This window comes from Chlorocebus sabaeus, chromosome 9 (genome assembly GCF_047675955.1).
Source record: "Chlorocebus sabaeus isolate Y175 chromosome 9, mChlSab1.0.hap1, whole genome shotgun sequence".
Classification (NCBI taxonomy): Eukaryota; Metazoa; Chordata; class Mammalia; order Primates; family Cercopithecidae; genus Chlorocebus; species Chlorocebus sabaeus.
Genome location: NC_132912.1, coordinates 83,505,468 through 83,577,556, shown reverse-complemented (window position 1 = coordinate 83,577,556; position 72,089 = coordinate 83,505,468).

Below are 72,089 nucleotides of genomic sequence, written 5' to 3'. Positions count from 1 at the left end.
CCAACAGAATATACATTCTTCTCAGCACCACATCACACTTATTCCAAAATTGACCACATAGTTGGAAGTAAAGCACTCCTCAGCAAATGTAAAAGAATAGAAATTATAACAAATTGTCTCTCAGACTACAGTGCAATCAAACTAGAACTCAGGATTAAGAAACTCAATCAAAACCGCTCAACTACATGGAAACTGAACAATCTGCTCCTGAATGACTACTGGGTACATAACAAAATGAAGGCAGAAATAAAGATGTTGTTTGAAACCAATGAGGACAAAGATACAACATAACAATCTCTGGGACACATTTAAAGCAGTGTGTAGAGGGAAATTTGTAGCACTAAATGCCCACAAGAGAAACCAGGAAAGATCTAAAATTGACACCCTAACATCACAATTAAAAGAACTAGAGAAACAAGAGCAAACACATTCAAAAGCTAGCAGAAGGCAAGAAATAACTAAGATCAGAGCAGAACTGAAGGAGATAGAGACACAAAAAACCCTCCAACAAATCAATGAATCCAGGAGCTGGTTTTTTTGAAAAGATCAACAAAATTGATAGGTCACTAGCAAGACTAATAAAGAAGAAAAGAGAGAAGAATCAAATAGACGCAATAAAAAATGATAAAGGGTATACCACCACCGACCGCACAGAAATCCAAACTACCATCAGAGAATAGTATAAACACCTCTACTCACATAAACTAGAAAACCTAGTAGAAATGGATAATTTCTTGGACACTTACTCTCTCCCAAGACTAAACCAGGAAGAAGTTGAATTCATGAATAGACCAATAGCAGGCTCTGAAATTGAGGCAATAATTAATAGCCTACCAACCAAAAAAAGGCCAGGACCATACGGATTCACAGCCAAATTCTACCAGAGGTACAAGGAGGAGCTGGTACCATTCCTTCTGAAACCATTCCAATCAGTGGAAAAAGAGGGAATGCTCGCTAACTCATTTTATGAGGCCAACATCATCCTGATACCAAAGCCTGGCAGAGATACAACCAAAAAAGAGAATTTTAGACCAATATCCCCAATGAACATTGATGCAAAAATCCTCAATAAAATACTGGCAAACCGGATCCAGCAAAACATCAAAAAGCTTATCCACTATGATCAAGTGGGTGTCATCTCTGGGATGCAGGGCTGGTTCAACATATGCAAATCAATAAATGTAATCCAGCATATAAACAGAACCAAAGACAAAAACCACATGATTATCTCAATACATGCAGAAAAGGCCTTTGACAAAATGCAATAGTCCTTCATGCTAAAAACTCTCAACAAATTCGGTATTGATGGAACGTATCTCAAAATAACAAGAGCTATTTATAACAAACCCACAGCCAATATCATACTGAATAGGCAACAACTGGAAGCATTCCCTTTGAAAACTGGCACAAGTCAGGGATGCCCTCTCTCACCACTCCTATTCAACATAATGTTGGAAGTTCTGGCCAGGGCAATCAGACAGGAGAAAGAAATAAAGGGTATTCAGTTAGGAAAAGAAGAAGTCAAATTGTCCCTGTTTGCAGATGACATGATTGTATATTTAGAAAACCCCATCATCTCAGCCCAAAATCTCCTTAAGCTGATAAGCAACTTCAACAAAGTTTCAGGGTACAAAATCAATGCGCAAAACTCACAAGCATTCCTATACACCAATAACAGACAAACAGAGAGCCAAATCACGACTGAAATCCCAGTCACAAATGCTACAAAGAGAATAAAATACCTAGGAATACAACTTACAAGGGATGTGAAGGAACTCTTCAAGGGGAACTACAAACGACTGCTCAGTGAAATAAAAGAGGACACAAACAAATGGAAGAACATTCCATGTTCATGGATAGGAAGAATCAATATCATGAAATTGGCCATACTGCCCAAGTTAATTTATAGATTTAATGCCATCCCTATTAAGCTACCAATGACTTTCTTCACAGAATTGGAAAAAAACTACTTTAAAGTTCATATGGAACCAAAAAAAACCCACATTGGCAAAACAATCCTCAGCCAAAAGAACAAAGCTGGAAGCATCATGCTACCTGACTTCAAATATACTACAAGGCTACAGTAACCAAAACAGCATGGCACTGGTACCAAAACAGAGATACAGGCCAATGGAACAGAACAAAGCCCTCAGAAATAATACCACACATCTACAGCCATCTGATCTTTGACAAACCTGAAAAAAACAAGAAATGGGGAAAGGATTCCCTATTTAATAAATGGTGCTGGGAAAATTGGCTAGCCATAAGCAGAAAGCTGAAACTGGATCCTTTCCTTACTCCTTATATGAAAATTAATTCAAGATGGATTAGAGGCTTAAATGTTAGAACTGAAACCATAAAAACCCTAGAAGAAAACGTAGGTAATACCATTCAGGACATAGGCATGGGCAGGGACTTCATGTCTACAACACCAAAAGCAATGGCAACAACAGCCAAAATTGACAAATGGGATCTCATTAAACTAAAGAGCTTCTGCACAACAAAAGAAACTACCATAAGAGTGAACAGGCAATCTACAGAATGGGAGAAAATTTTTACAATCCACCCATCTGACAAAGGGCTAATATCCAGAACCTACAAAGAACTTAAACAAATTTACAAGAAAAAAACAAACAACCCCATCAAAAAGTGGGCAAAGGATATGAACAGACACTTCTAAAAAGAAGACATTCATACAGCTAATAGACACATGAAAAAATGCTCATCATCACTGGCCATCAGAGAAATGCAAATCAAAACCACAATGAGATACCATCTCACATCAGTTAGAATGGCAATCATTAAAAAGTCAGGAAACAACAGGTGCTGGAGAGGATGTGGAGAAATAGGAACACTTCTACACTGTTGGTGGGACTGTAAACCAGTTCAACCATTGTGGAAAACAATGTGGCAATTCCTCAAGGATCTAGAACTAGAAATACCATTTGACCCAGTCATCCCATTACTGGGTATATACCCAAAGAATTATAAATCATGCTGCTATAAAGACACATGCACACGTATGTTTATTGCAGCACTATTCACAATAGCAAAGACTTGGAATCAACTCAAATGTCCATCAGTGACAGACTGGATTAAGAAAATATGGCACATATACACCATGGAATACTATGCAGCCATAAAAAAGGATGAGTTCGTGTCCTTTGTAGGGACATGGATGCAGCTGGAAACCATCATTCTCCGCAAACTATCACAACAACAGAAAACCAAACACTGCATATTCTCACTCATAGGTGGGAATTGAACAATGAGATCACTTGGACACAGGAAGGGGAATATCACACACCGTGGCCTATTGTGGGAAGCGGGGAAGGGGGCTGGATAGCATTAGGAGATATACCTAATGTAACTGATGAGTTAATGAGTGCAGCACACCAACATGGTACATGTATACATATGTAACAAACCTGCACGTTGTGCACATGTACCCTAGAACTTAAAGTTAAAAAAAAAAATTCAAGAACAGAAGAAACTCTTAGAGATTAAAGAGGTGAATTAGATATCCAAACAGATTAACTTAACGGTTTAAATTTCATGTTCCATTCAAAGAAGGCTCACATATGTGAAATATATGGATCCAGATTTAATTTATTTCCTCAAGTGAATAATTTAAGTTATAACTGTGTAGAATGAATGACTGGAAGTGCTCACTGAAAAATAACTGAAGATGAAGCTTGAAAATACAGAATTATTAAGTACGATAATCCAGACACAGAAAGAAAAACATTGCATAGTATCATTTTTCTCACTATTTTTAGCATTTGTAGATCAAAGTAGCCGATATGTAGGATAAGCAAGTCTAGAGACAATGTGCAACATGAGGACTTAAGTTAACAAAATTGTATTGTGTTAGGGTTTTTTTAAAAAATAGATTTTAGCTGCTCTTGTCACAAAAGTGTAACTATGTGAGATGATAGAGATGTTTACCTACTTCACTATAGTAACCATTCTACTAATATATATATTCCATAACATCATGTCATAAACCTCACATATACACAATACAACTTATTTCAAATAAGAAAAATACTCATTTTTTTCCCTTCATTTCAAATAAAAGTTTACAATGATTAACATGAGGCTGCTAAGATTGCCTTTAATATCTGTTCACATTCCTATTGAGATGCTTTGGAAAGAGTGTGTTCTCTATTGTGAGTATTAATAAAACAATCCTACAAAATTCATCTATTTTTTTCCCCTTAAAATAGTATTATTATCAATCCAACCTAGCTAAATAGGATGGCAAGCAAGAAGCAAATTTACCTGTCACATTAAAAATTTATATACTGACACATAGAGTATTCGCTTAAAGTTTCTCCATAAGTTTTTATGTGGCTTCTGCATTTCATCCATAATTTTGTTGTTAAATTACAATTACAGAAGGACAAAAACAAGTTATGAGTTTAATAGTAATTTCCTGTATTAATCACCAGTATACACATTTTCAATGAATAGTTCATATTTCATTTTTTCCTATTAATGATTGTTTTGCCCATATTTATTGAAATAGATGTCATGTCTATTTAGTATCATATTTGAAAGGACTTGTATTTTGTATATCTTTTTCTTTCTCCTAAAAATTTATTTTTATTGTAGCTTTACAAAAGTCTTAAAAAAGGCAAAATTAAAAATGATCCTTTATCCAGGATAATTTTGAATATCTAGTCTAGAATTTCTTAGTCTTTCTCCATCATTTGCCATGAGCTGGGGAGGTATAGTAAGCAGTCTCTACAATAACCTCCCCAATTATCCCTCTGTCCTGCTATTCACACCTTTTGTGTCATCATCTTCTCTGAGTATGGGCTGCACTCATTGATCCCTTCTAACATACAGAATATTATACAAGGGGTAGAATTTCACTCCCGAGATTTGCTAACATTGTGGCTTCCTATTGAGATGTGCCAGTATTGGGCTCCTTTGGCTCTTTGTTGCTGGCTCTGAGGGAAGCCAATTGCCATGTCCCTCACTCATGTGAGGTACCCTATGAAAAGGTATTCTTAAGCCTACCAACAGTCATGTGAGTTAGCTCAGAAGGAGATCCTATTGAAGTTGAAAGTATCAAACATTTTGGGCCCTTTTACCATTATTACCTGCTCTCCTTTACTGCTAAGTATGCCAAAGCAACAATCTCCTTATACTATATTATTTTTACTTTCAATTCCTTATTTTCTTCTTAAAATAGGAAAGATCTCATTACCTTTATTGGTGATAATGACTGTCTATTGTCTTACATAATTTACAAATGGCAAAGTGATAAAGCAGGCATGAAAATATCCTTAAGATAAATTAGGAAAATATTCTAAAATGTTCTTTTCTGGGAAAAACAAATCATTGTTTCTATAACTTTAAAAAATATAAAAGATGAAATTTCAAAGTTAGAAAAAATGTTTTCTTGTTGTATCCTATTATCTTTTACAGAAACTCATCTGCTAATCAGTTTTACACATTCTGAATGTATATGAGCCAATTTTTAGAAAGGGGGATGAGGCCTATTATTCTTATTCCATTATAAAAAGAGAGAGACGAAAGGAAGAATAAAAATATAAGATTTTTTGGAGTTTAAGTAAAAATATTTGATATGGGAACAATTGGAATATTAACACTAATTTTTTAAAGTACATGTAAACTTCCTTATTTCTTAAATAATGGTTAGACAACTGGATCAATATTGTAATAACTTAAACACTCAAGGGATTTCTAAATTTCTTATTATTTTTATGAGCTTTTCATAAAATTATATTTTTAATCAACTCAGACATTGAAACATTGAAATCAATTGTATTATAAGATACACTCTTTGTTTTCAAATTTGTATATATTTTTGAGATTATCAACATGACAAACTACTTACTTTGGCAATGATTTTTATAGTGAATCTTTTGTGAATTTAATTTCTCAATATGACTTTAATTTCTCAATATGTCAGCAAAACTGATACATTAGGATTTGACATTTCTTAGAGAGCATTCTCTCTTTTATAAGAGCAGGCTTTTCTCAAGTTAGAACTTATTTGTTAAGCTTCCAAAATTAGCTCACTCTTTGCCACTAAAACATTGTAGAACTATTTCAAAATTCTCTATTACTTTTATAGTTATCCAATGTGTATTGAAGAAAGATAATTATTTCAGGTTGCTATTAGTCTAATTTTTCTAGACTTAAATGCAGTTTAAGAAAAGCCAGTTTGAATAATGGCAGAGTTAAGAACAGAATATTCCTGTGTAGTCAGGCATGAATCAAAGTCTACATATCAATTACATTTCCTTCTTTCTGTTGCTGCATCTGACTTCTTAACTTCAGTATTACTAGTTTGAACCCATGCAATTCAAGAGGAAGAATATTATACTACATTTATGTATTAATTTATCCTTTCATTTAACTAACATTTTTTGAGTGCTAATCCGTATTCCTTAAAATGATAGTACTTGTCTCTTGAGGGATTTGGAAATGGATAAATCAGTGAGAGGTAGAGTTTATTTTTAAATTTTAATTTCCAAATGAGTCTTCCAAGATAGTTTTCTAATCCTGATAAAATACAAACTTGATAGTTACTAGGGCTTGAATATGTCCCCCCAGAAATCATACGATGACAATGTAACTCCCAATGAAACAGTATTAGGAGGTGGGGCTTAATCAGTAATGAATAGGCTATGAGGGCAGACTGAATAGATTAATGCCGTGATCATGAAAGTGAGTTTGCTGTTGCTGGGGTGTCCTTCTTTTTTCTCTCTCTTACCCTCCACCAGGAGGTGACATAGTAAGAAGGTCCTCACCAGATGCTGGTACCTAGATCTGAAACTTCCCAGCCCCTAGAACTACAAGCCAATAAATGTATTTGTTATAAATCACCCAGTCACAGACATTTTGTTATAACCTTATAATACAGAATAAGACAAGAGTCAAATAACAATTTATCAATATCTACTAGTTACCTGACACTGTACTTAATATGAATGATGAAAAATAGTCTATTTGGGAATATTCTAGTGCTCTTGGTATGCAGAAAATTAAAATACATGAAATAACAAAAATAATACAAGGTATAATTTTAGGATCTTAAAGTATGTTTTTGTCAGAGTTCGAGCCAAAAGTTAGATTTTTTTTACTAATCCTCTGTGGAACATCAATATGGCAAGAGATTACAGGATGAAAAACTCAGTAGAAGAGTTGGTTCATGTATTTTAAAGGTCAGGTGAGTCTTTCAAGATTAGATTGCTAGTCCTGATAAAATGTGAACTCAGGAAAGCCTCTGTACTTTGAAACCCAGAAAGATCAGGAATTTGATCCTTAATATTGATTTAATTTATGTGAAGGGTATAGTGAAAAAAGTTGAGGATAGACACTTCAGATAAAATATATAAAGATCATTAAGTGGTACTATGAGTCTCCAAAGGTCTTTCAAAAATGCCTGCCAGTCAATACAAAAGGATTTTTCCCCCCTCTGAAATCCATGATTCTAGCGGCTTTTCAATTTTGGTTTGGTTCCTGATTGAAATAGAAGAAACAAAATTAGTAATAGTTTTCACAGATACGTAATATTAAATATAGTTAGGTAAACAATACTTTATTATCCCTTTTAATAGACATGTATAATTGCTTTCTCTCTCTCTCTCTCACACACACACACACACACACACACACAGACATACACCCTACTAGGGAGTTTTTGAAATTGATTATTCATTGATTGATTTAATATGGTGCTTGTGGATATTTCTATAAAGATGAAAATTAGGAAAACACAGTTATCCCTAGGTATTCATGAGGGATTGGTTCCAAGGACTGCCTGGAAATAATACAGAATGTGAGATTTTCTAAATGACTACGTTTCTCAAATCACTGATATGATAGCAAAAGAAAGGGAGACTGTTATGCAAGAACATTCTCAGGATGACCTTAAATCAAAAGTTTCCCCCCTTTCTGATTTACAGAAATACCTGTAGAATGTGCTGGTAATGCAACATCCTGAGATAAAGGAAGAACTAATCAGAAGATCCTTTGGGTCTGTTCCAATCCTTTCCATAGAACAAAATATCCTTCAGTGTTTAGACCAAAGTGTCATGTTGCCCCTAAGGTATATAAGCTGGGTTGTGCTGCTTTTGGGGGTCCCTTAGTTGTTGTGCAAGTAGGAAATTTACAGACAAGACTCCATCAATTCCAGGTCACTTTACTGAGCTTTGGGGGAGTAGCTCTCCATGATTTCTAGGTTTATGTTGTCCCTGGCTGCCTATCTGTGAGTAAGACATCTGCTTCAAATAAGTTGTATATGTGACTGGTATTCTGCCTCACTGGTCTGAAACAAGAGGGCAATGAGTGCAATAAACTTGCTTCACATTTATGGGATAAAGAGAGATTCAGTACAGTTCCCTAATCTGTATAAGATGTTGAACTTCATGGCACATGAACAATGACTATTTGTACATTTTACTTCTAATCTGAAATAATACATATTCTGAGAAAATAATAGCCTGAATGATTCTCTTTTCTCTCAGATTCCTGCCACAACCCAGCCACTCAAGCGATTTTCACAATTAGTAGAGAATAGGAATGTCTCTGGGACCTTGAGGAGTTAGTGTGGGAGGGGTAGGTTGAGAGCATTTTTACTTAGGGAAAGCTTAAGATTCCAGACATTGGGTGGGAGTTTGCCTTTCCATGGAGCTCTGCTGTTGCCTGGGAGAGACCCAGGATAGGAGAGGTTTGATGGCAAGCCTTTTTCCCATAGAATCCCCTTCAGAGCAGAAATATATAGTGCCTTGGTCAGATTGTTGTGCCCAGGAATAACCCAGGGAGGGGATTGAGTGTCAATCTGAGGTTGTCAAATCATCTGTACTTGATAAATTAGAAGTTTCCCTCATCAAAAGGAAAATCTCCAGCATGTTATTTCAGTCATTGCTAGTTCACTACAGTATTTTCATCGCTTGTCTGTCCTCTATTACTACAGAGAACTCAGCAGTCTAAATAGCACAGATGCTCAATCCTATACCTGCTGACATAAGCAGGCAAAGATAGAACACAAATTATTTAAAGGGCACAGTAGGTTGAGGCATAAAGACTGGGCCAAACAAATTATTGCTCTTGCCAAATACTTCAAATAAGGACACCTTGGTCAATTTTGTATAAGGAAAGAAATAGTTCAACAATTAGGAAGAAATAACTGGCTCTCAAAGGTCCAGGTCAGCACAGATACAGTATTTATAAAGGTGAATAACTCAAGATGAGTCTCTATATTTCAAAACATACCTAAGTAAGCATTCCCAATATCCTGCATGGAGAAATTGGACTTAAAATGTGGGAGTTTACCTAGTCCCATAGGTATGTGAAACTAGGTTAAGACAAAATCAAGGCATAGGCAGAAGGGACTTGCCTTGTCTCAGATGAGACTCTAGACCGTAGACTTTGAGTTGATGCTGACATTATTTAAGACTCTGGGGGACTGTTGGGAAGGCATGATTGGTTTTGAAATGTGAGGACATGAGATTTGAGAGGGGCCAGGGGTGGAATGATATGGTTTGACTGTGTCCCCAGCCAAATCTCAACTTGAAATGTGTCTCCCAGAATTCCCACATGTTGTGGGGGAGACTTAGTGGGAAGCAATTGAATCACAGGGACCTGTCTTTCCCATGCTATTCTTGTGACAGTGAATAAGTCTCACGAGATATGATGAGTTTATCAGAGGTTTCTGCTTTTGCTTCTTTTTCATTTTCTCTTACCACCACCATGTAAAAAGTGCCTTTTGCCTCCTGCCACGATTCTGAAGTTTACCAAGCCATGTGGAAGTTTAAGTCCAATTAAACCTTTTTCTCTTCTCAGTCTCAGGTATATCTTTATCAGCAACATGAAAATGGATGAATACAGTCACATTTTAGGTAATTAAAAGGAAAATAAGAAGAGCATGTGGATAAGGGTGAACTATTGCTTCTCCAAAGCAATTATTAAGACAAAAATATATTTTCCATATTTTAGTTAAAACTAATAATCATAATAAGTTTAAGCATATATACTATATAACTGAATAATATTGATGAGTAAAAACAGAATTGAAAAATACAGTTATTCACTTCCTTAAGCCTGTATTTTAAAGTAACAACTCTAAAGACCAAAGAATGGAAAGCAGAATTGTAGAATAGAATGGCGATCGGAATAAGAAGGGCTTACCTATTTTTTCAAGTTATCTAGTTCCTTCAAGAATTAAAATGGACTGAGGGTACATTAAAATGTACATTAAAATTAAGTACATTAAAATGTACTTAAAATACATACCTCTCTGAAAAGAAAGTATCTTCTTTCAACACAGCATACCAAAGGAGTATGAAATATGGATTAAGGAAATATAAAAAATATTAAACAAATCATTACATTCCTGGTAATTTTTACTACTTTTATCTTTAAATAAGTATAAATATTTAATTTTTTAGAATACAAATTTTAATAAATTTATTCATGTTGAATATAACTTGAAGACAGGCCTGGAAAATGTTAAAAATAGGAATTATTGATGAAATTATAATGAGATAGCATACTTATTAATGGCATTTGTAATAACCTTGTCATTGAGAATAAAATAGAGCAGTTTAAATTATAAACAATATGAAAGTATAAAGAATTTTATTTATAAATATAACACTATTAAGCTGACTTTTTAAGTGAACATTTCTGAAGCTGACAAGTAAAATAAGAAAGCAATAGTATGAAATATACTTACATAGCTTAACATTTTTATGATCAAAATAAACCTTCTATATTTTAAGCACATGTCAAAAAATCACAGTTATCTGTTCCAAATCCTATACCTAATATCTTAGGGAATGTATTTTGCTACTCCACCACTTGAAGGTACAATTACTGGATAATAATTTTTATAACATATGAGACTTTCTGGAATATTTTGAAAGGCTGATATGCAATAATATCCTGAAACTGTAAATTATGTGTTAGTTATAATGAAAAACCAAGCTTTGATCAGCGTGTATTTATTGGTATTCATCTTGGTGAAAAAAATTGTTTCAAAGTGTTTTTCAAAATGAACACCAGGTACAATAAAACCTATTCAAATAGATGAATGATACTAATAGATAAAAATATATCTAGAGGTAGAAGAAAGGCTTGTAGTCACTGAAAAGATAGAAAAGGGTACAAAGTCATGTTTGTTTTTCACTTAAAACACATAAACTGATTTTGAAAAATCTGTAGAAAAGAAAATGCTAAAATATATTAATATAAATAAAATATTTGGGTTCACAGTTGGCCTTATGCATGTATATACTTAGAGATCACAGATAAATGCACCCAACACTACTCTACATCTGGCCACCAATTTCTCTCAAAACAACCTCCCTATTTATCTAATTAGTAATACATAAACCACATAATATTCAGTACTTTATGTTGAACATCAATAGACTCTCCCTAAAATATATAATTATCTGAGTTGATAGTCAGCTAAACAAAACTCAGTGCTTGAAATTGTGTATCTACTTTTTAAATTATTTTTTATTTTTAATTTACACATTAACGTGCATACTTGTGGGAGTATAATGTAATGTTTTGATACATATATACATTGTGTAATGATCACATCAGGGTAACTGGCATATTCATCATCTCAAGCATTTATCATTTTTTAGTGGTAAGAACATAAAAATTACTCCCTTCTAGCTATTTTAAGATATGCAATATAGACATGCATCAGTTAACTAGGGATATAGCTCTGAAAAATGCATTGCATGTACTTTTACAAACCTAGATGTTACAGTCCACTACACACCTAGGCTATGGGAAATGGCCTATTGCTTCTAGCCTAGAAACCTGTACAGCAAGTTACTATACTGAATACTATAGGCAATTGTAACACAATAATGTTTGTATATCAAAAGCATATCTAAACGTAGAAAAGTTACAGTAAAAATATGGTATAAAAGATGAAAGATGGTACAACTTTATAGGACACTTACTATGAATAAAGCTTGTATGACAGGGAGTTGCTCTGGGCGTGTCGGTGAGTGAGCACTGTGAATGTGAAGGCATGAAACATTATTGTACACCACTGTAGACATTATAAACACTGTACACTTAGTCTACACTAAATTTACGTTTTATCTTCCATAAAAATTAACTGCAGCATACTGTAACTAACTTTTTTAGTTCATAAATTTTATAAACTATTTTTAAAACAGTTTATAAACTTTTTTAACTTCTTGACTTTTGTCATAACACTTAACTTAAAATACAAACACATTGTACAGTACAGTTGTATAAGGATATTTTATTTCTGTATGTTCTTATTTTATAAGCTTTTTATTTTTAACGTGTTTAGGGTTGTGTTTATTTTACTTTTTATATTTTTTTGTTAAATGCACATTTCAGCCTAGGCCTCCAAAGAGTCAGGATCGTCAATGTCACTGTCTTCTACCTCCACATCTTGTACAACTGGATGGTTTTTAGGAACAATAACAAGCCAGGAGCTCTCTTCTCTTATGATAACAATGTCTTCTCCTCCAATACCTTCTGAAGGACATGCCTGAGGCTACTATACAGTTATCCTTTTTTTATTTAATAAATAGAAGGCATACACACTAAAATAATAATTAAAAGTATAGTGTAGTAACTACAAAAGCCAGAAACATAGTTGTTTATTACAATTATCAAGTATTATGTACTGTACATGATTGTACATTCTATGCTTTTACATGATTGGCAGCGTACCAGCTTTATGTACACCAGCATAACATAAACACATGAATAATGTGTTGCACTATGAAGCTACGACAGCTACGATGTCACCCAGCAATGGGAATTTTTAGATCCATTATAATCTATGGGATCACAGTTATATATACAGTCTGACATTGATCAAACCATTGTTATGAGGCTCACAGCTGTATCTTGTGAATTATAATCACCCTACTGTGCAATAAAGTACCAGAACTTATTCTTCCTTTCCAATTGTGATTTGGTACCTGTTGTCCAGCCTATCCCCACACCCTCTCTCCCTTTCCCAGTCTCTGGTGATCACTGTTCTATCCACTGCATCTAAGAGACCAATATTTTTAGATTCCACACATAAGTGAGATCATGTGGTGTTTGTCTTTCTGTTTCTGGCTTGTTTCACTTAACATAATGTCCTCCAGTTTCATCTGTGTTGTCACAAATGACAATATTTCATTCTTCTTTCTATTCATCCAGTGTTGGACACTTAAGTGGATTCCCTATTTTGGCTCTTGTGAATAGCATTGCAATAAAGATGGAAGTGCAGATATCTATTCTACATACTGATCTTCTTTCCTTTGAATACATAACTAGTCGTGAGATTGCTTGATCATATGGAAGTTCTATTTTTAATTTTTTTGGTAACTTCCATAGTATTTTCTATAATGGCTTCACTAATTTAAATTCCCAGCAACAGTGTGTAAGGGTATGCTTTTCTCTACATTCTCATCAATGAGTGTTATATTTTGTCTTTTTGATAATAGCCATTCTAACTGGGTTGAGGAGATATTATGATATTGATTTGCATTTCTCTGATGATTAGTGATGTGGAGAATTTTTCACATACTTTTTGGCCATTCATATATCTTCTTTTGAGAAATGTCTATTGAGGTCTTCTGTCCTTTTTTTATTATTATTATTTTGTTTTTATTTTTTTTGAGACAGAGTCTTGCTCTGTTGCCCAGGCTGGAGTGCAGTGGCGCAATCTCGGCTCACTGCAAGCTCTGCCTCCTGGGTTCACACCATTCTCTTGCCTCAGACTCCCGAGTAACTGGGACTACAGGCGCCCGCCACCACACCCAGCTATTTTTTTGTATTTTTGGTAGAGATGGGGTTTCACCGTGTTAGCCAGGATGGTCTCGATCTCCTGACCCCGTTATCTGCCCACCTCAGCCTTCCAAAGTGCTAGGGTAACAGGCGTGAGCCACTGCGCCCAGCCCTTGTCCATGTTGTTAATTGGATAGTTTGTTTTCTGTTATCGAATAGAGTTTTTGTAGATATATATTCTGGATATTAACCCTTTGTCAGATATGTGCAAATTAATAAGAGATTAATATCCAGAATATATGTTTGCAAATATTTTATTCCATTCTGTGGGTTCTCTCTAACTTTTGTTAATTATTTTCTTTGCTATAGAGTAGATTTTTAGTTTCACCTAAACCCATTTGTCTAATTTTGCTTTTTGTGCCTGTGTGTTTAAGGTCTTATCAAAAGAAAAATCATTGTCCAGTTCAACATCGTGAAGCATTTCTCCTATGCTTTCTTCTAGTAGTTTCATAGGTTTGGGTCTTACATTTAAGTCTTTCATCCATTTTGAGTTGACTTTTTTATGAAGAAAAATAGGATCATTGTTTCATTCTTTTATTTGTCAGTATCCAAATTTCCCAAAACTATTTATTGAAGAGACTATCATTTCCCCAATGTGTGTTCCTTGCAAACCTTATCAAAAATTGCATCCACTTTTCATATCCATTCTTCAATAGATAATCTGTAATACTGAGTCAATTTTGCTATTAGAATGCAGTAGGAATTCTACTTAAAAGTTTGTTGGGCTGAAGGAAAAGCTTTATGCTGTTTTATTTGTCCAACTTTACATTGACATGAGATCTATTTGTCTCCTTTCTCTCTCCCTAAGCTCTCTCTGTGAAACATGAAATTTGTTTCAAAGTGAGACTGTAAATAAGTACAGTGAAGCCCTTCAAACACATTTAATATGTTTTATGTTGAAGAATAAAGACTGAGCCACAATTTAATTAGTGTGCCAATCTTGATTAGAAACACAATTATTCTAAAATGGAACTCTTAAAGGCTAGATAACATTTATTTTATGAATTGCTTGTGATTGAACCGCTTGAAGAAAATGAAGTTAAGTCCATCCGATCACACATGGAAGATAAAGCATTGAAGTTTCTTGCTGCTACGATTGAATATTTCTCAATATATCGAAATTATAAATGTAAGCTAAATATGGTCAAACCGGTTGGAACTCCTTTCAATCAAAAGCAAGGTCATTTTTTAAAACAAAATAAGAATTAAAAATTATATAACAAAGGATAAAATTGCAATAAATCTACAGAATCAAATAGAAACAAATAAAATATACCAACAGTTGGAAGAGGGATAATACAAACTAGTGTTAACTAGATGTGAGCCTGTTAACAGTGGTCCAGAGCACACAATTAGTTATATAAATAAAGACTACAGAGGTAAACATTTGTTAGAAATATATAATAATTAATGAGATTACAAATGCATGTAATCTGGTGTGCTAATAATGGACACAAGTCATGAGAGTAAATAACAAACCAGAGGTACAGCATATATATATACACACACATACATACATATATATGTGTATATATAATGGTTATATGTTATTATTATATATAATGATTGTATGTTGTATATATAAAATGATTGTATGTTATTGTATATATAGATAATCATACTATCAGTTTATTTGGCTCTTAAGGAAAGACTAAAGGATAAATGAACATTTTCAAAATTTAAAAATAATAACAGAATTTTACTGTGCTGGGTAATGCATAACTTTGCATATTGTTGGGATAAAATTATTTTCTGCTCTAAGAAGATACATTCACTTCAGGATGGCCACTTACTCATCTGGCCTCACTCTTCTATGACATAATCCTATGATTGTTATCCCAGATGCTTCTTACCAAACATATCATTGAATACATCTCAGAAATAAAAAAAAAAAAAAAAAGAGAGAAAACCAAGTGAGAGTGCAGCTAGGATGAATTTAAATCACATTATTTTAGTGAAATAAACCTAGCACAGAATAGTGCATACTACATAATTTCAAAAGTAGTTTATGGTTGCAAAATAAGAAAAGTGGCTGTCTTTGGGAAGGACGAGGTACCCTGAAAAGTGGCACACTGAAACTTTTGGAGTGAGAGAAATGTTTTCAATCTTGTTTGTCCTGGTGGCTATCCCAGTTCATGCATTTGTCATAACTGCTGACTCAAACTGCATTTTAAAAAACTTTGCAAAAATTGATTCTTTGTAAATTATACCTCAATAACTAAAAATAAACAAATATTAGAGCAGAAAGTCACATGAGAAAAAAAAATCATAACAAATTTGTTGATCTAGGATTCCTGGATTTAAAACAAGATCTATGGATATTCTTCGACTCTTTAAACTTAATGTAAAACGTTACATCTTGAGGAGATAAAAATGTGCCTTTTCCTAAATATGTGAGTTATCATCAGATTATCCAAAAGGTCTGTGAATCTCCAACACTGTAAAACTCTTGGTTAACCCCCTAAATTAACAAATACGAAGCTATTTTCTCAAGGACACATAATTAATTACCTTGTGTTCTATCATATTTTCCTAATTAGTGTCATCACCTACAGTACCAAACTAATTTCATGTGCAAAATGTTACCCATGGTTTTTCAACTTTGTGTGTCAAAAAAATAATTTATACATTACAAATTGGTTTTAAAACACAAACAATCGTTGCCTAAATTAAAATCCATATTGTGAAAAATAAAGTGGAATGGATAAAACCTGTACTGCTAACACAGTAAAGTTTAAAAGCTAGAGTTTATTTTTAGTATACAGAACACAACTATTTTTTGTATGTTAATTTTATTTCCTGAAATTTTACTGGATAACTTAACCAAGGCCATGAAAGACTTATTCACTGAAAACTACAACACATTGATGAAAGAAATTAAAGACACAAATAAATGAAAGATATTCTATGTTTATAAATGGAAAGACTTAATATTGTTTAAATGTCTATACTACTCAAAAAGTGATCTACATATTCAATGCTACTTCCATCAAATCCCAATGGCATTTCTTACAGAAATAGAAAAAAATCCATCCTAAAATTCATATGGAACAATGAAACACCCAGACCAGTTAAAGTGAACTTGAGAAAGAAAAAACAAGCTATAGGCATCACTCTTCCTGATTTCAGAATACAATACAAAGTTACTGCAATTAAAGCAATATGTTACTAGCATAAAGACAGACATAGGAACCTGTGGAAAAGGATAGAGGATCAAAAATAAACCCACACATTTACAGATCAGTGGGTACAAGAAATGTGACACAAACATACAATATAATTTTATTCAACATGGAAAACAAGAAAACTCTATCATTTGAGACAACATGGTGGATCTGGAAGACATTAGGTTAAGTGAAATGTCAGTCACCAAAGGACAAATACTACAGGACTACACTTACATGAGGTATCTAAAATATTTAAATTTATAGAAAAAGAAAATAGAATGATAATTGACAGGATATGGGTGAGGGGGAAATGGAAAGTTGTTCAATGGATATAAATTACACTTCTAGAAGTTGAATAAATTCTAGATATCTCCTGTGCAGCTTAATACAGTTAACAATATAGTGTTATGCACTTAACATTTGTTAAGAGGGTAGATCTTATGTTAAGTGCTCTTATTCCAAAGAAAAGCAATGAGACACAAGAAAACATTTAGAGGTGATGACTATGTGTATTTCCTTGATGGTGGCAATGGTATCACAGGTGTATGAATATGTCCAGATTCATCAAATTCTATACATTAAGTAGGTTTTTTTGCATATCAGTTATAGCTCAATAAAGCTATAAAAGTTAGAGTTTAAATATTATCTTTTGAGTTGAATTGAGTGAGAATATTAGAAAATACATGTATTTCAGAATCTGATATCCTTGACAATAACAATTACATTTTTGTGTCTGTGAGGACAGTCAGGGTTAAGAAAATTGTCTTTCAATGTCCTGATACAAATAGAAACACTCACAAAATATAATCTGTATTTGGGAGCAAGTATGCTGGGGTCAGAGCTGCTAACATCTCAATCAAAGCAGGATCAGATTCTCACCAGCATATTTTCACAACTTAATAAATCAAAGCACCTAATGAAAACATTTCATGCAGAGAGCAGACAACCAAACCAGTCATACTGCAATGCTTTCTCTGTTCACCTGTGCTATAAACGCTAAAACAAAAGGATTTTTAGCTCTGGTGGTTGATCTCACAATAGTATCACAATTTATGTTGGAAAAATCACCAGAGTATTATTTGAACTAGCAACTCTACCATAGGATAAACTTGCCTTTTTATCTTTTTCGAAAGAAAATATATGCTATTTATTGATCTCCATATTTTTCTTCATTTTTTTTTTCTTGGAATGTTTTAGATTCTCTGAATAGAAGTCTAGAGAGGTTTGTGCACCAATATTATTTAGTATATACTCCATGTCTTAAATTTATAGGAATACTTAATAAAACAGAGGAAGAAAAACCCACAAATACATGGCAGACCTTCAAAATAAGGAAAAATATTTCTGAGAACCAGGGATAGAAGAGAAATGCAAAGTAGTGTGCGAGGTACCTATGGGTGTTGGCAGAAATGCAGCAATTATTGGCTAACATAGACTAAAGTGTTTGACTTACAATAAGGTTTAGAACTATGCTCAATAATAAGATATAGAGACTGCTCATGAAAGAAGGCTTAAACACAACTGTTGCCAAGAGTTACCAGAGGCATTACATATATCAACCAATGGACCTGAGGAGGTAACTTACAAAGACACAGCTTTTTGAGCTGGAACTGAACCAATCATCACATTGCATTAGTAGCAGGATTTATTAACTTCACAATGTAATCACAAATTAGGGAAACCTCACTGTTATTAGAAGAGTATATTCTAGGCTTTGGTGGGTGAAAACAATCCAAAAACGTGTCAGATACAGAAAGCCCATGAAGGGGAAAAAAACAAAAACAAACATAAAAAAGTAGTGTCTAAATCCAAATTCTGTGTAAGTACTGCACACTGATCAATTGCGCCACTGGAGCTCCTCTAAATCCAAATTCTAAATCAAAGTATAATATCTAATTCCATGGAAAGCACAGCACAAAATAAACAGTAAAGAATTAACTCAAAATTAATTTTATAAAAAGGATATAGAAAAATTATAATATTTACTAATTTAAAATAACTGTTATCAAACTGATGCTTTGTACCCTTTAACTATATCTCCCCAATCCCCAGTTTGAACTCCATGAATAGATACAACTAAAATTTGTCAAAATATAATAAAAATAATCACATATTACTCAAAATTATAAATTACTCATTTTAAAAAGCAAGTAACTGTAAATCAATAGACAGAAGTGAAATTAGGGCAAATAGATAAGGATTATAGCAGAATTGTGGGACAATGTAAAACAAAGGCCCAGGAATTAATAACACTATACATAGCAATACTAAGATCAGCTGAAGAGAGAATGAGCAACTTGAAAAATAACACTGAATAATACATGTAAAATACACTTCATTTAGACTTTTTTCAAATAAATTGCTACTTGTAATTTTTCCCATTTTCTTTCTTTTTTGTTTTGTTGCTTTCTTTACTAAGGGGTACTAATGTTCTATTTTTTTATTTGTAAATATTTAAACAAAAATTTTATTTTTTAACTTTATATATTTTGCTTAATTTTTTTAATAGCTAAATACTCAGTATTTCTTTTTTATGTTTTCTGGGTTTGCTGGTTTTAAAAAATGTAAAACATAATATTATACAGATATTCACTTACTTTTTCAAATCTGTTAACACTCAAATTTTTAATGTATGTGAAATTTAATTTTGCATCTTGTGAGCTGTGAGATAATCTTGCTAATTTTGACAATATCATGTGTCAAAAAATTCCTTTCTCTGCTTAATTAAAATAACATCTTTGTCAAATATTTAGTTTCATTATTCATTTACATTTGTTTAAGAGTTTCCTATTAACCCCAAAGATCTATTTTTTAAGTTTTGTAAATTCTATGTAATTGTTATTACAATAACTGAAGTAAATTATGGTGTTGTAACATTAATTTTAAACACAAATGGTTATATCTTGTGTACTACTATACAGAGCTAAAGAGGAGTTACAATACTAGAGTTTTTAGAAGACAGAATTGGTGTGATTTTTTTTTACCATTTTAATATGGTAGGTAGGGGAGAAAAAGGCATATGGAATAGTTTTGAATTATAAAGCCTTTGCTACAAACTGTATGGTAATATATATTAACTTAAATACCACCACAAGAATAGACAGTAGAGGCAGAGACAAAGATATAAATTTAAGACAAGTTAAATCTCAGGTTTCCAAGAGATAGAGGCTAATATGGCAACTAAAATTAAAAGCAGAGCATTCAGGTGGACATTCAAACATAAAGACACAAATTGCATTTTTTCCATATGTGATTGTGAGGAAAGGTGAAGAGACTAAAATAAACTGTCCAAAGAGAAAAGAAAAACATACTGAATACTAAATATTTTGATATTCCTCCATTTAATAAATGATCAAAAAAAATAAGTTAGAATACTAGAATGAGAAAGAATGTCAAAATGTAGAAGAATTAGTTTGTTGTAGTTCCACTCACTCACTGAAAGAGTGAGTAATGACCCTCCAAATGTCACCATGCTACCGTGCACTTGTGAGTGTCATGAGGATACATAATCAGCTCCTTCAAAGAATTTGCGAATGTGCTTATATCACGAACACAAAAACAATGACTTCAAATAAAACTTATAAAATGTGTTTGATAAAATTCATCTTCTTAAAACATCCCTTCATTGTCAGTGACCCTTCGTTATGTCAGCTCTATATTTGTTTTTATATGTTGATAAGCATCTCAATAAAATATAAAATGCTCTGAAGGTATTAGACATAATTTTGAGGCTTCCTTTATTCCTTGGAAGAACTACTTTTCAACATGAATGTCCTTGAATTACACTTTTGAAATTTCTAGTGTACTTACTTCAATAAATAAGAAACTTCTAATAGAATGATTTAATTAAACCCAAGTAAATAATATGACACAGCTATCATATGATAATGTTTATTTATAATGTGGCTGGATTGGTAAAACCTTGAAATTACTTTTATTTATTTCAAGAGTAGTCAGCAGGCTCTAAGAGTAAATGAATAATTCAATAATTAATTCATCACACAATTATTAAATGCCTAACAAGTTCTACTACTTCTCAGACTATAGCTAGTGAAAGATAAATAAAACACTGCTTCTTCATTTAGTGAGAGGGCAGTCAAGCAAATAATTACAAACACTCTGATAAGTGTTATGATATAGCTATGTTTTATGTGCTGTTAGAGTGAGACTGTCTTTAATGGAAGATTTCTAAGAAAGTGTGATTGGAATTAAGATGACAGAAATACATATTAAGATTAGGCTGTAAAGTTATTTTTGTGTATTCTATAAAATGTCAAGTCCCAATTAAATTTCCTAAGAAAGTACATGAAATAATCACATTTTCATTTTATAATTAATCCTTTAGGGACAGTTTTGAATGTTGTATTTTTATAAGGAGAAAATGTGAGCAAGGAGATCAGGTAAAATGCTACTACACAAGTCCTGGCAATAGAAGATCAAGATCTAAGCAAAAACAGTGGCAAATACCATGAAATTCAAGAAAAATTCAAGAAAGAGAAAAGTTCAAGAAAAATACTAACGGTAGAATCTATATGATTCGTAAAAAGTTCCATATGGAGTTTTCATGGATGTGAGAATTTAAAGATATCTTGATGCTTTCTGTCTTAAGTAAATGATAATGCCATAAGTGTTGGGGTCTGCGTGTTTCCTAAACAAAGGAATGAACACACAAGACAACACAAGACAAGACAAACATGGCAGCCACCCCGAATGGCGCACTCTGCTTTATTTTATACAGTCGTTTGTGGAATGTTGCCAAGTCACAAGACACATTGTTGTTTTTGTGACCTTTCCCTGACTTTCTGGATAAACAAGCCCCCAGGGTCTGCTGTTTGCAGCTGGTTCCTTTGTCCTCCTTGTTTGCAAGGAAGGAACGCACTGCTTCGTTTGCAAGAGCAGGACTTATCGGGAACGTCTCATCTGTGAGAACGTAGTCCTCTACAATAAGGATAAGGAATACCACTGTCAGAATATAATTAAATGGAAGATATGTTCAATTATGCATATACTATAGGTGTCCAGAAGGAAGTGAAGTGTACAAATTTGAGAGCGTGTATCTAAGATTTAGAGATCATCAGCAGATTGTGAATGAGAAGTATACAATTTAGTCGGTTAGAGTTTCTTCCTTTGAGAATGCTGACTAAGCAATGTCAAATATTTGTTCTTAAGTCTTCTTCAAATTCCCACCCATATTTCCATATTTCCACTTGCACATTATTAAAACATAATTTGTAAGATTAAATTTCAGATTTGCTTATATTGTAAAACTGTGAATTATTGCATTGGAAGTGGGGACATTCTTCTCTTAACACCAATGCTTATACAAAATGTTTATAATCTTGCAGATAGTTAATACTTTCCCTTTAATCGATGGCATAGCATTCTAGTCTCCTATTGCCAGAATACTACATTTTGTGATACAACCAAAGTAAACCTTGGGGCATCCCTACAAACTAGGCTTAATGTCTCCCCTACTTGCAATTTAATTCAAATCTTTAGTGTCGTTCTTCTACTCTCATACCTAAAATCCAGAACTTATGACAAATAGTGTCATACATCTTTCTCATGCCTCAGTATTTACATTTTTCAAACTCAATGTACTGTCTTCTCTCCAAACTTCTTGCTCCTTTCAATGTGCCCAAATCTTTTTAATATTTGTATATTGGAAGAAACAACATAGTTAATTCCAACTCCCATTTCTGTATTCAGTTAGTATGCTTGTATGTATTTTACTATCTCTTCTCTTTCTCATTCCATTTCTCATCCTAGCTGCATTCACGATTTATCAGGGTCTTCTTTTATGCCTAGAATACTCTAATAGTTTCCTAATTGTTGAGCACTATTTTCCCTCCACCAAACTCACCATTTAAAACAGATGATTAATGGCTAGATTATAGGGAAGAGCTTACACACTGATAAAACATTTTAATGCATTCTTGGGTTCAATAAAATATGTTAAAAATTCAGAACTGTGTGCAACATACAGAGTAATTGCTATTTAATGTTTCCCATTTTAACATTATTATTTCTAATATTTAGTTAAACGTGTTGCAAATATATTTTGCCATTTTGTGACTTTTGTTCTTTTACAATAAATAAAATTTTATATTTCAAGATAGTTTAGTTTTTTAATTAAAATAATCCTAATCTTAGCATTCTAAACACTTCATTATACAGGAGAAATTTATATTTCTAAATTTATATTTATATCAATATTAAATTTATATTTCTAAATCTCATATTTTCTTTGAAGATTAATTATAAGAGATTTAGATTAACTTCAGTATTCCTAGCCTATCCCAAATTTCTGAACCCTGTGGTTCTTCTCACGCTTTTCTCTTGCCTTTTATTATCTCCCTTAGGAGCTCTGCATGGTAGAATTCTACTTATTTACAAAAACTTGACTCAAGTGACTTATTTTACTCTCAGCTTTTCTGTTGAAATCTCTCTTTAATCTGAAATCCCCACAAGGGTCTAAAATCTCATGTATTTATTACATTCTACCTTGGATTATATTTAATGGCAAATGATTATCATTTGATCCTACCTACATAACATTATTGTTATAAACAATAAACTCGAATAATTTATTTAAATACATCAAGATATATAAATAGAAGGCATCGTTGTTCTTCTTTAATCGGTGAATCTATACAAACTAATTGTCCCAAGAGACAGCAATACTTTAAAAAATCAAAGTTAAAAGATAACTGTATATGAAATCTATTTACCCATTGCTTTTAATAATTCTTGATCTGTGTAATTTTTATGTTCTCCTCTGCTCCTTAAACCTAGTGTTTCACATAGTTGTTCAATAAGAGTTTTTGAATAAATGAAAATATTAACTAAAAAAGTGATCTATTAAATAGTCTCACTTAAGTTATTATTGTTACTCACTTAAATATTTTTGCCTCAATATTCTTCTCCTGTAAAGTAAAGTGAAAATATAAAATCAGGTTGATCTCCCTATTGTTTCAGTCTTTTCTTTTGACTCTTTTCCTTCTACCTGGCCATTTCATGCTCCTGCAATCAGGGTACTTACTCCCCAGCCCTTGCTTGTATAGAAAGACACAAGTCTGCTCCTGACAGCCTGCCAGTGTCTTCTCACAGCAAATCTCTATATTGAAAAACACCTACTTTTGTCTGTACACAAATATAAGACTTGATGGGTTGTTTCCTTCAGAGTTAAAATGAGAAAAGTGTTCAGAAAATTTGACAGCAAAGAAATACAGGCACACTTGATGCATGTTACTCTAGAAGTAATTACCATACTGAAAAATTTGCTTTTATGATGATTGCTCATTATTCTGTTATTTTACGAGTTATCTGACCAATATGCATTTATTGTTCCAACAAAACTGAGCAATCAACTCTGACAGTTTGAAAAGGTTATTCTGTTAAGTACCAGAAATTCAGCAAAATATGCATTGCTTTTCCCACACGGCAATGACTTCTATAAACTCAAAATAGCAATCTTCCATTTTAATGACAACTGAGCTATCTGAGGCATGCACAGTTGATATAAAATTCTGAATTCACAACAGGAAACCAAAGACAAGGGGTACAAACATTTCTGCGATGGAATAATTCCTTTCAAAAACCAAATAATAGGTGTACCCATTAGGATAATTATAATTTATCTCAAATATTTTGCACCAACACATTATTTGCAATCTTTCACTAAAAAACAAGAGGATCAGTAAATTTGTTAAAATATTTTCTGTAAATGCAACTCAAGAATTGGAAAGGGCTTCACAAGGGAATCATTTAGTATTAAAATTACATTTTATATGTTAGAGGAGGGAAAAAGAAAGGAAGAAATATCACTCATGCTCACAAAACCTGTGAGAGAGAACATGTGGTAGAAGAGTAATGGGGAGTGGTAAAAAGATGATTTCAATTCGATGTGGCCACTTTCACTGAGACTTTAGGCAAGTGACTTAAATATTGTGCAATTTGGTTTCCTCAGTATGAAAAAAATGATTAAAAAGAATGGTCCTACTCACTTAAGAGTATTATTATAAATAACAAACTCAAAGAATTTATTTAAATACATAAAGGTATTATATAAATAGATGACATCATAATTTCTCTCTGAAAGTCAGTGAATCTATACAAGCTCATTGTCCCAAGAGAAAACCATACTTTTTATAATCAAAATTAAAAGAATAACTGTCTATGAAAACTATTTGCCTATTGCTTTTTGAGGAGACTAATAAATCCATATCTTTAGTCAGTGGGCCACCTGTGAGGTAATTTTGTTTACATCATTTTTTCTACCTATTTGCAATTCATAGAAAAAAAACTGGAATAATGCTTGCAGCATTCTTTTTCTTTATGGTTTTTAAATTAATTCACTGCCTAAGATAGTAAAATCTGAATAATTTGGAAACCATACAAAAGCTAAAATGACCATATTTGTTTGACTAAATTACCTTTTCCTTTTTATTTGAAAATATAAGTTTTTAAATTAAATTATTTGTGTCAAAGTATGTTGAAACATAGTCAGGACAAGATGGTGTATGTCCACTAGTCTCAACCCTAAATAAGTTACAGAAGAGAAACACTGAGAAAACCTTGGAGCAACAGCTGGTGATTTAGATTTTGGTGTTGGAAGCAAATGGCAGAAGATGAACGAGGGGCAGTTACAGAACTTTCTAGCTGTGTTTGTTTCTTAACTCCACTTTTTGCTTGGTATGGCTTGCTAACTCCCCCAAAGCCATCTCTGGACATGAAACACAGCAGTACCCATGCTGCATGACCTACAAGAAGATGTGATACCCTAAGGCTAGTTGACACTGGAAGTGAACACAGCAGCCAGCAAACTAGTAGGTCCTGAGAATTGTCTTTACTCCTTCCCTTCAGCAAATAGCAGGCTATGCAATTCTAGCAGATGGCTGTGGGATTGCCTGGAGAAGAGAGGGAGAGATTTAAACCAGATTGCAACACCAACATCTCCTAGCTCTCCCCTGCTTTCGTCTCTGCTGTCTTTCACCCTCTGTAAAAAAACTGAAAAGCACAACTACTGCTGACAATCTCTTCTTTCTCCCCAGGTACACCTTACTAACATACGATCTGTGAAACACACTAGTGTTTCTTCATTCACTATCTCAAGCCAAGTGAGAAGGACTTTAGAACCACTTAAAGCATTTAAACCCAAGAGTATGAAGAAAATATGATTGTTATCAGACTTAGGTTTGGAAAATTCTAAAGTCTGGAGGCTGGTGGGAGGGCCCGCGGAGGCAGAGTGAAGAAAGGAGGCTTTCCTGGATGGACTTACACTTCCAGAATTCGATGGGGACAGTTAAATAGTTCCTTCTCAAAAGACAGACTCCAAGGAAGAAATCTAGGCTTTACTGACACAAGTAAACACAAAACAAAACTTATCTAAGACTTGGAGTTGAGAAGGGGAAGGAGTCAGTGAGGAATGGTTGCTGGAAGTATTGGAAGAGTGAGATAAGTAAAGAGCCAGAGGAGTCTGGACAGCTCAGGGAATTGCAAGTCTCTGAAGAACCCAGGAAAACATCTGACCAGTGAAAATGTATGGACACGCAATGCCGTGAGACAGCGTCAACACAGTTACAACTTTACCAATCAAGTGAAACTTTTCTACACTTCACTTCTTCTTCCACCTACACTGGACATGCTAGAAGCGGCAAAGAGAGTAAGAACAGAGAAGTAGAAAAATAGGTGGGGAAATAGTAAGAAAAAGAGTATATTTTATACTCCCTTATGACTGGGATACGTCCTGACAAATGTATTCTTAGGCAGTTTCACCACGTGTGAGCATTATAGAATGTATTTACACAAACCGAGATGATATAGCCCACTACACACTTAGGCTACGTAGTATGGCTTATTGCTCCAAGCCTACAAACCTGTATAGCATGCTATTATACCGATTGCCATAGGCAATTGTAACATAATGGTAAGTGTTTTTGTAATCAAAAACTTATATAAACATAGAAAAGTTACAGTAAAAATACAACATAAAAAATAAAACATGATGCACTACTAAAGAGCACTCGTCATGAGTGGACATTCAGGACTGGAAGTTGCTTTGGGTGAGTCAGTGTGTGAGTGCGGAGTGAATGCGAAGGCCTAGGACATTACTGTACACTACTGTAGACTTTATAAACACTATACAATCAGGCTGCAATAAATTTACAAAAAATAATTTTACTTTTTAATACTAAAATGATCAGCTTACTGTGAATTTCTAAATTTATAAATTTTTAAAACTTTTAAATTTTCTGACTCTATTATAATACTTAGCTTAAAACACAAACACATCCTTACATTGTATAGCAATACAAGGATGTTTTCTTTCTTTATATCAATACTCTATAAGCTTTTTTCTATTATTTTTTCAACTGTTATTTTAGGTTCAGGGGTTACACGTACAGGTTTGCTGTATGGGTAAATTACATGTTGCTGAGGTTTGGTGTATTGTATCACCCAGGTAATTAGCACATTACCCAATAAATAATTTTTGAACCCATGTCCCCAACCTCTCCCATTAAATAGTCCAGGTGTTTATTGTTCCCATCTATGTTTCCATGTGTACTCAATGTTTAGATCCCCCTTATAAGTGAAAACATGCAGTATTTGGTTTTCTGTTTTTGCATTAAGTCTCTTAAAGTAGTGGTCTCTAGGTATATCCATAATGTCGAAAGAACATGATTTCATTCTTTTTTATGGCTGTGTAGTATTCCATGGTCTTCATTAATCACATTTTTTTAATCCCCTCTAGGAATGGAGGGCATCTAGGTTGATTTCATGTCTTTGCTATTGTGAATAGCACTGCAATAAACATAGGAGTGAATGTGCATTTTTGGTAGAACAATTTATTTTCTTATGATATATACCCACCATATATCATAAAGTTTTTGATATGATATATAGTGGGTCAAATGGTAGTTGCTGCATCAAATGGTAGTTCTTTTTTATGTTTTCTGAGAAATCACAAAACTGCTTTCCATAGTTGCTGAACTAATTTACATTCTCTCTAACAGTGTATATGTGTTCCCTTTGCTCCACAACCTCACCAACATCTGTGGTTATTTGACCTTTAAATAATAGCCATTCTGACTGATATGAGATGGTATCTCATTGTGGTTTTGATTTGCATTTATTTGATGATTAGTAATGATGATAATTTTTTCATATATTCATTGGCCACATGTATGTCTTCTTTTGAGAAGTGTATGTTCATGTCCTTTGCCCATTTTTTTTTTTTTTTTTGGAGACAGAGTCTTGCTCTGTTGCTCAGGCTGGAGTGCAGTGGTGCAATCTCGGCTCACTGCAAGCTCCGCCTCCCAGGTTCAAGCCACTCTCCTGCCTCAGCCTCCTGAGTAGCTGCTTTTACCCATTTTTTAATGATGTTGTTTCTTGTGTGTTGAGTTGCTTAAGTTACTTATAGATTCTGAATATCAGACCTTTGTGAATATAGTTTGTGATTTCTTTTTCCATTCTGTAGATTGTATGTTTACTCTGTTTATAGTTTATAAGAATTTGTATTCTTATAGTTTATAGTTGTGCAGAAGCTCTTTAGTTTAACTAAGTTGCACTTGTCAATTTTTGGCTTTGTTATAATTGCTTTGGAGGACTTAGTCATAAATTCTTTACCAAGGCTGATATCCAGAAAGGTTTTTCCTAGGTGTTCTTGTAGTGTTTTTGTAGTTTAAGGTCTTACATTTAAATTGTTAATTCATCATGGTTTAATTTTTGCACATGGTGAAATATCAGGGTCCAGTTTTTTTCTTCTGCCTATGGCTAGCCAATTATCCCAGTGCCATTTACTGAATAGGTAGTCTTTTCCCCATTGCTTGTTTTTGTCAGACTTGTCAAAGAGCAGATGGTTGTAAATGTGTGGTTTTATTTCTGAGCTTTCTGTTATGTTCCACTGGTCTATATGTCTGTTTTTCTACCAGTACCATGCTGCATTGGTAATACTTGTCTTGTAGTATAGTTTGAAGTTGGGTAGTTTAATGCCTCCAGATCTGTTCTCTTTGCTGAGTATTGCTTTGGTGATTTAGGCTGTTTTTTAGTTCCGTATAAATTTTAGAACAGTTTTATCTAATTACCTGTAAAACGGTGTTGGTAGTTTGATAGGAATCTTTAGATTGCCTTAGCCAGTATGGGCATTTGAACAATATTGATTCTTCCTATCAATGATCATGGAATGTTTTTCCATTTGTTTGTGTCATCTCTGATTTCTTTCAGCACTGTTTTATAATTCTCATTGTAGAGATCATTCTCCTCCGTGATTAGATGCATTCCTAGGTATTTTGGTTTTTGGTGGCTATTGTAAATGGGATTTCATTCTTGATATGGCTCTCAGTTTGAAGATTATTGGTGTATAGAAATGCTACCGATTTTTTATATTGATTTTATACACTGAAACTTTATTGAAGTCATTTATCAGTTCTAGGAGACATTTAATGAAGTATAATGTTTTCTAGTTATAGAATTGTAGTTGGTAGGCAAGAAGGCTGACGAAAAACAGCCAGGAGTAACATCTACCACCAAGGGACCAGGACATCAGGAAGACTGGCACACTCCAAGCAGATCTTCAGAAGGAATGCATTCAGAATGGATGGAAGAACGGTACATATGCTATGCTGAAGGGGGAGGAAGCCGGGAATGCTACCAAGGGCTACCATACACCAGGACTAATTTTTGACCCTTATTGACTCCTGGAGAAGGGAGGAGTTAAGCAGCTGGGGAGCAACCCATGGAACTCTAGAATCCTGGCAGTAGGGAACACGCAACAACCATTGACACTTGAGGTAGCAGGGAGAGCTGCTAGAGAGGTAGTAGGGGCAGTAATTCAGTCTCTGCAGAGTCCATAGGGTTTGGTGCAGGAAAGTCTGCAGTGGAACATGGCCAGGGACACCCATTCCCCAAGGCTCACCATACTCCCTTAGAAGAATTTAGCCTGAGGGGAACTATCAGACCTGAACAGAGCAGGGCAATCTTGCCTATAATATGAGGCCAGAGTGATCAGAGTGCCCCCTGAGTCTGCTGTCCTGTTCCTGGGCCCTAGACTGGCAGTGCCTAATTGCAGTGCAGTCTTGAATGCGTAACTAGGGTGCTATCCAGGGACCTGCATCATAGCTTCCGCACTGGCAAACCATGTCTCATTGTTGGAGGGCACCAGCAGAGTGATCTCCAACAATGTGCACCAGCCTACTCACACCTTCCCTCCACTACAGCCTTTCCAGCACACACTAACCCACAGCTGCCTCTCTCACTGCTTTGCTGGTGCATGTGTGCATAGGAGGACCTTGCTTCTCAACCCCTATCCATGTGGGTGAGCATGTGTACCCCACTGCGCCATGCCATTGATGTTGGCCTGAACACACCCTGTCTCCCGCCCCCTTGATATACTGCCGTTGCTGGAGTCCCCACCCCCACCCAGCATCACTGCCACTCATGCGAATGCATGCACGGAGACTTTCAGCCCTATGTTTGCCCGTGCCCTGCACCCATGTCTTAACCACCACCAAGGAAAACATGCACATGAACACAAGTGACCCCATGCATCCCATGCAATACAGCCACTGCTGTACAGATATTTCTTCTTTTCTAATATATGCATTCAAAGCTATAAATATTCCTGTAATGTCCACATGCAGACTGACAGTCAGATACCTGCCAAATGCCTGCCAGTGCCCCACTGCAGCCAATAAGCATGCACCCTACTGCACTGCCACCATTGCTGGCATGTGCAAATGAGTACAGTTACCACTGTCACAGCCCAACTAAGCACTTTGGATGGCACTGCGTGGCCAGTAGCCTGAGAACATCTCAGCTCCTCTAATGTAACAAGTTTCTTATCTTGAAGTGCTAGAGAACAAAGTTGTGGGTCTCATTTCAGTCCCCCAGAGTAGGAACACGCAGTCCAGGAGTGCTGACCTGAGCCTTGGTCCCTTAAAATATTTCAAAAACATAGCCATTGACTGAACCCACCTTATATCACAAACTCCCAAGAACATCAAAGAAGATAGAAGGAAAAGCAAACAAACAAAACACATCCAAAGGCAACAACTTCAGAGGTTAAAGGAACATGACCCCACATAGATGAGAAAAGAAACAGTGCAGGAACTCTGGCAACTCAAAAAGCCAGAGTTTCTTTTTACATCCAAACAACTGCACCAGTTCCCCAACAAGGGCTCTTAACCAAGCTGAAATAGCTGGAATGACAAAAAATAGAATTCAGAATATGAATAGGAGCGAAGATCATTGAGCTTTAGAATGGCAAAACTCAATTCAAGGATTATAAGGAATACAATAAAACAAAACAGGAGATGAAAGATCAAATGACTATTTTTAAAAAAGAATCAAATGGATCTGATAGAACTGAAAACTCACTTCAAGAATTTCAGAATACAGTAACAACTATTAACAGTAGAATTGACCAAGCTGAAGAAAGAATCTCAGGGCTGGAGGACTGGTTTTCTGAAATAACTCAGTCAGACAAAAATAAAGAAAAAAAGTAAAGAAGAATGAACAAAACTATTCATTGATTTTCTCAATTTATTTCCTATTTTTTCATTGATTTCTGTTCTAAGTATAATTATTTGTTTTCTTCTGCTTACTTTGTATTCAATTTGCTTTTTCCCCCCAGCTTCCTAATGCGGAAATTTAGTTTATTAATTTTAGATGTTTCTTCTTTTCTAATATATGCATTCAATGCTATAAATATTCCTCTAAGCACAGCTTTGCTGCATCCCATACATTGTGATAAGTTGTTTCCATCTTCATTTAGTTCAAAATATCATTAAACAGTTCCATTAAGAGTTCTTCTTTGACTCATGATATTTGTTGTGTGTTGATTAATTTCTGAATAGTTCAGGATTTCCAACTATGCTTTATTATTAATTTCTAGCTTAATTCCATTGTGATCTGAGAGCAAACGTTGTAAAATGTGTATTCTTTTAAATTTATTCGGAGTGTTTCATGGCCCAGAATGTGGTCTATCTTGCTTACTTTTTCATATGAGCTTGAGTAAAATCTGTATTCGGCTCTTGTTGGTTGAAGAAATCTATTGATATCAATTATATTCAATTTATTTTTATAATGTTGAAAGTACGTCCTTACCCGTAGTTTGCTGTATCTGTTCATTTCTGGTAGAAGGATGTTAACGTCTTCAAATATAAAAATGGATTTGTCTATTTATTCTTGTTGCTATATAAATTTTTGCTTCAGATATTTTGACACTCTTTTGTTAGACATAAACATTACATAAATGTTAATAGTTGTTATTGTCTTCTTGGAGAATCACAACATATCATTATGTAATATCCCTCTTGATGCCTGATAATTTTCATTCCTCTGAAGTCTACTCTGTGTGAAATTAATATTGTGATTCTCACTTTCTTTTGGTTGATGTAAGCATGGTCTAACTTTCATTATATATTTACTTTTATACCACACGTGTCTTTATATATGAATTGGATTTATTGCAAACAACAAATAGTTGAGTCATATTTTTTATATCCTTTCTGACTTTTGATAGTGCAGTTAGACCACTGATGTTCAAAGTGATTGATGTAGTTGGCTTTATATCTACCAGATTTGTTATTCGGTTTCCCTTGGTCTTTGTTTCTATGTTTGTCTTTCACTCTTTTTCTTCCTTTTGGTGCTTCAGTTAAGCATTGTATATGTTGTCACTTTTTCTTTTTTGCAGAATATCACTTACATTCTTTCCTTTAATGTTTGCCCTTAAGTTTGCAATATACATTTACACCTGATCCAGTCCACTTTCCAATAACACTATACTGCTTCATAGGTGGTGTGAGTACGTTACAATAAAAAAATTCTAAATCCTTCCTCTCATTTCTTGTATCACTAATGTTATTCATTTTACATATACATAACCATATATGTTATTAATATATAAGCATACATAGTTAGGTACATTGTTGCTACTAATTTGAATAAACTATTCTCTGCTAGAGCAATTAAAAATAAGAAAAAAGATGCCTTTTATCTTCATTTATTGCTTTTTGATGCTCTTTATTTATCAAGTTCTAAGTTTCTGACCTATATAATCAGACCTATATAATTTTTTCCAGCTTTTTTATCACTCTTCCTTAAAATTCCCGTCTATCTGCTTCTATTGCCCATCTGTTCTATAATTTTCTCTCTAAAATACTTTTTTGAAAATATATGTCTTGCAAGGCAGGTCTTCTGGCATCAAATTTTCAATTTTTATTTGTCAGAGAAAATTTTTATTTCTCTTTAATTTTTGAAGTGCAGTTTCACTGAGTACAGAAATCTAGGTTGGTAGGTGATTATTTTTCTCTCAACATTTAAACATTTAACTCCAATCTCGTCTTGATTGCATGATTTCTGTGGTTAGTCAAATGTAATTCTCATTTTCATTCCTTTATAACTAACTTGTTTATTCCATCTGTTTTTCAACAGAATTTTTATCTTTATATTTGATTTTCTGTAGTTTGTATCCTGTTTGTTGTTCTCTGATCTTCCGTGGTGTGTGACTTGGTTTCAGATTTAAATGTGAAGAAAATTCTCAGTCATTATTTTTTCAAATAGTCACCCTTTTCCTTTCATTTGTTTTTTCTTTTCCACCAGGCATTCTCATTACTTGTTTGTTAGACTTTTTGTGGGTGCCCACAGTTCTTTAGTATTCGGTGTGTTTTTGTTGTTGTTGTTGTTTTACAATTTTTTTTTTTTCCTTTGCTTTTTAGTTTTGGGAGTTTCTACTTAGATATCATCAAGTTCAGAGATTCTTTGCTTACTTGTGTCCACTTTACTAATAAGCGCATCAAAGGTTTCATTTCTGTTATGGTATTTTCAGTTGCTAGCATTTCTTTTTCACAATTCTTTAAAATTTCCATCTGTCTGCATATATTGTATAGCTATTTTTGCATGCTGTCTACTTTATGTATTGGAGCCCTTCACATACTAATCATAATTGTTCTAAACTCCCAGTGTGATAATTTATACATTCCTGCCATATCTGAATCTAGTTCTGATGCTTGGTATCTGCCTTCAAGCTGTCTTTTTTGTTCTCCCTCTTAGTGTGGCTTGTAATTTTTCTTGATAGCTGGATATGAGATATTAGGTAAAATGAACTCCTATAAATAGAACTTCAGTAATTTAATGGTAGGATGTAAGGGGAGGAGAAGCATTTCGTAGTCCTATGATTAATTCTCAGTCTTTTAGTGATTTTGTCTTTTTGGACTGTGAACTTCACAAGTGTTTCTCATCCTCCTCTCCCTTAGATGAAACAGCAGGATGGATAGAATGTAGTAGAACTGTGTATTTTCTTTCTTTTATGTAGACGATTAACATTGGTTGGAATTGGGTATTTCCTTTCTTCCAAGTAACAGGTAGAGCTAGATGAAGTTGGGTGTTTTCTTCACTTTGGGTTAGTTAGGCTCTGATAAAATCCCAGCAAGTTAGGTTCTCATTAAATTATTTCCCCTGAGAGCTGACATTGTTAAGAAGAACAGAATTCTCTGACGTATTTTGAGATGATTCATATTCTCCCCTTACTAAAAGTAGGATATTTTTCTCCACTATTCACTGTGAGAAACTGGCTAAGCTCAAAGAAGTAAAATGCACAATACTGTGGAGGGCCCTGATATTTTAGTTCCCCTGGGGTTTTTAATCTCTCAGAATTGTCCACATTAAGGTTCCAGCAATTTGTCAATTACTGTTCAGATTTTGCTACCCTGGCAGTTGTTCCTCTGGAGGGTTTTGGTCAGGTAAGTTGTGAATTTCTGTATTCTCCTGTCTGTCTCTCCAATTTTGAGGACAAGAGTTTGCCCCATGACCTTACTTTTCTTATGAATCTAGAAAGAATTGTTCATTTTGGTTTGTTCAACTTTTTGGTTATTTTTAGTTGGAGTGGAAATGTCTAAACCCTTTGCACACTGGACAGGAAAACTCTTTTGCATGTATTCTAAGGGCACTACCAATGTAATGTGGGGTTCAAGAGGAATTAGCACAGGATTGACCAGATTTATGATTTTGATATTGCCTTCATTCAAATCATTCTGACAATTTTCTAAGGTTTGAATTTTAGGAACACAAGAATGCCTTATTGGGGAAAATGCAAAATTGAATATTATATTATACCGTCATTCCAACATGGACTTGTACTGAACCTAGTAATTCTAATAACGCCTGCCAACATGCTGGGTTGAGGCCTAGAATTATCTATAAAATAACTTGTGATGGGACTGTGAATTTGATTTTACACTTTAGACCATGAGCTGTGATCTCCTGAAATAACAACTTAAATATCCCTAGGTCTTAGCTTTAATAAAAACAGAAGATAGGCTGACATCTCTATCTAATCTTGTTCTAGAAACTGTCCCTATAAAGTTATATTGACTAGAATTGAATATAGAATCCACAGTGCCAACACTCCCATTCTCTAGACCTTTATAAACATAGCCCAAAGAAACAAGATTTCTATTTTATGAAAAATAATTATCACGTGTTTCCTACAGACTTAATGTCCATATAATTAACCTTCCAATTAACCTCCCATCATCACTTCTTAAGAATCACAAATACAACCGCTACAGTTTTCTTTTTGCCAAAGAAATACTTTTTATAAATAACTATTAAAAATAATCCTCAGAGACATGTATTAGCATGGTTCAAGTTTCAGAAGCTCACCAGGTTGTCAAGATAAAATACAGAAAGTAGATAAAAGTGAATAAAAACTTTGTGAATTCCTTTAAAATATACACTTTTCAATTTCTTAAGAAAACGTTAATGTGGAGATTCTAATGAAACTCATGATCTCTAGTTAGTTATTTCATTTCTGTAGTCTGTACAGAATAAATTATGACAAATAGATGTGTTTAGACCTTTATCATAAAAATTGATAAACTAATAGTGTGGAATATAAAATTTATTATTTTTAAGAATAATTCCATTATGTCTACTTGAAATGTTTAAAAATTATGTGTCTTTAATATTTGAGTTTATTTTTTCTTCATGAATTTGAGTATTCATGGTTAAAAGCAGTCATATGCACGTGTTTAAAGCTTTCATTAGCTGTCTGATCCAAAGTTTATAATGACTAACTACAAGTATCCAAAAAAACTTTGGGTATTTTTAAGTTTATATAATCTTAAAAGTAATCATAGTTTAATTTATGCAAATATGGCATTCAAGAAAAGATAATTCTAATTGAAAATTTAAGTGAAAGAATTCACAAGCAGATGTAAAAAAATAATAAAACCGGCCGGGCGCGGTGGCTCAAGCCTGTAATCCCAGCACTTTGGGAGGCCGAGACGGGCGGATCACGAGGTCAGGAGATCGAGACCATCCTGGCGAACACGGTGAAACCCCGTCTCTACTAAAAATACAAAAAATTAGCCGGGCGAGGTGGCGGGCGCCTGTAGTTCCAGCTACTCGGGAGGCTGAGGCAGGAGAATGGCGTAAACCCGGGAGGCGGAGCTTGCAGTGAGCTGAGATCCGGCCACTGCACTCCAGCCTGGGAGACAGAGCGAGACTCCGTCTCAAAAAAAAAAAAAAAATAATAATAATAATAATAATAATAATAATAATAATAAAACCAAGAAAACCTGTATACTTTCACCCAGTTTTTTTCCAATAGTAACAGCTGGCAAAACTATAACACAACCAGAATATTGAGAGTGATGCAATCCACTGATCTTATTCAGATTTCCTCAGTTTTACTTGTATTCATTTATATATGTATGAGAATTTAATCTATACAATTTTATCGCATGTGTAGACTCATGTCAGATTGCATTAGGTTGGTGCCAAAGCAATTGCACTTTTTGCCATTATAGCAAAGATACCACACAGTTTTATCACCCCATGTATGTCTCAGGTTGACTTTTTTATAATGGCGTCTCTGTCTCTGCACTTAATTCTTACCTCACTCCATCTTACATCCTAAATTAGTCTTCATTTGTAAAATGTTGTTTAGATATTCTAATTTTCAGGAAGTATTTTTAAAATACTGACATTGTGCCCAAAATTACAACTCTCTTTTCACTAAATTCAAACAGAACACAAATATATCTACATGAATGACCATTGCAACAACAACCTTCCCATATGGAAGGTCATTCTTGGCTCTGTGTACCCCATATTATGTTTTAAATAAATGTTTTGTTAAACATTTGTTACATAGCTTATTGTCTATGTGACTCAGTCAAAAAGGATACAGAGTAAGCTGATAAAGAAAACTTCATCCCTAACAAAATGTTGCCTGTCACCTCTCCGTGACAGCTCTCTGATGATTCTTTGATAGGTATCATTAGCTGCCATTTCTGTCTTCAGCTAGTTTCTCTTTAAACAATGTGAGAAAATGAATTGGACTCTGTATCATAGATCCTGAATAAAGTACTATCTTTGCAAAAATAAAAATAATTCATAAGTTAAAGGAGAAATTACCTAGATCTCTTATTTGTGTAAAACATAACCATTACACTTGACCTAAAATAATGAATGACCACAGCAACACCTAGTAGAAAATAAGTACATCCTTTGGTTAAATTGGAACTATGGCCTGGTGACATTATCTACAAGATTATTAAAAATTTAGAAGCTTTTGTTTTGATAAAAATAATGACTTAATAATTATACCACTAAAGCTCTAGATAATTGAAATTTAAATTTACTAGTAAAGTCTCTGTGCTATGGGTTCCACTGATATTTTTTTTCTATTTCAGGTATTAGGAGGGATCCAAGTGTTATAAATAAAGTAATTAGTGAACCATCTTTGTTTAAGGTTAATAGTAACAGTAAGTGCTATTAATTTAAGGAAGTGAAAATATGGATCTTGCCATTGCTCTTATTCGTTGGGCTTAGAGATGGTGGAGAAATAGAAGGCCAAGTTTTACAGAGCTCATGGGAACCACACTGTTTACTACTCATGAATTAGACTTTACTCTTTCATGTTCATTACCCGAATTATTAGGTTGGTGTAAAAGTAATTGTGGTTTTTGCCATTGAAAGTAATAATTTTTGACTTCCTAGAACATTAGAATCTCTCTGTGGAAAAAATTATAAAATCTGGATTCAATAATAAGGCAATATTGATTATCATATAAGCAGACAGAAGGGCTTTTATTTATTTCAAGTAATACAAAGTTTCAGAGAAGTTAAATTACTTTTGTAATGGTTAGAGTACATGGGGAAATTTATATTGTCTTTTAATATTAGTTCTCATTCTGGGCAACCAAAGATTTATGTTTTACTGGTAATCACTGAGATACCAATTCTCCTTGAAAATAATTGTAAATCAAAAAGAGAACAGACTCATTATTGAGAAAATCAGTAGGATATAATCTTCTCTTTTCTTTTCTTTTCTTTTCTTTTCTTTTCTTTTCTTTTTTTTTTGAAGAGATGAAGGTCTCACTATGTTGTCCAGGCTGAGCTCAAACTCTTGGGCTCAAGCAGTTCTCTAGCATAAGCCTCCCAAGTAGCTGGCACTACAGGCACATACCACTGTGACTGACTATCATCTCTTTATTTTTAAAATCTAGTTCATGATAAAATACACTTTTAATTTGGAAACTTTACTTAATATGGTTTAGTTTTTCCATGAGCTTATATATGTATGAAATTATAAATATGAAATATATATGTATATTCATTTCCATGCATAGAAGTTATTATATAATAAACATAAATACTTTTCAGTTTTGAAACACTATTTAAAATTGTAAGACAAAGACAGAGAAGTATTCATATAAACTTTATATTCTTATCAGTTTATTCAGAAAATTACATTTGTTATGGCTATGGGTGGAATTATGTTCTCCCATAAAGATATGCTCAACTTCCAATTCCAGCACCTCAGAATATGGCCTCACTTGGAAACAAGATGTTTGTAGATGTAATTAGTTAAGATAAGGCTATATCAGAGCAGGATGGACCCCTGATTCCAATGTGACTTGAATCATCATAAGAAGGCGTTAACGAGAAGACAGAGATGTAGGGACAACTCCATGTGAAGATGGAGGCAGAGGTTTGAATAAAGTATCTAAAAGCTAAGGAATGCCACTACTTGCTGTCTGTCATCAGAGAGAGGAGTGGAACAGGTTCTCTTTCAGGAGGAACTAACATTATCAACACCTTGATTTCAGACTTCTATCTTCCAGAACTGCGAATGAATATATTTTTGTTGTTTTAAGCCACTCAGTTTGTAGTACTCTACTAAGACTTCTCTAGGAAACTCATACAATTAATGAAAAGATTTACCCTTCACCAGAACATTTTCTTCGACTTTGTTAACACAAGGTAAAAAAAAAAAAAAAAAAAAAATTAAATCATGAAACAATTTTTGAATACGTAGTGATGTTACAAATGAAATACAAATTGAAGCAGGCAAGGTGGATTTGTTTTTTGTTTTTTTCTTTTTTGAAAGGCTAGTATATTTGAGGATAGTAGAGGCAGGGATTTATCAAGATTTTTACATTCATCTTCCAATACTAGTACCTGACAAGAGAAAATTTAAGAATACAAAAAATTTTGGTCTTCATTTAACATGACAATGGCTGTCATGTTTGTTGGTATAACTATCCAATAGCCATCTTTGTGCATAGGTGACTTCTTTGCATATGAAAACTCTTTCTCCATTTTCTTTGTTCTAAACAATGTTAAAGTAGCAGACAACATGACACTTTCATCCAGTACTTTTTTTCCAGTGTCCTCTAAGGATAAGGACATTGTCCTAAATAAGAGTACCACTTTCACATTTAATATAATTAAAACGATTTCATGGTATCATCTAATATCGAGTCTATGTTCTGATTTCAGTCCTCAAAATGTCCTTTATTTATTGTGTTGGTGTTGCCGTTATTTGTTTTTAACTTCAGGGTCCAATTAAAATACCTGAAATGCTGTGGACGATTCTACCTTTTTAGTTTCTATTTATATATATATCTCTCATAACTCTAGCACAGTTTTTCCTTCATTTTTATTTTTGTTTTCCATATTATTGGTCTTTTTAAAGATTTTAAATGATTTGCCCTGCATACTGCATAATGCTCTATATTTTAGTTTGCCTGGAAGTTGTTCTATTATTACGTTCAGGTTAAACATTTTGGGGAAGAATACTATACAGGTGATACGTGTCCTTTATATTTTACCACATCAAAACACATACAAAATCAAGTCATCTCATTATCATTGATGTTAATTCTAATTACTTTGCTAGGATGATAGCCATCATATCTCTCCATTTTAAAAGCAAAATACCCATTTTAAGTAATCTGAAATGTAATATTCTTGAGAAGATGTTAATATACAATTCATTTGTGTTCTTCAATGTATGTCTTTTCTTTCTCATTAATTATACAGTGCATAGAAAACATGGTCAGTTTTACTTCTTTGTCCTTTAGTTCTGAGACATTTTCTTTTGATATGTTTTTGTTAATTATATCCTCTCCTCTGGTCTTTCCTTTGGCAGTACTTATTCACTAGGATGTTTGTTATCTCTATTTTTTTCTCCTTTTAAAAATTTTAGTGTACACACGTTTTTTGGCTACATGGATAAGTTCTTTAGTGGTGATTGCTGAGGTTTTGGTGCACTCTTCATTTGAGCAATGTACACTGTGCCCAATATGTAGTTTTTTTAACCCTCGCCCCATTCCCATTCTTCCCTCCAAGTCCCCAGAGTCCATTTTATGATTCTTTTGCCTTTGCATCCTCATAGCTTAGTTCTCACTTATGAGTGAGAACATACAATATTTGGTTTTCCATTCCTGAGTTATTTCACTTAGAATAATGGCCTCCAGATCAATCAAAGTTGCTGCAAAAGATATTGTTTCATTCCTTTTTATGGTTGAGTAGTATTGCATGATGTATATATACCACATTATCTTTATCCACTTATTGGTTGATGGGCAGTTAGGTTGGTTCCACATTTTTGCAGCTGAGAATTGTGCTGCTATAAACATGCATATGCGTGTGTCTTTTCTTTTTTTTTTCTTTTTTTTCTTTTTTATTTTTATTATTTTAATTTATTTTTTATTATTATTATACTTTAAGTTCTAGGGTACATGTGCATAACGTGCAGGTTTGTTACATATGTATACTTGTGCCATGTTGCTGTGCTGCACCCATCAACTCGTCAGCACCATACCTGATGTAAATGACGAGTTGATGGGTGCTGACGCGTGTGTCTTTTTCATATAATGACTGTACTTTCTCGCACTCTGAGGGTTGTCTGTCTACTCTGCTAATTACTTCTTTTGCTGTGCAGAAGCTTTTTTAGTCTAATTAGGTGGTATTTATTTCTTTATTTTGTTGCATTTGCTTTTGGGGTCTTAGTCATGAATTCTCTGCTTAAGGCAATGTCAAGAAGAGTTTTCTGATGTTATCTTCTAGAATTTTTATGGCTTCAAGTCTTACTTCAGATTTCAGTATTTGGTCCCTCCTGAGTTCTGTTAAGTGAGAGATGAGGATTCAGTTTCATTCTTTTTTATGGCTTGCCAGTTTTCTCAGCACCATTTGTTGAACAGGTATTTTAAATTATATTTAGATGATGATTCACATTTATTGACTTGCACATGTTAAAATATCCCTGCATCCGTGTTATGAAACTCACTTGATTATGATGTATTATCTTTTCGACATGCTGTAGGACTAGGTTAGCTTGTATTTTGTTGAAGATTTTTGCATCTATGTTTGTCAGGGATAATAGCTGATTGTTTTCTTTTTTTGTTAAGTCTTTCCTTGTTTTGGTATTAGGGTGACTCTGGTTTCATAGAATAATTTAGGAAGAATTCCCTCTTTATCTTTTGAAATACTTCTGTAGGATTTATACCAGTTATTTATTGAATATATATTAGAATTCAGCTGTGAATCCATCTGGTCCCAGACTTCTTTTTGTTGGCATTTTTTAATTATTATTTATTCAATCTTGCTGCTTGTTATTCGTGTGTTCAGTTTCTATTTCTTCCTGATTTAATCTAGAAGGGTTGCATATTTTCAGGAATTTATCTGTCTCCTCTAGATTTTCTTGTTTGTGTGTGTAAAGGTGTTCATAGTAGCCTTGAATGATATTTTGTATTCCTGTGGTATTGGTTGTAATATATCCAGTTTCATTTGTAATCGACCTTACCTGAATCTTTCTTCTTTTCTTGGTTAATCCCCCTAAAGGTCTATCAATTTTGTTTATATTTTCAAAGAACCAGCTTTTCGTTTCATTTATCACATATATAATACCATGAGAAGAGGTCTGGACCTGGTTCTCATCTCAGCTGCTTTCATAATAACTTTGTGGCCCTGATCACATAGCATAGCTTCTCTTGGCCTTGGCTTTCTGGTCAGTAAGCTAAAAGACAGGCTTATAAAATGGTTTTTAAACATGTGTGCATGTGTCTTTATAGCAGCATGATGTATAATCCTTTAGGTGTGTACCCAGTAATGGGATTGCTGGGTCAAATGGTATTTCTAGTTCTAGATCCTTGAGGAGTCGCCACACTGTCTTCCACAATGGTTGAAATAGTTTACAGTCCCACCAACAGTGTAAAAGTGTTCCTATTTCTCCACATCATCTCCAGCATCTGTAGTTTCCTGACTTTTTAATGATCACCATTCTAATTGGTGTGAGATAGTATCTCACTGTGGTTTTGATTTGCATTTCTCTGATGGCTACTGATGATGAGCATTTTTTCATATGTCTGTTGGCTGTATAAATGTCTTCTTTTGAGAAATGTCTGTTCATATCCTTCAATCACTTTTTGATGGGGTTGTTTGTTTTTTTCTTGTAAATTTGTTTGAGTTCTTTGTAGATTCTGGATATTAGCCCTTTGTCAGATGAGTAGATTCCAAAAATTTTCTCCCATTCTGTAGGTTGCCTGTTCACTCTGCTGGTAGTTTCTTTTGCTGTGCAGAAGCTCTTCAGTTAAATTAGATAGCATTTGTCAATTTTGGCTTTTGTTACCATTGCTTTTGGTGTTTTAGACATGAAGTCCTTGCCCATGCCTATGTCCTGAATGGTATTGCTTAGGTTTTCTTCAAGGGTTTTTATGATTTTAGGTCTAACAGTTAAGTCTTTAATCCATCTTCAATTAATTTTTGTATAAGATGTAAGGAAGGTCCAGCTTTCTACATATGGCTAGCCAGTTTTTCCAGCACTATTTATTAAATAGGGAACACTTTCCCCATTTCTTATTTTTGTCAGGTTTGTCAAAGATCAGATGGTTGTAGATTTGTGGTATTATTTCTGAGGCCTCTGTTCTGTTTCATTGGTCTATATCTCTGTTTTGGTACCAGTACCATGCTGTTTTGGTTACTGTAGCCTTGTAATATAGTTTGAAGTCAGGTAGCATGATGCCTCCAGCTTTGTTCTTTTGGCTTAGGATTGTCTTGGCTATATGGGCTCCTTTTTGGTTCTGCATGAACTTTAAAGTAGTTTTTTCCAGTTATGTGAAGAAAGTCATTTGTAGCCTGATGGGGATGGCATTGAATCTATAAATTACCTTGGGCAGTATGACCGTTTTCATGATATTGATTCTTCCTATCCATGAGCATGGAATGTTCTTCCATTTGTTTGTGTCCTCTTTTATTTCGTTGAGCAGTGGTTTGTAGTTTATTTCTTTTATTTCGTTGAGCAGTGGTTTGTAGTTCTCCTTGAAGAGGTCCTTCACATCCCTTGTAAGTTGGATTCCTAGGTATTTTATTCTCTTTGAAATAATTGTGAATGGGAGTTCACTCATGATGTGGCTCTCTGTTTGTCTGTTGTTCATTGCAGCACTATTCACAATAGCAAAGAACCAATCCAAATGCCCATCAATGATAGACTGGATTAAGAAAATGTGGCACATATATACCATAAAATACTATGCAGCCATAAAAAAAGGATGAGTTCATATCCTTTGTAGGGACATGGATGAAGCTGGAAACCATCATTCTCAGCAAACTATCACAAGGACAAAAAACCCAAACACTACATGTTCTCACTCATAGGTGGGAATTGATCAATGAGAACAGCTGGACAAAGGAAGGAGAACATCACACACTGGGGCCTGTCCGGGATGAGGGGAGTGAGGAGGTATAGCATTAGGAGATATACCTAATGTAAATGACGAGTTAAAGTGTTCAGCACACCAACATGGCACATGTATAAGTATGTAACTAACCTGCATGTTGTGCACATGTACCCTAGAACTTAAAGTATAATTTTAAAAAAATGGTTTTTAAAGAAACTTCAGAGTTAAAGCTCTAAATTTCCAGGAACACTAAACCGAACAATGTTCAACTATTATATATTTACTACCTACGCATACTGTAAATCATTAGGTGGTTGTAAGTGAGTTTCAGTACATTTAATCTTCAAAAATCCTGTGTCTTAGCCATGGAAATAAAAGCAGTTATAGTCAGACATTTGTAACCATTGGAGCTTTCAAGATTCTTTTCCAGCAAACTGAAACTCATTACTTTTTCTAATGAACAAACTAAATTAACTGTCGCTAATGCTTCCTGAAAATCTAAAGAAAGATAATAAATAATTTAAAAAGTACTAGGTAAAATTCAATAAATAAATTATTAAAAGAAGTTTTATGAACCCAAACTTAGAGAACAATTGAGAATTCCTGAGTAGTTAGGAACTCTAATTCAGAATCCTTTTAACTACTGTTAGTGTGTCTAAGAGAGGATAATGTGACAATTGTTTTGTACCTTGGTTTTCTGCAACCAGATTACATAATAGCACCCTGCATTTAGACACTGGTTATAATTTTTAATGTATTGTTTCATGTATTTTTAATTAATTCCCTTCTCTCAACCTGAAAAGATGAATTATCATAAAACCATATACATACATTTTTTGAACACTCAATACATACTATTTTCTTGCAAATATTATTTAATCCTCCTAAACCTTATAAAAAGAACATTTTAATCATATTCTTTCTTTTCTGATGAGAAAAAAATGACACAGAAACATTAAATTTCTTTCTCAACTAATAGGAAGTAGCGCCAGGAAACTAATCAGGCAGTCATATGATTAGCTACAATATTGAACCACCTTGAGACAGGAAATTGGGTGTTAACAGGATTTGCAAAGTCTAAGAATTGCACAATGTTATCTTAACACTTAAATCATGGGAAATGATTACAAAGGAGTTTTTGAAATCACACAAATTTTTCCTTTTTTACTATTTTTTAAATTATACTTTAAGTTCTGAGATACATGTGTAGAACGTGCAGGTTTGTTACATAGATATACACGTGTCATGCTGGTTTGCTGCACCCATCAGCCAGTCATTTACATTAGATATTTCTCCTGATGCTATCCCTCCCCTAGGCCCCTAGCCCGACAGGTCCTGGTGTGTGATGTTCTCCTCCCTGTGTTCATGTGGTCTCATTGTTTAGCTCCCACTTATGCGTGAGAACATACAGTGTTTGATTTTCTGTACTTGTCTTAGTTTGTTGAGAATGATGGTTTCCAGCTTTATCCATGTCCCTGCAGAGGACATGAGCTCATCCATTTTGTGGCTGCATAGTATTCCATGGTGTGTATATGCCACATTTTCTTTATTCAGTCTGTCATTGATGAGTATTTCAGTTGGGTCCAAGTCTTTGCTATTGTGAACAGTGCTACAATAAACATATGTATGCATGCGTTTTTATAGTAGAATGATTTATAATCCTTTGGGTAAATACCCAGTAATTGGATTGCTGAGTCAAATGGTATTTCTGATTCTAGATCCTTGAGGAATTGCCATGCTGTCTTTCAAAATGGTTGAACTAATTTACACTCCCATCAATAGTAAAAGCATTCCTATTTCTCCACATCCTCCCCAGTAGCTGTTGTTTCCTGACTTTTTAATGATCACCATTCTAACTGGCATGAGATAGCATCTCATTGTGGTTTTGATTTGCATTTCTCTAATGACCAGTGATGATGAACTATTTTTCTTATGTTTGTTGGCTGCATAAATGTCTTCTTTTGAGAACTATCTCTTCCTATCCTTCACCCACTTTTTTATATGGTTGTTTATTTTTTTCTTGTAAATTTGTTTAAGTTCTTTGTAGATTCTGGATATTATCCCTTTGTCAGATGGATAGATTGCAAACATTTTCTCCCATTCTTTAGGTTGCCTGTTCACACTGATGGTAGTTTCTTTTGCCATGCAGAAGCTCTTCAGTTTAATTAGATTCCATTTGTCAATTTTGGTTTTTGTTGCCATTGCTTTTGGTGTTTTAGTCATGAAGTCTTTGTCCATGCCTATGTCCTGAATGGTATTGCCTAGGTTTTCTTCTAGGGTTTGTATGGTTTTAGGTCTTACATTTAAGTCTTTAATCTATCTTGAGTTAATTTTGTATAATGTGTGAGGAAGGGGTCCAGTTTCAGTTTTCTGCATATGTCTAGCCAGTTTTCCCAATACCATTTATTAAATAGCGAATCCTTTCCCCTTTCTTGTTTTCGTGAGTTTTGTCAAAGATCAGATGGTTGTAGATGTGTGGTATTATTTCTAAGGCCTCTGCTCTGTTCCATCGGTCTATATATCTATTGTGGTACCAGTAAGATGCTGTTTTGGTTTACGTAGCCTTGTAGTATAGTTTGAAGTCAGGTAGCATGATGTCTCCAACTTTGTTCTTTTTGCTTTGGATTGTCTTGGTTATACAGGCTCTTTTGGTTCCACACAAACCAGTTATGTGAAGTTTTTTCCAGTTATGTGAAGAAAGTCATTGGTAGCTTGATGGGGATAGCATTGAATGTATAAATTACTTTGGGCAGTATGTCCATTTCCACGATATTGATTCTTCCTATCCATGAGCATGGAAAGTTTTTCCATTTATTTCTTTGAGCAGTGGTTTGTGATTTTCATTGAAGAGGCCCTTCACATCCCTTGTAAGTTGCATTCCTGGGTATTTTATTCTGTTTGTAGCAATTGTGAATGGGAGTTCACTCACAATTTGGCTCTCTGTCTGTTGTTGGTGTGTAGGAATGTTTGTGATTTTTGCACACTGCTTTTGTATCCTGAGAGTTTGCTGAAGTTGCTATCAGCTTAAGGAGAGTTTGGACTGAGACAATGGGGTTTTCTAGACATAGATCATGTTATCTGTAAGCAAAGACAATTTGACTTCTTCTATTCCTATTTCAATACGCTTTATTTCTTTCCCTTGCCTGATTGCCCTGGCCAGAACTTCGAAAATTATGTTGAATAGGAGTGGTGAGAGAGGGCATTCCTGTCTTGTACCAGTTTTCAAAGCGAATACTTCCCTCTTTTGCCCTTTCAATGAGATATTGGCTGTGGTTTGGTCATAAATAACTCTTATTTTGGGATACATTCCATCAATACCTAGTTTATTCAGATTTTTTAGCATGAAGGGTGTTGAATTTTATTGAAGGCCTTTCCTGCATCTATCAAGATAATCATGTGTTTTTTGTTGTTGGTTCTGTTTATGTGATGGATTACATTTATTGATTTGCATATGTTTAACCAATCTTGCATCCCAGGGATGAAGTCGACTTGATCATGGGGCATAAACTTTTTGATGTACTGCTGGATTAGGTTTACCAGTGTTTTATTGAGGATTTTCTCATTGATTTTCATCAGGGATATTGTCCTGCAATTGTCTTTTTTTGTGGTGTCTCTGCCACATTTTGGTACTAGGATGATGCTGGTCTCATGAAATAAGTTAGGGAGGATTCCCTCTTTTTCTATTGTTTGGAATAGTTTCAGAAGGAATGGTATCAACTCCTCTTTGTACCTTTGGTAGAATTCCGCTGTGAATCCATCTGGTCCTGGGCCTTTTTTGGTTGGTAGGCTATTAATTACTGCCTCAATTTCAGAATTTGTTATGGGTCTATTCAGGGATTTTCCTTCCTCCTGGTTTAGTATTGTGGGGGTGGGGTGTCCAGGAATTTATAAGTTTCTTCTAGAATTCCTAGTTTATTTGCATAGAGGTGTTTACAGTATTCGCTCATGGTAGTTCATACTTCTGTGGAATCAGTGGTGATATCCCCTTCATCGTTTTTTATTGTGTCTCTGATTCTTCTCTCTTTTCTTCTTTATTAATCCAGCTAGTGGTCTATTTTGTTGATATTTTTTTAAAAAACAGCTCCTGGTTTCATTGCTTTGTTTTCGAAAGTTTTTTTCATTGCTTTTTTCATTGCTTTTTTTCATTGTCTTTTTTTTTTCATTGCTTTTTTAAAGTTTTTTTCATTGCTTTTTTTTGAAAGTTTTTTTTGTGTCTCTATTTCCTTTAGTTCTGCTCTGATCTTAATTATTTCTTGTCTTCTGCTAGCTTTTGAATTTGTTTGCTCTTGCTTCTCTAGTTCTTTTAATTGTGGTTTTAGGGTGTCAATTTTAGATCTTTCCTTCTTTCTTCTGTGGGTATTTAGTGCTATAAATTTCCCTCTAAACACTGCTTTAGCTGTATCCCAGAGATTCTGGTATATTGTGTCTTTGTTCTCATTGGTTTCAAAGAAACGCTCACCAACATTTATCTCTTATCTCTTTAATATTAATCATGCTACCAGGTGTGAGGAGATATCTCATGTAGGTTTAATTTGTATTTCTCTGGTGAATAGTGATGTTGAGCAAATTTTTATATAATTCTTGACCATTTGAGTGTCTTTTTGTGTAAAAACATGTTCACTTCCTTTGTCTGTGTTTTAATTGATTTGTTTTCTGCTATTAAGTTGAGTTCCTTACATATTTAGGATATTAATCCCTTATCAGATACATGGTTTGCAAATATTTTCTCAGACTCTGTATATTACCTTTTCATTCTTTAAATTGTTTCCTTTGCTGTGCAGAAGTTTTGTAAAAGAAAAGCTTTTTTGTCCTTTTCGGTTTTTTTCCCGTCTTTTATTCTACTAATATTATCAGCTTTGAGTTTAGGTAAGAATTCTGTTTTCAAATTGCTTATTTAAAAAAAATCATTTCTGCAATTAGCATTAAAATTGGCAAATTCTGCACAGTTAATTCATCAAGTTATAAACTTTTGCTGCTTTTATTCTATTTGTAGCCTTTTTCACTTGGTGCACTTTTGTTCTTAGAATGAAACCACTTATGAAATAGAAAGAAAGCTTGAAATCAGAACACTGTATATTTTGACAATTCTTCATTGGGAAATAAGTGTTATAATGGGCAATGTGAAATAAAAACAAGCTCATAAGTGTTTTTTTTCTCCTAAACCAAATCTTTTTTCTTTTCTTTTTTTTTTTGTAATGAAGACTTGTATTCTCCATGATTTGTACAGTCATTACAGGTACAAACAAAACAAAACAAAAAGTAGGTGACTGTAATTTTTCAAGATGCCACTTGCATATTTCAATAAATATGTTCTTCACTAAATAGTTGAGAAAACATCTGTGAATATTGTCACTATGTAATCAACATACCAATAAACCATCTGAAAAGTAAAATCATTATGCCGTCATAAACATTGTGATATATTATCTGTTTTAGCTTTTGTTTAAATGATAGGTGTGCTTTCTCATTTGTGAACTATGGATCATGCAGGAACATGATCCATAGTTGTATAGGAATATCAATCTACTATGTTTAAAGATATTTAATTTCAGCCAGGTGCGGTGACTCACGCCTGTAATCCCAGCATTTTGGGAGGTCGAGGCAGGCGGATCACGAGGTCAGGAGATTGAGACCACCCTGGCTAACACAGTGAAACCCCGTCTGTACTAAAAACACACAAAATTAGCCATGCGAGGTGGCTGGGTGCCTGTTGTCCCAGTCACTCGGGAGGCTGAGGCAGGAGAATGGCGTGAACCCAGGAGGTGGAATTTGCAGTGAGCCGAGATCGTGCCACTGCACTCCAGACTGGGCAACAGAGCAAGACTCTGTCAAAAAAAAAAATATATATATATATATATATATATATATATAAAATATACCAGCAGCACTAGATCATATTAAATGTTATAGTAATAAGATTTCCAACATTATTCTAAAGATGAGCTACAATTAAGCTGTTCACACTTCTATAATTTGTAGTCTCCACTTTTTAGGTATGCCTCGAAGTAAATTGATGGCCAGAGTTATGTGGGGAAAGTTTGCATTATTTGTCTATAATTGCTAGTGTATCTCATAGCTTCTTAAGTTCAAATAATCTTCTAGAATACCCTGAAATTTATTTCCACTTTATTATAAAAATTTAAGGCTTCTTGCAGCATATTTAATTAAGAGTAAAGATGAAGATCTAAGAGAAACTTGTAAAGCATCTTCAACTTCCCCGAAAACTGCTGCTCAATTTGATTTCTATGCTAATATTTATATTGTTGAACTTGTGTAATGACAATAGAGAGGTTACATATCCCAACAGAAAAAGAAAAAATGCTTGAGCTGATACTACAATAAAGATTATATACAAATATTTCCAATAAGCAAATATATTTTGGAATATAATTAGTCATCAAGTATTGCAAATTGAAATGAAACTAAACCAGCAGTTCAAAACCTTTAGAAAGGCTAACATTTCAAAAGTCAACAATGCCAACTTCTAATAACGGATAGTAAATAAGTTTTCAGACATTCTTAGAGGCAGTATAACATAACTTTGAAGACTGGCTGTCATTCACTTATAAAAATAAAGATGTAAGTGTCCTATGGTACTTTTGTTTAAAAGAGGAATGAAAGTGAAAGCATCTGTCCCCAAAATGACTTGTACAAAAATGTTGTAATAATTTAATCCATAATGGTTAAAAACTGAGAACAATCCAAATATCCCTCAAAAGAAACAAGAAAAGAAAACATGGAGATCCGGCCACTGCACTCCAGCCTGGGCGACAGAGCAAGACTCCGTCTCAAAAAAAAAAAGAAAACATGGAAAGGAATAATATTCATCAAGGTGAAGATTGAAACTACTGATAGAAAAAACCACTCAAGGAGAAAGGACTCAGGACAAGCAAATTCCTACTTCAATTCCTATGATATTCTAAAACTGATAAAATGATCTATCATAATAAAAATCATAATAGTAGTTGGTTCTTGGGTTGGGCACTATCAGGAAAGGTACATGAGAAAAATTTTTACATTTAATAGAGCCATTTTATGTCCTGATTAAGCATAGGTTGCACAGTGGTACGTATTTGCTGAATTCAGAGTCAACACTTAAAATCTGTGCATTTTACTGAATAATATTAAGCTTTACCTTTACAAATTTGAATAAACTATTCATATTCTTTTTGCAATTTTCTTTCTCTCCCCTAGTTGCAGAGTAAAATTGCTGAAACCCTCAAAATTGAGAGTTACATATTTAAATTTATCTTTTACCAGTTTTAGTTTTTCTTATAGGGCTATTTCTAGTTTGGGAGGGGGTTTTGTTTTCTTTCTTTTTTTTTTTTTTTGACACAACCACAATGTAGCAATCAACATTCTCTCTCTCCATTTGTCTATATACATGTATGTTTCTATATCTAGTTATAGTTATCTGTATCTGTCTATCCATCCGTCTAACCACTTATCTATAATCAATTTTCTCCATAGCATATGTTCACAGAAATGGAACTTCTGAATCAAATAATAGGTATATTTAAGTTTTTAATTATTCAAAAATATTGTTCTCATTATCTCTTGTCTTCAAGTTTTAGAAGTTCTTTGCATATTATTAATATTTTATCAGTGAGTGTTCTTTTTACCAGGAACAGAAGCTAAGTGTTCCAGTTATCTATTGTTGTGTATCAAACAAACACAAATCTTAGTGATTTAAAACAACTATTTTATTATTCTTCATAGCATTTGACTAGTCTCAGCTGGGCAGTTTGGTTTTTGGTTTTTGTTTTGAGAATCTCTCTCATGCACTACGTGTTAGATGGCAACTGGGTTACAGTCATTTGAACACTCAACTGAGTTAAATATCCAAAATGAATTTTATTTCCTCACAGATAGGATTCTGATATAGTTGGGGGTGGGAGATTGCTGGGCATCTTTCTCTTTCTTTTTCTTTTTTTCTTTTTGTTTTTTAGACATTCTGGCTCTGTCACCTACCCTGGAGTGCAGTGGCATAATCTCAGTTTACTGTGTCCTGCGCCTCCGGGGTGCAAGCAGTTTTCCTGCCACAGCCTCTGAGCAGCTGGGATTACGGGCATGTGCCAACACATTCAGCTAATTTTCATATTTTTAGTAGACAAGGTTTCATTATGTTGGTGAAGCTGGTCTTGAACTCCTTACCTCAAATTATCCACCCTCCTTGGCCTACCAAAGTGCTGGCATTATAGGCCTGAGTCACAGCTTCCAGCTCCTTTTCTTCCTCTCTCTCCACACAGCCACTCCATATGAATAGCTAAGGCTTTCTTACATCATGGTGTTCTCAGAGTTGTTAAACCCCTTGTGGGATAACTAACTTTCCTCAGAGCAAGTATTTCCAGAGTACAGGCAGAAGCTTCAAGACCTCTTGAAACCTAGCCATAGAAGCCACACAGCGTTACTCACACCACATTCTGTCAGTTACAAGTCATTTACGGTGTTAAAACAGAACCAGGGGAAGGAAATCGGATAGGGGCATGAACACTAGAAGAGACAGCATGTTTTCTAATATACATATTTAAGATTATGTTTTGCAAGCATTTTCTCAATTTTATTCTTCATCCAACAAGGTTTTATGTGTTCTATTTTCTGTATCATTGAGATCAAATATTTTCTAATTTCTGACATTTCTAATATTAATCTATCAACTTTAAATACTGATTAGCATGCAGTCAGCTTTCCAAGGTAATACTTCTGCAGTTTATTATATTTTTGCCATGGTAAAACCGCTATTATTGGCCTTTTGACCCGCTACTGAGTTGCATAACCAATACCATTTATTTTATGTTATTTTACATACATAAGACCATTTCTGATATGAAACTCAATATTTCTCCTTTTATAGGCTCAGCTACATGTAATGGAGATTCAATTACATTCAATTACATAAAATAAAATTTCACTTCTTTTTCTAGTTTAAAAAAAAAAAAAAAGACTATCTGGAACTAGATAGTCTGTTGCTGCTATGCAGACTCTGTTTCACTGGGTTGCCAGGGAACCCTCAACTTCACTTGCACCAAACTTCAATTAATGCCATTATACGTACTGAGAAGGAGATAATCCAATATATCCACAACCTATACAATGGTTTAAGAAAATGGAGAAGGAGGGTTGCCCTTTTCTTTTAGACCACTAAAAAGTATCTGCCCCAAAATCTGCAACTATAATTCTAAAACATTGTAATCTTATTTTGGTTTTTACATTACCTCTAGCAGAAACTAGGGATTGTATTCTTAATTCTGGGTCATCACATGCCTACAAAAAATACTGATAAATTCTGAAGAAAGGTAGATGTATGTCAGGGATATATCTAGGAATTTTTACTACTGTGGATTATAGAGCTGTAGAGATTATTAAACATTATCTGTTTGTGTTTTATATTTCCCTGCATTTAGCATGTATTTTTTAAATTAAAAAGTAAAATTAAATTTAATCCATGTATTTAAAAGTTATTTCTCATGATTTTTAGTTTAAATATAGCAAATATAATTGGTTACATTTGACCATAAATGCTTTTCTGGTCAGGACAGTAATAAATAGTGTTTAAATAAACAGATATTTAGTGAAATAACCTGACTAAAATTCCAAATAGAGTTCACACTAATATTTCAAATAATTGTTTACATTTTTTCTAACAAGGATTACCCAAATACCTATTTGCATAACTTATTAAGAATGTAATATTTTCTGGCCAGGTGTGGTAGCTCATGCCTGTAATCCCAGTACTTTGGGAGGCTGAGGCGAGCAGATCACCTGAGGTCAGCAGTTTGAGACCAGACTGGCGAACATGGTGAAACCCCGTCTCTACTAAAAATACAAAAATTAGCCAGGCATGGTGGTCCATGCCTGTAATTTGAGCTACTCGGGAAGCTGGGACAGGAGAATCACATGAACTCGGGAGGTGGAGGTTGCAGTGAGGCAAGATCGCAACATTGCACTTTACCCTGGGCAACAAGAGCAAAATTCTGTTTCAAAAATAAAAAACAAAAGTAATATTTTCTTTAACATCATAGGAAACAGCAAAAATCTATCATGTTTGATATGTCAATGAAGATGAAAAGAGCATATGATCCAGAAATCCCAGTTTGGGGCAAATATCCAAAGGAATTGAAATCAGGATCTTGAAGAGGCATTTGCACTTTCTTGTTCCTTGCTGCATTACTTGCAATAACAAAAATTTAGAAACAACCTAAATATCCATTAATGGATGAGTAGATGAAAAACATGTGGGATATACATACAATGCACTGTTATTTGCAAGGAAATTCCTGTCATTTGTGGCAACATGGGTGAACCTGGATAATATCATTCTGAGTGAAATAAGCCAGACACAGAAAGAAAGATACTGCCTGATCTTACTTATATTTGGAATATAAAACAGTCAAATTCATAGAAGTAGAGAGTAGAATGGTGGTGGTCAGAGGATAGGGTAAGAGAGAAATGAGGAGGTAACTGTAACAGGGTGCAAAGTTTCAGTTATACAAGATAGACAAACTCTAGATGTCTACTATACAACATTGTGCCAATAGCCAATAGTACTGTATTGTATATTTAACATTTGTTAAATGGGTAGATCTTATTTTAGGTGCTTTTTAACACACATACTTGCACACACATGCATACAAATGCACACACATACACACACAAAAATAATAATAATAGAAAATGGAGTAGGAGTAAAACTTTGGGAGAAAATGGATGCATTTATGGTCTTGATGATGGTGATGATTTCACAGATGTATGCATGTCCTCAAACTAATCAAGATGTATATATTAAGTAGGAATGGCTTTTTATATGTCAATTATGCTCCAACAAAATAGTTTAAAAATAAAAATGAAATATTTTTCCCCTAAAGTGTTTATAATAATTTAATATATTATTTTAAATACTTTTGTATATCTCTATACATATATGTAAAAACAAATCTATATCCAATATCTCTATATCCATCTATCTCTCCATCTATCATCTATCTATTCATATTTGTTTTGGAGTATACTATATGAAGCAATATCATGAAATGTGGAATGATTTATTGAAACTTATACCATTCTGTATTAAACTATATCAAGTTCTGTATATACATGCTTAAAAGCCATCATATATATGTTTTAAGATATTTCTTCTTTTAAGCACTATATAAGAGACTATTTTTGTTCATTTTGCATTGCTATAAAGGAGTACCTGAGACTGAGCAATTTATAAAGGAAAGAAAGTTTATTTGGCTCTTGATTCTGCAGGCTGTACAAGAATGGTTTCAGCATCTGTTCTATTCCAGGTGAGTCTTCAGGAAGTTTATAATCATGGCAGATGGCAAAGGGGGAGAGCCAGCATATCACATGGTGAGAAGACACAAGAGAGAGAGAAGGTGCCAGGATCTTTTAAACAACCAGATCTTACTCGAACTCATAGAGTGAGAACTCACTTATTACCATGAGATGAACATCAAGCCATTACGAGGGATCCGCCCTTATGACCCAAACTCCTTCCACTAGTATTTATAAGGCATTACTCTGTGTTCCGTGGTCATTAGGAAGAACTGTAAGATATTTTTTTCTCTAGTGCACCCATTATTTTTGCCTCTAGGTTGTCCTCTGTTTTTGTTCCACATGCCCAACAGCAGCGGAGAATACAGCAGTGACATTGTTCTCAAGGTAACCAGGTTTATACTTTACCTGATTTTTCTGCTTTCCCAAATCTTCTTCTCCAGATTATGTATTTGAACATACCAGATTGTTTCATGCTGAAATATAATTTGGCTTTATTACTTGTATATTAAATTCAAACTTATTTGACCTTGACTATATATAAATACACATGTATAGTAATATAAAAGAAGACTATAACTGTGTTAATAAATCTTAAATTATTTTGATTTCCTATACTTAAATAGTTGAGTGTATACATTTTTGCATTCAGTTAAATTTAACATGTGCTTTTGTAACATGGAAAGTGAAATATTACCATGCTCTGTGGGCCATCTGTACTGGGAAATATATTCACTTCTCTGAGCAAATTTTAGTAGCAAGTTTATTGACTTCTGTACTACTGAGAAATTTAGACTTCACCTTATAACTCTGTAGTTAAGAGATTTCTATTAATATATCATATTCCAACATGATTTATTATATCAATATGTTTCATACATTGCATAAGATAGAATCAGGACAAAAGTAAATAAATACAACCTTTTTTAGAGTTGTGACTTTATTTCATTTTAAAAATTTATTTTCATACCAAAAAACAACATTCAAAGAAAGTATTACAAAGGATGACACAATACATAAAATTGACAGATGACACTAAAATAAAGTTGGTTTTCCCAGATCTGAATGGTTTTATACTACTTGATATTTCCCATTGGTCCTGAAATAAAGTCCATACCCTCCCTAATACTATAAGAATGGCACCAATATTTTACGATATTAATATTTGAATGGTGATTTGGAAGGTAGAGTTCTCACTCACAGATATCTTCTTGAACGTATGTCTATACTGTGTAATTTAACCTCATCACCGTTGACTAGACCAAAATGCATATTTGACTCAAAGCAAGCAATAATAATCTGTATTCATAAAATTATTTGGACTGGTACCATTATAGGTCCATTATTAGCAAAAGATGTGAATTGAGAATGAGGAGGTAAAAAAAAGCAGAAATGAGAGAAAAATAATACTGCATTGATGTATGAGAAATTGATGAAATACTTTTTATTTTCCCTGAAAGTTTCCTGGTTCTCAGATCCAGGTGCTTTTCCTGCCCTTGGGTTGCATGGCATCTCTATCAGGATAACAAACACTATCTTTATATAAGTTAATTTGACAAGACATCTAAACTTGTAACTGAAGTCTTCATTAGAGCTAGAACAAAATAAATTTGCTCTGTATTAGAGCCATCAATTACGTTGTCCAGGAAATTTACAAAGATAAAACAGTTAATCACTGTAAGGTCATTGGGGATTTTCCTCTCTGGATATTCTTACAAATCTACATAAGTCACCTACTGTGAAACAGAGCTCTGATTATGGTGCTGGAATCAAGCTTAGTATCAGAATCACTAATGCAAAAGATTAAATCCAATCTGAGTGTGAAATTGAGGATAAATTGTCTTTCTGTAAAACACCAAAATTGTAGACAGAGGTAAGATTCATTCAGCTCATCTGTCACAGACTCTTGTTTTTTCACCCTGGTTAGGGCTTGTTGAAGAACAAAAAAAGTCTAAAAAGTATAAGCATTCGAATTAAATAATACATCATAGGTACTCTGGTAAGATCTTCAATAAAAATCCAAGTACTGACTAGAAAGTAAAATGAGGTAGCAGGAACTGTTTTTCCATTAGGTGGGAGGATGCCCTGTCTAATAGTGTTAACAGTGATGTATGTCTCCTGGTGATAGAATCTAACGGCTTACGAGAACAGCTTAAGCTGTTAGAAGCAACCAGCCCACATCTTGAATGCTTTGCTGCCTAGAAATTCCTTCCACCAGATACCCTAAGTCATCACTCTCAAGTTCAAAGTTCCACAGATCCCTAGGACATGGACAGATGCAGCTAAGTTATTTGCTAAGACATAGCAAAAGTGACCTTTACTCCAGGTCCCAATAAGTTCCTCATTTCCGTCTGAGACCTCAACAGCCTAGACTTCATTGTCCATATCACTATCAGCATTGTGGTCACAACCATTTAACCATTTAACCAGTCTGTAAGAAATTCCAAACTTTCCCTCATCTTCTTGTCTTCTTCTGAGCTCTCGGCACTATTACAAACTCCACCTGTTACCTAATGCCAAAGCTGCTTGCACATTTTCAGGTATCTTTATAGCAATGTATCACTCCTCGGTACCAATTTTCTATATTAGTCATTTCTGGCATTGCTATAAAGAAATACTAGAGACTGGGTTATTTATTTATTTAGGAGCCTCACTCAGTTGCCCAGGCTGGAGTGCAGTGGCTCGATATCGGCTCACTGCAAGCTCCACCTCATGGGTTCACACCATTCTCCTGCCTCAGCCTCCCCAGTAGCTGGGACTATAGGTGCCTGCCACTACGCCCGGCTAATTTTTTTGTATTTTTAGTAGAGACTGGGTTTCATTTTGTTAGTCAGGATGGTCTCGATCTCCTGACCTCGTGATCCACCCGTCTCAGCCTCCCAAAGTGCTGGGATTACAGGAGTGAGCCACCGCGCCTGGCCGAGACTGGGTAATTTATAAAGGAAAGAAGTTTAATTGGCTCGTGGTTCTGCAGGCTGTACAGAAAACATGATGCTGGCATCTGCTTCATTTCTGGGGAGGCCTCAGTAAACTTACAATCATAGTGGAAGGCAAAGGGGGAGCAGACATGTTATATGGAGCAAGAGAAGAAGGGAGCAGGAGCAAGAGAAGAAGGGAGGCTAACACAACATATATTTTTAAACAACAAGATCTCAATAGAATTCACTCACTATCTCGAGGACAGCACCAAAGGGATGGTGCTAAATTATTAATAGGAAATCTGCCCCCATGATTCAATCACTTCCCACCAGGCCCCACCTCTGACACTGGGGATTGCATTTCAACATGAGATTTGGGTGAAGACACTCAACCAAACTATATCATTGAGGTAATGATAGTAGTCTAAATTATAGATACGAAAAATATAATGGTTGTTCCCAAGACATGGGCAGTGGCAGACATTGAGAATTATTTTTTTAATGACTATAGAGTTTCAGCTTTGCAAGATCAAAAAATTTATGGAGATATATGGTAATTGGATATTACAAATGTATTTAATACAAGTGGGATGTACACTTAATAATAATGAGAGTGGTAAATTTATATTACAACAACAAAATAAAAAGAAAAAATATACCTGATGATTTTTTAGATTTTACATCTATGCATATTATCTGTGAAATTTTTAGCCCTATACCTAGTACCTTTTCAGTAACTAGTAAAATTAGTATATATAATTATTATAGAAAAGTGCTATGAATTCTTATTTTATTTGGAGTTCACTCAGAGTCTTTTAATTCCACAAAAGATACCAGAAACATATTTGTTGCATGGAGACTAGAACAAACTTTACCCAACTTAGATTACTTTTATGAGCACCTTGATTCTAGCTACATGGCAGACATTCAGTTTTATTATTTAAATTCAAAATTTAGTTAAGTAGCACTGGTAACCATGTAGCTGAGGGAGTGAAGGGCTGGTGGGTAAAAATAAGACAGTAAAGTATTTCAAATCATGCAGAAATCACATATTCAATTAGAATATACTGTGACTGCAAGTATGTAGCATAAAATGTTGAAATCACATATATATTTGACTACATGTGTGATTCTACATTGGTATAATACCAAATAAGTTGACTTTGTCCCTGGTTCCCAGGAGGTAACTTCAAAATCCTTGAAGATTCTGTAATGATATGAGTGTTATTCACAGTAGGCCCCTTAGACCAAATCTGAGATTAAAGTAATGAGATGACTAAGGATGGGTCACCCAAGAAATAATAATGATAAGATTAGAAGTTTCAAGCTTTTGAACCAGATGATATCAGCCCTACCTCTGAGAAAGAAAGGAGGGATATTTGTTCAATAATGTAGTCAATGATTCAATTAATCATGGCTAAGTACTGAAACTCTAAGTATATAAAATCTTTGAACAACAAGACTCCAGTGAGCTTCCTGACACACATGAATGTTACAGGAGGACGACACATCCTGAGTACAAAAAACTCCACATTTGGTATCTTGCAAGACTTCACCCTCTGAGTCCCATATTTGGCTTGTTCTGACATGGATAATTTTCAAGAAAATTGTAATCATAAGTGCAATGCTTTCCTGAGTTCTGTTAGCTGTTCTAGTAAGTTATCAAACCTGAGGTGATAGTGGGCATGCCAAATTTCTAAATAGTTGGTCAGAAGTGGTGCTTGCAGCTGTCATCTGAAGTAAGGATAACCAGTCTTATGGAACTCTGCCCTTAACCTGAGAAATCTGTGCCAACTCCAAGTAGTTACTGCACATACTGCATTGCAAACACTGAAAAAAATGTTCCTAAGTGTAAGCATCTCAGAGATATGTCAGAAAATACAATATAATTTTTTAATTTTCAATTTTTTAATTTTTCATGAAATAAGTAACCATAATAACTTTTCAAAGGCAATATTTCACAGATAGCAAAATCATATATTTTAAATTACACACATAGTATTATCAAAACTTGAGATTTGCTGAAATATATTTTTCTGATTCTCCTGAGAATAACTGCAGGACCAGAAATTATCTATAGCAGTATTTTGAAATAAAGTAAAAATTAGTGAGTTTTTTCGGAATAAGTTTTTAGAAATATGTAAAATAAAGTGTACACCATTTTAGCGACAAAGCTAAAGTATTGACAGCCAAGGTGGCAGGTAAACTGCTAGTGTGTCAGAGAATTCCTAACATTATAACCCACTTAAAATTTACCATTAACAATAAATATGTTATATGCTATCAATATGAATACTTGCTGTTTAATCAATACAAGATTTAGAAGTTTGATTTGAAATTGTTTCATTTGGGAGGAAAGACAGTTTTAGACAGTCCATGTTTTAATTTATAAAATATAAAAATTTATTCTCATTTTTAAATCTTTTTCATCTTGATATTCTGTAACGTGTTTTTCTTCTTAAGTAAAAAATGTCCTTTCCTTAATGAAACTAAAGGTATTTCTTAGATGTCTATGTATCTATCCCAGATGTTCAACAATTGGCAGGAGATTCTTGTCATGTAGAAATGAATGTTAAATTTGATGACAGTATTATTATTTGTAAATTCAAATAAAAGCTGAATGAAAAGTATTATATGGATAATTGGTAATAACAATAAGTAATAATAACAAGTTTTATTAAAATGTTAAAAAGAGCTATTAAGTGTGAGAACATTCATAGGGTCTTACAATATTTATGGAGATTAACATTGCTAATTTTTCTTTTTTTTTTTAGGTTAAATATATATCTAGTTTTATTTGGATTCATTGAGTTAAAAATTATAAATTGAGAGACATGGCAATGTAGGAATGATAATTACTACCTAGAATCTAGATAGCCCATAAATTTATGTGATCTGTAGAATTTTTTTTTTTATTATTATACTTTAAGTTCTAGGGTACATGTTCACAATGTGCAGGTTTCTTACATATGTATACTTGTGCCATGTTGGTGTGCTGCATCCATCAAATCGTCAGTACCCAGCAACTCATCATTTACATCAGGTATAACTCCCAATGCCATCCCTCCCCCCTCCCCTTTCCCCATAATAGGCCCGGTGTGTGATGTTCCCTTTCCTGAGTCCAAGTGATCTCATTTTTCAATTCCCACCTATGAGTGAGAACATGCAGTGTTTGGTTTTCTGTTCTTGCGATAGTTTGCTGAGAATGATGATTTCCAGCTGCATTCATGTCCCTACAAAGGACACGAACTCATCCTTTTTTTATGGCTGCATAGTATTCCATGGTGTATATGTGCCACATTTTCTTAATCCAGTCTGTAACTGATGGACATTTGGGTTGATTTCAAGTCTTTGCTATTGTGAATAGTGCCGCAATAAACGTACGTGTGCATGTGTCTTTATAGCAGTATGATTTATAATCCTTTGTATAAAAAGGATAAATTACTGTATTAATGTTTAATAGTAAATTATTTTATGAGAACAGTATTAGTTTTTTGTAAGAATACATAAGCAAACATAAAAAATGAAATAGTATGTGTAAAAAATCTAGAAAACATAAATTATGAATTAAATGAACAAAAGGAAAGTTGATTGAAGGTCATCATTGTGGCTTGACCAAGTAAAGCAGAGAATCCAGCTCAAATGCTCTTACTCCACTCCCAGGTATCTCGGCAGCATTTAAGAATAGATAAAATGAGACTTACCGCTTGAGGAAGCTTTAGGATATTGCTGGACTCTTGCTTACTCTACCGATGCACGTCAGTTCTAGGTTAATTACAAATTCTGTGTCAGTTATAAATCTTAGAGTTCTATATCCACATGGACTTTCCCCATCTATATCTTGTCATCACTGCTTGGAAAGGACAATTTCATGAGAATTTTAGAAACTTACTTTGCTGACTCTGTGCATGAGCTAAACTCAAAGTATTCTGTTGCTTCATTTGCTCTTCTTTGTACTCCTTTATTGAAGAGAACAACAGTAGAGCAAATAATAGGTGCCAAATGGGTTTCAGAATTCAAAAATTTGGAGAATGTAGTAAGACAATGTCATGTAAATTCTGCATTACATAACATTTCTGGCAGAGTCAGGGGCAGTATCCTGTAATCAAATTTATTGCTAGTTTTTAGTAAAATATATGAACATTTATGCAAACTAGGATAAATAAAGACAGACTATGAATAACTTTATGTTTTTTCAAGGCTAACTTTGTCTCTAAATGAGTTTTGCCAAACTTTTATTTTTTATATGTTTTGGATTTCAGAATTTTGGTGAAATTATTACGTAATTGTACATCTTTATCTTATTATTATTTATTTTTTATAATTACTCCATGAGTGAAGTTTTTTTGTTTGTTTGTTTGTTTGAGACGAAATCTCTCTCTGTTGCCCAGGCTGGAGTGCGATGACGCCATCTCGGCTCACTGCAAGCTCCGCCTCCCAGGTTCACGCCGTTCTCCCGCCTCAGTCTCCTGAGTAGCTGAGACGACAGGCGCCGGACACCACGCCAACTAATTTTGGTTTTGTATTTTTAGTAGAGTCGAGGTTTCACCATGTTAGCCAGGATGGTCTCGATCTCCTGATCTTGTGATCTCCCCACCTTGGCCTCCCAAAGTGCTGGGATTACAGGAGTGAGCCACCGCATCCGGCCAAGTGAAGTTTTATTATCACTTGTTGAGAAGTTTACGGACTTACCTAGAATCATACAGCTACTAAATTGTCATATTAAGATTTAAAACCGTCTCACTTGAAAGCATATTGCATCAGCAACTGAACTACACTATTTTGCAATACGAATGAGACCTGACTGTATTTAAGAATATTCATGTGACAAACAGAACCAAAAAGTGAATTTAGGAAAATAGTGTATGGTTTCAGCAGAAATATTCTTTCAGTTGACAGATAAAGGCAACGTTATTATTCAATGATAAATTCTACTATTTTTTGTGTCAATATGTATTACAATTACCAAAGACCACCAAAATATGTGGTTTTTAGCTTGGTTCATCTTCAGGTCTCATGATTAAATATGGGAGTGTAGCACTTAGAAAAGATTGTCTAGTAGTAGATAAGTGGAGTTGTAAAACAAGGTAGAAATGTGTACTAGAACTTGACTTAATTGGAAGCCACTGTCAGTGGCTCATTAATATGCCATGGAAGGCTTTAGCTAAACGGGGAGGAAGGCAAAGAGTTTAAATGAGGCTGAAAATTATTAAAAGGTGTGTGTGTGCATTGATCTAATATGTGGGTATGTTTGAATATGTTTGGCTTATGCTGGAAGGTTGTGTATCCTTATGGAGAGTCTAGATTTTAGGAAACAAATATTCTAGACACTGCTCTAGGTAAAATAGTCTGGTTACAAGCATACACTAGAAGTTAATCAACACCCTCAAATCAAAGTTCACTAGTAACATATCTCTAATAGATTATAGTTGAGCATATTGACTCTTCACAATGAGGAAGAATGTGCAATGTCGAAAGTCTGGGGGGGTATCATTGAGAGGATATTTGAAATTACTTATAGGATTTAAACTTACGTTAGATCATTTGAGGAAGGGTTCAAAAAAGCAGCCCTTTTATTGCGATTCAATGCTAGTGGGATAAGGGAATAATTCTGATTGATTCCCGATTACATCTTATCTAAATAGTTGGTAGAATGAAACTAAGCTAAAGCTACAATAGGTGAAAGGGCTGCAGTAACTCATGTTAGCCAGGATAGGGAAAAGGTTTTTTTTTTTTGTTTTTTGTTTTGTTTTGTTTTGTTGCTTGTTTTTGAACAATGTTCTTGCTTCTCTGAGTTCAGGCATTATTACAGAGTGCCTTTCTTTTTTTCTTAATCTGCCATGGTCACAAAGTTGCCTTCTCTGAGTTAGTGTTCAGTGAAAATGTTTATATTCAAAGAACACCAAGATCTAGCTGTAGTATAGCTCTTAGCAGCAAGGTTTAACTGATAGTACCAAGCCATTTTGGCTATCAGGGGCTGCTGTTCTATTCCTCAAACTAAAGAAACATAGCTAGAGTTTAAAAGGATAGCATGATTTTGAGGGGAAGCAAGTGGAATCTACTATCAGCAAAGACTTACAAATAAGTGTACCTGCTTGGTGCTATTGAGAAATGAGAGCACAAGCTTGGTGCTATTGAAAGTCTACTTAAGACTCAATAGCACCTGAAGAGTTACTTCAAAGTTAGTATAAGCTATTCTATTGATTTTGATGTCAGGAAATATACTATGCTCTCTAAGTGCTAGGATGGCACTTTATGGATAAAGAAATGTGGGAACACACGTTAATTTTGTTTTGTTTTGTATGCGTTCTTCATAAAAGATGGTACTTACACTATTTTCATTAAAACAAATTTTACTGCATATTTAAAGCAGAAAACATGATGTTATGGGATACATATAGATAGTAAAAAGATTATTATAGTGAAGCAAATTAATATATTCATCATACCACATAGTTATTCATGTTTTTTTGTGTGGCAAGAGCAGATTATTAGAAGTCTACTCATTTAGTATGAATACCAAATACAGTACAATTTTATTACCCACCGTCCTAATGTTGCAGATGTCATTATAGAAACCCATATGGAGATTTCTAAAAATATGAAAAACAGAACTACTATATGACCTAACAATCCCTCTGTTGAGCATACGCTTAAAGGGAATGCTATTGATGGCAGCAGCAGCCAGTCTGGAGCGGCCGCTAAGTAGACACTGACTGCAGTTGGGGAGGCACGACAGGGGCTATGCATTCCATGGAGCCCGCAGGAGCCAGAACAAGCAGTTGCCCTACCGCCTTCCAAGTTGGGGGGGCAGGAACCCCACCCTTCCAGGCACACCTGCAGCCACCCAGTCAGACCCAGGAGGCTCCCCTGCCCCTGCAGACTCAGAAGTGCCTCCTCCTGCTGCCTGACTTCCCACCGCTGCAGGTGCCTGCTTGGATTTCAGAGCAAAATTGTGGAGCCCAGGCATTGTCATGACTAGGCCAGGTGTGTGTGCACTCAGTGCCATGCTGACACTCCCGCCGCCTGCTGCCTCTGCCTCCTTTCGACTTTGGGCATCGATGAGCACGGGAGGGAGGCCAAGGTGGGTGGGCTGAGGTCAGCTTAGCAAGAGCCCACAGGCACTCCTCAACATGAACAACCTGGGAGTCGTGGATGGCATATAGATGGCAGCAGGAGGCAGACAGTCTCCTGGGCAGAAAGGAGTGGGTCCCTGGTGAAGCCCTACCTTCAAGCCAGGGATGGCCTAAAGCCAGAGGGTCAGGCTGTCAATTTTGGGTGGAGTTCCCCAACAAGAATGAGAATTTATGGTGCTTTTTCTGGGCCCATACATGGCCACCCATGAACAAATTAACATGCATTCCCTTCCTTCTCATCCCATAAAAACACAGGACTCAGACAGACTTGGGCAGGCATCAGGTCTAACTGCATGTGGATAGGAGCTACCTACTCTGAGTCTCCTCTCAGCTGACAACAGCACAGATCCAGGATGACTTGCCTGCAGATAATAGCTACCCACTCCAAGTCTCCTCTCCTCTGAGGAATGCACACTCATTGGGATGACCTGCCTGCATATAGGAGCTACCCACTCTGGGCATCCTCTCTGCTGAGAGCTGCACTCATCAGGATAACCTGCCTGCTGAAAGGAGCTACCCACTTCAGGTCTCCCGAGAACCGTACTGTTACTCAATAAAGTACTTCTCTGCCTTGCTCACCCTCCAGTTGTCTACATACCTCATTCTTCCTGGACAAGGGACAAGAACTTGGGACACACCAAATCGTGAGACTGAAAGAACTGTAACACAAACAGGGCTGAAACACACTTCCCACTAGCCACATTGTGGGTGACAAGAAGGAGAAAAGAGCTGTGGCCCTTTGGGGAGCCCAGACATAGGGACTCCCCGAGCCATATCTGTGACATCCTCTTTGATGTTCTGTGGTTTCTGGCATCTGCAAGCTTCCATGCACCACCACATGCCTCTCATCCAGACATGGGTATTCAGAGTGGGAGCCGATTGTGGTACATCAGACTCAGTAACAGGCTTGCACAGACTCAGCGCTTCTGTTAGAATGTAGATCTGGCCACCCCACCAGCAGCAGAAGCAACATCCTACACTTACTTGCTCATGGTCTCCTTTCCTCTCTGCACCTGGCTTCCCCTTGGCAGGCTTGGTGTCCAGGCTGGTAGTGCTGGCTGAGCACATCCTGACAGGCCCAGTCAGTGGAACAAAACTCAGACAAAGGTGTCACTGGCCATAGAAGTTTACAGCTGGAAAACCAACTTCCTAAGGATCCTGTGACAATATTACTATGTCATGTGAGATACCTATACTCTTATTTTCATTGTAGCATTATTCACAGTATCTGAGATATGGAACCAACCAAACACTGTGTATCAGTTTTTTATTTCTGTCGTCTGTCTCTCTGTAGTATAGAGTAAAGAAGTACATGCTAATGGGTAATAATGAGTTTTGTCATCAAGTTTTCTGAGTTCAGATTAGGACTCCTCAATGTACTATCTCCATAATCTACTAATATTGCAAATTTAATTTTATGCCTACATCATGTCATCTACAATATGGTAATATAAATAGTAAACATTTCATAGGGTTGATTTCAGGAATAATACAGTCCTTACAATTGATTAATTAATGTCTGTTTATATTATTATCTCTGTAATTATTTTCACATTTAAAAATTTAAAAAATCCAATATCCATTATCCATTTTAACTTATATTTCAAAATAAAGAATCATAGTGAAAAAAGTCTTTGAATCAAATAGCAACTATGATGGCCAAAACTAAAAAATTAACATGAAACTCCAACAAAATCAAATGATCCTCACACAAGTTTCCCCACTATGAAAAATGACAAGTAGGGCCTGGACCTCCTTACAGAGACAGCCATGTTAGATTCCTAACTGTATTTACAGAGAAGAGAGGCGGGGTTGTATCCTAGTGAAGGAGTTTTTTTATCACCCTTCACCTCAAAGTGAACTGAAACTTCGGGTTTTAAAAATCATAGCCAGTCACTATCTATATTTTGTTTCTAAATTGGAGAAATTGTGTGAATGTGGGACGGAAGTGTTATCAGTTTACTTTTGGACACAAAAGTTTGAAACTGAAATCATCACTCAAAATTGTATTCAATTAGAGTGTGTGACTTTAGAACATAATATTCAAACTGACAATCATATCTAAATATCACAAATAAAAACCATGGGAATATTCCCAAAAGTGTCTGGGGAAATAGCAGACAATTTATGACAATCAGGTAAGTAACTCGATCACCAAAGCATCAAGAAGCATGTAATGATTGTGGAGGAGAAGGAAAACACAAATGATATAGTGTTTTGGCAAAGGAGAAATTAGACTGTTTTCCATTAATACGCTGAATTGATAAAATGGTTTTTAGATAAAATTTCATAAGAATTTCAGAAATAAATTTCAGATAAATGAAAACTATATTTTTTTTTAATAAAAGGAAAAGAGGGTTCAGGAAAATCATACTAGTAAGAGCAAAAACCGAACTTCAGGCATGGATACATTCTTTAACAGAGTGAATTATTCTGCATACTTATTCAGGGACATATCTGAAATAGTCTATTTTCCTGATTGAATGGCCTCAGAGTCACTGAGTTTCCAAGCTTATTGGTTGCAATCTTTTCCTTTTTCTGTGAAGGTCATTGTGAAAAACTCTCTTAAATATACTGCATACAAATCTTACCCCTTGTACAAATGTGTAACATATGCCCAGTTTTTGTTCTCATCACAGCACATTCCTCAATTCAAAACAGACCAAAATATATGAGTATAATACATAAATATATCTGGCTTTTATTTCTGTACAATACTCAAACCCTAGTCAGTTACAAAGACCCGAGCTTGTGAATTCCCTGCAGTTCTTTCCTCCTAAACTTGCTTTTACTCCTGTGCTTTTTGATCAGTAAATTACACTTACTGTCTTCCCATTGCTCCATTCAGAAACAAAGATGTCATTCTTTAAAAGGACAGTTATAAGTGACTCTGTTAAAATTTTAACTATTGTAATGTCATTCCCCTTCTCAATACTGTCAAATAAATTATTATCTCACTTAAATTCCAAATTTCTGAGTTTGGCTAACAGGGCCCTACATGCGCTGGCTCTTGGCTGCTCTCTGTGTTCATCTCTCACCACCCACCAAGTCATTCTTTCCACTCTAACCACACTGACTTTTCATTTCTTAAACACACCCCGAGGCTTTGCATTTTCTCTTTCCTTGTCAGCCACATGGCTTGCTTTCTCACTTAAAAAACAGAATACAGTTTATAGAAAGGCCTTTATTCACCTTATTTCAAACCATGCCTCCATAATGCTATCTACTTACTTTGCATCATTTCTATTTGACTTGGAAGGATTTAAAAGCGGATGTGTAAATTTCCATCTTCTTACTTTGCAAGGGAGCTCATGAAAGGGTTTATTGATGAAGTTGCCTAATAAATATTTAACAACTATTTCTGAAACAAGGCAAAAAGAAAATCTTAATAGCATTTGCTGATTTCATGACTTCTAGTGGTATATCAAAATTATATCACTGAGCGTGAAGTTGGGAAGAGATACCAACAATAGGTCTGCCAGTTAGCACAGGTCGGCTCCAGTTCAAAATGAAACCGTAACATCAAAGTAACTTGAAATGTTGGAACAACTAACTCATAACTTACAGCTTCTGTAGAGAGCCTGTAGTGGTGTTTGTAGGAGCAAGAAATAAACTGTCTCTAAGCCACTGCAACATAGATGTTCTTGCTATTGTAAAATAAACTAGCCTATCTCAGTGTATACAACGGGCTGGAGGCATCAACCTGGCTCCAAGATTTCTAGTAGTGACACAAATGGCATTTTTATATAATTCATAGGCATTATGATAAAAATACACAGATTGCTTAGGAGAAAAATTTCTATATATGGTAAGAAAATTAGTAGAAATTCTCCTGAAAATCTTCAATTAAGTGGACAATATATAATATAATAAAATAATAATAACCATTATTTGTTGCTAACTGTTTTCTGTAAGGTATTCTAAGTACTTTATGGGCTTATCTCAACTTTTTTATTCAATAAACCTTAGAGGAATATGCTTTATTACCTATAATTACTGCTATTAAAAATGAGTTTTAGTGTTAAGAATTTTACTCATGCTCAAGCAGCTAGTAAGGGGTTATTAACTCTTAAAATTTGCTTTCTTTTTTAAATGTCTTCATTTTGCTATAGAAAATGGAAAACAAAATGTATATGACTTCTCTCTTTCAGCAAAGAAGTTATAAAATGAGAATTTTTCATTCCCTAAAATCTGGGATTCAGAATTAATTAAAATATAAATCAAGGCACTTGGAATTAAAATATTTTGTGATTCAGATTCTTTTCTATAAACTATTTTTTTCCTGATAAGAGAAGCTAAAAATACCAAATATTTACCACCTAGATTGTTAAATAATGAACCTACCTGCTAACTAATCAGAATAGACAAAAAATTAAAATCATTTCATTATTATATATGTAGCAATTTCTTTCAATTGCTTTTGTGCAACTGCTCAAAAATGTATTTTTAGCTCAAAAACATATTTTACATCTGCAGAAACATCAGAAATCTATTCCTCAAACTTAAACATAAGAGAATTACTTCAATAAATGTTTTTAGAGGAAATAGTATTATTTCATATATGTTACACTTACGTTGTATATTACCATACAATTTTTGTCTTCTTTTTTTTTTTTTCTCCAAAATGCTGCTAAGGAAAAAAGAGAAAAAGGTATTTTTTCTTCATTGTCTACTCTGATTTATTATCTCTTTGGGCAAAAATTGAATGACATAAATTATTTAAAGAAATAAAATATGTGAAAGTGCTTTGATCTTTTTACAAATAAACATTTAACCAAAGTCTTAAATGTAACAGTAAATAGGAAGAATTTAAATATCAATTTCTTATTCTAGAGGCTATGGTCTTAATCACCAAAAATTGCTTGTATGTTTTTGTGTCTCTAAATGTTTTCATAAATATCAAAGTTTGACCAATCTTGACTGTTTCTGTTATCTTTGGTAAAACTAAAAACTGAAAGTGATCGTCACAACTCTTTATTTTATTTTACTATTTTTTAATTTTTTGAGATGGAGTCTCACTCTGTTGTCCAGGCTGGAGTGCAGTGGGGCCATCTCGGCTCACTGCAAACTCTGTCCCCTGGGTTCATGCCATTCTCCTGCCTCAGCCTCCCAATCATCACAACTCTTGATCTTCCATCCAATTGGCATAGGAGTAAAACTTATAGTACCTATTTTTACTAATAAGGCATATGAGTTTATTGCACATTTCCCCTTTAAATTATACTACTATATAACAATTATATGAAACACAAGAGAGAAAGTTATATACAGCAAAAGTCTTTGGAGGACTAATTTTCAAAGTGCTTAGGAAAGAGCCCATATTAAAATAATTACTTTAAATGCAAATAACAAATAATTAGATTTAATGTTCACCAGGAAAAGATTACACTAAAAAATGATACGGGTTGATTAAATTTTATCCACAAAAAAAAAACCTATAAAGAAAATGTGATGATTAATTTATTAGGAAAAAGCACTAAGTTTACATAATATAAGAAAATTAATATGTTAATTTTTAAAGCATTAGCTCACATGAATAGACAGTGTACAAACTGTACTGGAGAAACTTTCTTTAGTAAGGGAGCAAGGTTTTATATGTGGTTAGTCTTCAGTAACACTGATTAACCACAATGGTTAGAGAACAAATCTTACTATAATTTTTTTAAAAATGTTTTATTTATCTAGATTATTCTCATTATTATATCATTTTAGTATTTATTGAGATATAATTGACATTTCATAAACTATACTTATTAAAATGTACAATCTGCCAATTTTCACCGTATTTATCTGTAAAACCATCACCAGTCAAGATAATATATTTATCACTCCCAAAATTTTACTCATGTCCCATTTTAATCCCTTCCTCTTACCCCTTACTCTCATTTCTGGATTGTCACTGATTTGTTTTCTGTCACTATAGATTAGTTTGCATTCTCTATGTTTTAATATATATGAGACAATGTAATACATATTATATTTTTCTGGCTTCTCTTCCTCAGCATAATTATTTCTAGATTTGTGTACATTGTTGCTGCTATCAGTAGCTCATTCCTTTTAATTGATAATATTTTTGCAATTTCTCACTATAAACAATTTGTTTAATTATTCACTCTTGATGGGTGTCTGAGTCGTTTATAGTTTTCAATTATTACACATAAAGTTGCTATGGGCATTCACATCTTTGTGCTTTTATTTCAGGATGGGGGTAAATACTGATGAGTGTAATGGCTAGATTATATGATTATATATATATGTTTTTATATATGTGTGTGTGTGTGTGTATATGTTTAACTTTTAAAGAAATTGCCAAACTGTTATCCAAAGCAGTTATAACATTTTATATTATCTGAAAAGTAAATGAGAGCTACAACTTGTTCAGCATGTGGTCTAGTCAGTTGTTTTGCCTCTTTCTCCTTCACTTTTACTCTCCTCTTCTCCTCTGGAATGGTCCAAAGAAATAAATGTTAAACTGGTCTGACAACATCACTTACCAACTATGATAATATGGACAAATCTCAGTTTCTTCATCCATTCAATGGAACTTATAATGACTGCATAGAAAGGTTATCTTTTATCCATTAAATTGCCTTTTCACTTTGTTGAAATTGAACTGTCCCTATATGTGTTGGTTTGTCTGTTCAATTAATTTATTTGCCTATAGTTATTCAGTACCACACATCTTGATTACTGTATCTTTAGAAGTCTTGAAATCAGGGATTAATTGTCACATCTTAAGAAAGTGATTTTCTGACAATTAGCCTATGTGAAGTTGAATTTCTGTGACTC